We start from the raw sequence: 72089 nt of genomic DNA on the forward strand, positions 1-72089 counted from the left end.
TTATTAAGTATCATTAATGAACAATTTTAGGTAGGTAGGTTCATTGATAATAGAGTATGGTTGTTGTGAGTTTTCAATGAAGTAAATATCTCTCATTTTACTATTTCTTTTGTATTCCGAACAGAAAACGTAACTCTTTCTCTTCAGTCATTGCTTCTTCTCTCAAATCCAGCACACCCTTAACCTAGCTTTCATCTCTCACAAATGGAATCCACCGCTGCCGCAACCTCTCCAAGCACTGTTAAGGAATCCACCGCCATCACCGTTGTTGCAACCTCTCCAAGCACTACTGTTAAGGATCGTAAACGCAAAGGTAATTAATGGTGCGTGTGAAATTGCATTTAGTATAGCATTTGTTTGTCTTTGAATGATAAATGCATTGAGGTATTGCAGGTGAAATTATGTTATCATCAATCACGGAGTTAGACATAATCCAGACACACCCACTAGCCTCACTCGCCGCCCTGGGAATCTGCTTCTTCACGTGGTCCTATCATCTTAACAACAAGGCATACTTCTCGGTCTGCAAGCCACCCAGGTTCCTCAACTCCCGATACCTCTTCGCCTATGTGGTCTTCTCCCTCGCCTCCTTTCTAGTCACAACCCTGGTCAATCTCCTGCTCAGACGAGCAATTCGTCTCGGTTCCAATGGTGCAGTGTACATCAACAGATACACTCTTTCTATTGGTAAGCTGCTTTCCGGTTTTGGATTTCTTGGATTCTGTTTTCCCATGCTGTCGTTTCTCACTCTCCTTCAGATTACGCCTCCCTGTGTTCGTGGTGATTCCGTTGATGCTTACATTGTTATGTTTCTCGTCATTGTGCCTACCTTGTCTGTTCTTTACATTGCTCATGGTCTGTACTACATTTGGAAGTTGTTTTAATTTACATTTTGTATTGCTATTATTGCTACTCAAATCATGTTTTGTTGTTTGTTAATCTTGTTGTTTTGTTATTTGAAGAGATGTCTCTGTCTTATCTTTGTATTAATTAACTCGTAGCCTTGTTTGATATCTTTACGATATATTTTAAGGATCAAAATTTTTGAAAAGATAGATCAAATATATTTATGTTTGTTTGATATCATTTGAATGAATGTAAATTAATTAAATTTAATAAAAATTAGGGAATCTTGACCCAAAAAAAAAAAATTAGAGAAAAAGACAGAATATGAAACTGAATAAATTCATTATATGTTTGCCTTAATAAATTCATGCTTATATGTCTCAATGTAAAATTTTGTTACATTGAAGGTAGCTCTATGGTAGATAAGAATTCTCATTCTTTAAAATATTCTTTTTCACATGCTGCTACTGCTACACTCCAACTAATAGTTGTTGAATCTATTTATTAAGGTACTACTTTCTTTTCTTCTATTGGTTTCAAAACAAAACGAATATTTAATAACATTTACTATTTTCCCTAACCCTTTTCATGCAATTTTTTCACACCTATCCTATTTTATTATAAGTTTCATTTTCTCATTTACACCACTATTTAAATTTTCAACCCATCCATTTAAAATGTGTTCACTTTATTCTAGGTGATCTTTCGTTAATCTTTCGTCTTTCGCTAATCTTTCGTCTTTCGCCTTAAAATTTTCAAAGTGATCCAAGAATCTCCTTAACTCAATATTCATCAACTTATCCAAAATCTCTAAACACTGTCCTACTTTATTCCAAATTCTACTTGTGAATGGACACGACTCGAATTGGTGAATGGAATTGTGAGCTCATTTCCAATTGTGAGGATTGATGTTCATATGTTCAGTATTGATATTGGTAGTGGATTTGTTTTGTAGTAGACATGTCTTGTGTCATGTTCTTTAGTATTATATATATTAAATATTTTTACCTTTTAAAAGAAATTAATAAGTAAGAAACCGATAATTTTTTATACTTATCTTTAGTAAATTAAGCAACTTGTGAGCCATTGATATATTGAAGATAGTGAGCGATTTGATCTTGTTTAAATTACACATTAGGTGATTTATCGAAGAAAGTGAGTAGTTTGATCTTTTTGACAACTTGATCACCCATCATCCAATCTTCTTTTAATTGAAAATAAAATACATAATAAATAAAGAAAATTATGTTACAACAAAAATCCAACGACGCACAAGAAATGTCTGATAACTGGTAAAATAAACACAAAATACAACCTAAACAGACTATCTAAAAAAAGGAGATCAACCCGAAGCAAACCACAACTACTAAAGAACCACCTCACGAAGTTAAGGCTAGATCTCAAACTAATTAGATCCACCATCAACCGATGAAATCTCAACAAAAGAGGTACTAAAGACCCCCCACCAAACTCTGAAGTAATACAAACACTCAATCTATTATTATAAGTGTAAGTAGAGGATAGGATTCCGAAGTCAATCTATGAAGGTGCAAGAGTTCACTCTCGGCCTGTCCAAAATCCTTTGTCAAGAAAAAAAACTCTTCTCCACTTCCTTAGATGTCTTTGTGACTCCGTTAAAGATAACATCATTTCAGACTTTCCAAATGAATCAGATTACATCATGCCAAATCATAAGTCAGACACCCCTATACTTAACCATACCTCCTAAAGGAAGGAAAGACTCGAAAAGTCCTACATGATCCTGGTGAATAACTACGTACCACCCCGACCACCTTAAAATTTTATACAAGACTGACGAGTATATCTCACAAGTAACAAAAAGGTTAAGAGCAGTCTCAACCGGATCCCCACAAAAGGGACAAGAAATTCTACTAGTGTCAGATAACACCCATATTCTAAACAAGTTAACTATGATAAAGAATCTACCTAGAAATAATTGCAAGGAGAAAACTAAGATCTCAGACGGAGCTCAACCACTCCAAATAAGGGAAATGATATGACTTTTATAATGAATGTCCCTTAGGTTTCACGCGGATCACTAACGACAGCGTCTTGAGCGTTAAAAATTATTAAATGGAGGATAAAGATTTGTTAAGGCCGGTGTATATAATATAGAAAAAAACACTTAACTATCACCTCGGTCATGACAAGTCACTAAGGTGAATGCACATTTTATATCTTTTTAATTACATTGTTTTCACATAATATTAAAAATACATTGTATGCAACAAATCTTCAATGATATCAAGATTTAGATGCTAGAGGTCTCATGCTAGATGCTAGAGATCTGTTTCTAGGGCCAATTAGAATTTTATTTTTTGCAATTGCAATTCATCCCAGAGATATGTTGTAGCGGTGGTAAATATTTCCTCTCTTTGGGGCGGCTTCATATATTATTAAGGATTATGTTAAAATCTGTTTAACGAGTATTTTTAAAGTAAAATATGATTATTATACCACTTGATTTAACTATAAAACTGAGGTAAATTATCATCTCCTTTAAACTATCACCTCGATTTTGGATTAAACGGAGGTGAATAATTTTTTTATAAATATTACATTGTTAATCCAGAATATTAAGTTAAATTGTTTAAAAAAAAATCATTTCAAACGTTAAGCTTCATTATTTGTTTAAGTTGAAGCTCCCATCTTTGTTTAAGTCCCTTCTCAATTGAAGCTCCCTTCCCTTTTACTTTCCTTCTCAAAAAGGTCGATCTTGTCCATCATAGTTACCATGTCCACATACTCTGATTCCTATACAGTATTACATCCAATTATATCTTGAGTTTACCTAACATTGTTGAAGTCACCAATTACACACCTAGGCCCTTGTATCTTCTGGTGTAGCTTTTTAATATCTTTCCATAATATTCTTCTATGATGTAACTGGTTAAGGGCATAGATGGTTGTGAGCCAAATTTTGAAATTACTACAGATTGTATGTATACCAGAAAAAATCATTTAATATGTACTAGACACACTTTTGACCTCCACTTTTGTTGCATCCCATAACACCCAAATTCTTCCATTCTCATGCTCGGAGTAGTTTTCCAAGTATGACCATTTCTGACCCTGTTTTTCCTAATAGAGATAGCTATGGATTTTTTTTACTCTGATTTCAACTAAAATATCAATAACATGTTTGATACTATTTAGACGAGAGTTAATCTCTTTATTTTCAGCTGTTTTATTAATCTGCCAAACATTCCACGAGATGATCATCAAACTCCTTGCTCCCCACAAATACAAAGGTAGCCGAGATAATTTCACCTAAAAATGAATTATTCTTAACATATCTCTTTTCAAGCAGAAATCATATTGCGATTCCCTAAAGAGCATATACATGTTATGAATGGTATATGGCCTTTCAATATTATACAATATTTAAAATTTAATATTTTTATTAATATATTAAAAGTTATACTTTAATAGTAAATTATATTTTTAATTAAAAATATTTCTTTAAAGTTATTAAAAATTTAATAATAAATGTTTATTTTAAGATTAAACAAATAAAAAAATAACATCAATTTATGTTCTATTCAAGAGCAATATGAAAGCAGCTTTTGTATTTTCTATTAAACTAAATAGAAAAATAATTAACAATTTAAAAACAAATAGTATAAAATATATACATATTGATATTTTCATTCGCTAGCCTAGCCTAAATTCTCATTAATAGTTAAAGAAGTCATATTACATTTAATAAAAAAGCAAAAATAAATAAAAATAAATAATAGCTCGTAGCCTTGCTTTTCAGCAACAATGCTTTGATATCTTTCCATATCTCTTCCATTAAATAGATATCTTTCCATATTTCTCATATAGTATGAAGAAAATGATGAAAATATGGTTTGTTGTTCTGTGTTTGGTGACCAGCAGCACTATTGGTCATAGCTTGTTGAAGAAAGATTTCAAGTTGGAGACAAAGTTGAAGAGCATTCAGGTATTTTTATATGCATTTTAATTATTTCTAGTTTCATTTTATTTCTATAATGATTTTTTTTTTTTAATTTTGTAGACAAAATCTGGATCTGTTGTTGATTGCATTGACATTTACAAACAACCAGCTTTGGATCTTCCTTCTTTGAAAAATCACAAACTTCAGGTATTATGTTTAATTTCTTTATTTTTTTTATTACTTTTTATTTTTTCTCTTTCCTTATATTTATTTTTCTTTATTTTGTGATAGGAAATGCTACTAACAAAATTGTCATAGGATGGCATGTAAGTTTATTAATCGACTATTTTGCATCGCTCCTCATGAAAAAATATTATCTAACCTATCTCATTCATATTATCAGGTTCATCCAAGATTATATAATGATGATGAGACACACTTCTTTTCATTATGGACTGTAAGTCAAGATTAAATGTTTTTTAAGCTATGTTGGATATACTTTATATGTTAGTTCTTACTAAAACAACTAATCTTAGCAATGTTTAGAAATTTTCCTTGAATTTTTATTCACATTGGAGATAACTTAAAATCAGGATGCTACAATATAGAAGTTCATTTCTTTAATATATATGACACGGTGTTAAAATATTACAGTCGGATAACTTCAAATCAGGATGCTACAATATGATGTGCCCGGGTTTTATTCAAACAGACCGTTCATACTTTCTTGGCTCACGCTTAACTAAAACAACAATGTATGGAAGTGAATATACGGTTGAATTGTCAATTTCTCTTTTTCAGGTGATCTCTTTATTTCTAAAGATTAACATTCTTTTGACTTATTAAACCGTAAACTTATTAGTAGATATTTTTCCGGAAAATATGCTTATGCTTATGTGTTACAGGATGCAAATTCTCAAAATTGGTGGTTGAAGGTGGAAGATAAGGCAATTGGATATTTTCCGGCATTGTTGTTTTCTAACTTGACGAAAGCGGATCAAGTGGGATGGGGTGGCATAGCAATGACTCCAGTTGGTGTTCCTAAGCCTCCAATGGGAACAGGACATTTTCCAGATGATGATAGTCTATTAATACATGCTTGTTATTTAAGGGATGTTGCATTTCAAAATGCATCTAGACAAGAAGACTATCCTCAGTTATATTCGACACAACTTTACCAAAATGCGCCATGCAATTGCTACCATGTTGGTATTTACGAATTTCCCGAAAATTCCGATCAATTTGGAGGATTTGCTGGAAGTTTCATTCAATTCGGAGGACCAGGTGGTGATTGTGGAAATGACAACTTTTTTAAATTATTTGGTTTAGTTTGTGTGATTATAATAATGGTGTTTGTGATAAATTTTTTTCTGATATGTCTAAGAGCATACTTACACAAATCAAGTGGTTCTTGTTGTGATGTTGTCGCTGGGAAGTTATAAAATACATGATGAACTGATCTTGTTTTGAATTGATTTATAATGCTTTAAATGAATGGATCGGAATTAACCATATCGTTGAGCCCGACTCCTTGTGTAAGATTATAATGAAGTTCTGTTTTACTTCTTATGCATAATGCTTATACATATCAAAGTAATATGCATTTTCTGTCATGCATTTTATTCTACCAGTGGAAACCAGAAGACAACAAGATGCAATTTTATAAACAGAAATCAAGATTAAGAATGAATGTGTTCCTTTCAATATGAAATTGTAAATTATAGTACATTTTTTTCATCCCAAAAATTGGGATATAATTTTTGCTTGGCAACTTCAAGCTAAAAGGCAACATGATCATCAGGAGCGAAAGCAATAAACTTTCCATCAAGGTAGACGCCGAGGATGCTTTTTACAGATCATCCGGCATGGCCGTCGGCTCCAAAAGATCTATGATTAACTGCCACCAAAATAAAGTAATAGAGTTTAGGCAATATTTATTTAAATTTATTATGCTCTAGGAATATTCAAGAAATAAAGTTCTTCAACTACATATCACCAAGTCTTCTAAGTTCAACCAAATCAACAAGACATGAAACAACATCAATATTATCAATATCAATAACCTTGTACCTAGTATTTTGGTCCTTGAGAAGCAATAAAAGACAATCTATATCAAGATACTACCAATCAAGATACTGAATTCTTCTCTACGAATTCAACATGGATTTTTTCTAAGCAAGATGAAGCTAAAGTCATTGTTGATTTCACCAACTCAGCTACATACTCAAAGACTAATTCAAAAGTGGTTTTGTAACTAGCTAAATGACCAAGTGCACTAACAACAACTCTTTGTTCAACCCAAATAATAATAAAAAATTCTAGATCAATGTATAAGATGTTTTGATTTTGATTTTAGTATTAAACATAATAAGTTGTCATAAAAAGCATTAAAACAATAAAGGTGTGCCAACAGTTTATCAGAAAAATCTCACAAGACAGATCAAAGTTGTGCAAATGATCACACAGAAAATGATGATCACATAGTGATAGTTTAGATAGCACAAGTAGTTCACATAATAAGCCATATTCTCCAAGACAAAATCCAAGAAGAATTATTTCAAAGAGTGCAGCATGTTCATGTAGTGATAGTTTAGATAGCACGGGTAGTTCACATAATAAGCCACATTCTCCAAGACAAAATCCAAGAAGAATGATTTCAAAGAGTACAGCAAGTTCACGTAATGATAGTTTAGATAGCACAAGTAGTTCACATAATAAGCCACATACTGGAGGTGATGTAAGATGGGATGCTATCAACATGGTTTCAAAAGGGTCAAATTGTAGTCTCAACTTCAGTCACTTTAGGTTTATGAAACGTGTTGGTTATGGTGACATTGAAAGTGTTTATCTTGTTGAGCTTAAAGGAACATGAACATTCTACGCCATAAAAACCCATTTAAATCAATTATTTCCAGTCAGCCAAAAAGAGATTTTACAAATTTTAGTAACATAATTTCTTGCAGATTTCAAAATTTAGTGACATATCTGCATTATGGCAGAGATCAACTAGTTGCTTAACATAGCCAGGTTTCAAAAATAGCCACATTTGAATTGAACCTCAGCTAATTGCTTATCATTTTCTTACATTAACCAGAGATCAAAATTAAAACAAAGAGAAGAAATACTAATATATATCATCTTACTTGAGTATCTCTAGCACGGTCGTCGCAATATTCTCCATCTCTTCCCCGATAAGTTCTCTCGTGAAGCTCTTGCATTAATGGAGTTCTTCTCTTTGCCACAACCTAATACACATAGAACTCCAATAAAAATATAACACAATTAAGAATATAATTTAAAAAGTAGTGAGATAAAAATATATTACCATCCGTTCAGTATCATCAGCAATACTAATGCTTCCGGCTCTATGATTAGCGCTCCCCTCTCTGATGCTCTACGTTGCTTTGCTTTTTCAGATTTTTTCTTAAACTCATCTAATTTCCAATAAACAAGCATTTCTTTAAACACATTTTCGCCCATCCATAAAGTCCCGATCCCTCTTTCTTCATGTCTGAAAGTCGTGTTGATGCTCTTTTCCTAAAATTAATCTCAACCAGCTCATCATCCAGTGTGTGCCATACACACTTCTCCTGCAATATAGAATTTAAAACAAGATGGTTAGAAATTAAAAAATTAATTTCTTAAAGAAAATATTATACCCGAAAAATTATTACATAATTAAAACAAGAAAATATTATACCCGAAATTTGTCAAACCACTTTTTATACAACTCAAGATCCTTCTTCACAAGTTGTCCGAAAGTCTTCCAAGGTGCTTTATACAACTCTTGGATAACTTCCTTTATGCTAACTGCAGGAGGCCTACTTGGCACAAAACTAAAAACCAAAATTTGAATAAGTATTAATTAAACTTAAAAAATGGAAACAAGTGCATATGCTTAATAATATATAAGAAAGAAACTTACGAGTTTCCAACACGTTTAATAACCCATCTTCCATCCTGCTTCTCATGTTTATACTCCATCGCAACCATATCCACGTCCTCAATGTCCTCCTCCTCTTTCTCCTCCTCCTCCCCATCTTGGTCGGGCGATATATGATCATCATGCCCCTGATGCTGATGGGATGTCGAGGATCCAAGTGGGGAATGTGAGAGCTTCTTGGGAAGATGTTAGAAGCAACTCTGGTTGGCTCATCGGAAATGGGAAAAAGATTAATTTCTGGTCCAACAGTTGGCACAGTTTGAATGTGATTGACTCCATAAACGCAACCAATGGTTATCATCCTTTTGTTAATGACAAAGATGCAACATATATTCAAAACCACCAATGGATTATCCCAAACGCAATCCAAGTGATGTTTCCAACCCTGGATAATGCAATGTCTAATGTTCATCTGCCTATGTTAGAAAAAGAAGACCTATGTATTTGGACTCCTGCAGTTGATGGAATTTTAACCTTGAAAGAGGCTTATGACTTCAAGGCTTGTAACTACAATGATATCGAATGGGGGAAGCTTATATGGAGTGCTCACATTCCAGCCTCGTATTCATTGCTTTTCTAGAGGCTAATTCATAACAAAATTCCGACTGACGATAATTTGATTCTCCGTGGAATTCAGATACCTTCCATTTGCATTCTATGTGGCACTAATAGTGAATCGGTGGAACACTTGTTCTTCTCTTGTCCTTTTGCATCCAGGATCTGTAATTTTTTATCGTCGATACTGTCGCATAATTTTTCATCTCATACGGACGTTTGGACTGCCTACAGGAAGTTCAACTCTGCTCAGAGCAAGTTGGTTCTTCTGGCTGCAAGCATTAGCACAGTTAATATGATTTGGAAAGCTCGTAATCTGCTACTCCGAAAGTCGGATCGAACTTAGTCTTGGATTTTCAGCTGCTTAAGAGTTTTAACATTAGGCTTAATCCTCCCAAAACTTTTATAGTTAAGGAATTCTTGTGGCATCCTCCTATTCTTCACTAGATAAAATGCAATACGGATGGAATGGCGTCAGGAGTGCCCCAGAATATGGCTTGCGGGGGTATATTCAGAGATCACACAGGTAAGCATCTTGGTAGCTTCTCCAAATTCATTGGACCTGGTAATGCGTTTATGGATGAGCTGATTGGAGCCATCTTGGCTATTGAGATCGCGAAGCAGAAAAACTAGATCAATTTATGGCTTGAAACTGATTCTTAGCTGGTGGTGTTAACTTTCTCCAAACCTATTATTGTCCCGTGGGCACTCCGGAAAGGTGGGAAAATGCCATTCATCATACTAGGAATACTAATTTTTTGGTAACCCATATTTTTAGGGAAGGGAACCATTGTAGGGATAGACTAACTAACTTAGGATTACATGTTAATGATTTTACTTGGTGGGAAGTCGTCCATAGAGACATTCTAATGGAGTTTACTAAAAACTCTATTGGTCTTCCTTTTCATAGAATTACGCACTAAGTGGTTTTGGTTTGGTCCCCCTTTTATTTTTGTCTCTGTAATCTCTTTTTTCTTTAATATATTTTGTGGTGGCTAGTCCACCTTCTGGAAAAAAAAATTGCATGAAAAACAAAATTAGAAGAACGCCATTGCCATGTTTTCATATGGGATGAGCTTTTTATTCGATAAGAAAATGTAAAAAGCTTATGAATTAACTTCAATCAACATACCTATTGAAATAATCCTTTTATTAATAAACAAGTAAAATATAAATACATTGACTAGGATCTATGCATCACTAATAGTTTTAACATGAAAATAAATAGATTAAGGACAATCGGGTCCTCCGTTATAACATGGACATTCTTCCTTATTGCCACTTGTTCCAGATGGCACACACAAACATTTTTCACAACATATGTTGCAGTATGATGAACATTCTTCCTTGTATTCATTCTTTGAACAACGGAAGTCACACGCAGCGTTGCAATCTGAATAAAATTAAGATTTAAATTATGATTAATAATCGTAAATGAAATTAATTTTCATTTCAAACCCTTTTACTACAATTACAATAATTTTTTAAAAGGAAATAGTACCATTAGGTTGAAGTGAACCTTCTCCACCAGCCTATATAAGAATTTTTACAGAAGAAAATATATCAGTATAAAACTATAATTTCAATTTAACATATAGACACAAAAAGTGTAAATAAGTTAAAAGAGAGGAGATATATTTACTCACGGATGCATTTTGGATCAGAAAAGCTGTAACAAACATTAGAAGAGTTACACAAAAAAGTTTAGACATTATGATTTTGGTTGGTATTGCACTGAGTAAATCACTCCCACTTTTGTATTTATAGTGTCTACTATAATACAATAGTATTAAAAGCTCTTAATTTCGGTCACAAAAATGGAATGGAATAAGTTTTAAATAAAATTAGAATTTCCATTTTACTTTTAATAAAAAAATTGTATTCAATAGGATTTGAACATAAGATTTCAAGAGGAGCACTCAAATATTCACCATTAGACTATACATTTTTTCCCCACTTTTTATACTCTACATCATCTTCTCTCTTCCACCTAATTATTCAACACTTATTCAACTTTAACTCACTACAATAATTTTAATAAAATTCAACATCCTATCCCACCATTCTTATTTTCTTTTATATTTTTGTTTTTGGGATTATATATTCATAATAATTATTAATTAAAATTAAATTAAAATAATTAAGAGTTAATTAAATTTATTTTAGTTTATTTTATTTTAATAACTTATTTGAATTTTATTTTTTTTAATTTTATTTTTTTAATTAATTATTTTTCTTGCAAATAATAAAGACGAGATATATGGATAGTCATTATTAAAACAAATAAAGTTACAAAACTTAAAATACAATACAGTAAAATATGATTTTGGATGTTAAAAGAGTTATTTATTGGGATCATTTCACTAAATTAGAACTTCAAACAAGAATTTATTTGAGGCTAAATAGAAAAATTAGAGAGAAAAAAATTGATTTTTTGTGTGTGTCTAAATCAAATAAACCAAGTCTCTATTTATAGACAAAAAAATTATGAATTTTGGTGAAAATAAAAATAAATAAAAAATTGATTTATCATACAATAATTATCTCAAATAATTATGATATAATAAAAATCTAAATAATTAAAACAACCAATAAAATTTTGCAATGTATATGATGTGATCCCCACTTAAAAATTATTCAACACCCCTATTGCAAGTAGTCTTAGACCACATACACACAGATTTTAATGCAATATTATTGGCTTTTATACGACCGGTTTAGTCCAGTTCGGGGCGAGCTCTGACATCAAGTGGTTTCATTCCCCTCCCGATCGCAGTTGTGGGGATCGAACCGTGGTTCTCCCTAAAGATTGGTTTAATGCACACTGATTTTAAATCTTTGATTTTATTTTAGATTTAATGATTATTAAGGCAACTTATTGCCTCACATGTTCTTACTAACAATAGCCTCCTCTATTTTTAGTAAATAATTTCTATTTTATTTTTAGTAAATATAATATCTTTTGACAAATTAATATAGATTTCTCACCCTTTTTCTAACAACTTAATTACTTTTTCATTTCTTTAAAAAGGAATGATCTTAAGGGTGTGTTTGGTTCGGGTAGATGGAGGGGAGGGGAGGGGAGGGAATATTTCTAATTAAATATGTTTGGTTCAAATTTTATGAGGGAAGGGGAGGGGAGCAAAACCCCTCCAAAACACACTTTTTGCGTCCCCCAAATCGGGGGGATTTGGAGGGGAGGGAAGGGAATCTGAACATTGATATTTTAAAACTTATTATAATTACTATAATATCCTCAGTTTTATTTTAATATTTCAAAATTATTTATTTTCTTGTGTATTGCTGCTCTCTTCTGTGTGATTTTTCTCGATTGCTTCTGTCAAATTATTATAATTATTCTCCACCTTCAAATTATTTTAAAATTTTTGTCCTTAATATAAATCATAATCATTGTACTTTTTGATTACAATTTAAAAGTTGTATCAACATATAGTTTAATTTGTTTTTGAACATTTTATTCGAATTAGGTGAACTCAATATTTCAACATTATGTACTAAATTATAACTTTTTAGTCACTCAATATTAGAAATTTTACTAATAAAAAAATATGTATAAATTTTTCACATTTGAATATCATATTGTATCACTTATATAAGATAATAAGGATAAAAATGTAAATTATTAATAAAACCCCTCCCCTTCCCTCCTGAGCCAAACATATTTTTAATTAAAATCTCTCCCTTCCCCTCCCTTCCTCTCGTTTGAACCAAACACATATCTAATTAAAAAAATCCCCTCACCTCCCCTCCCCTTCCCCCCTCCATTAAAATCCCTTCCCTTCCCTCCCCTCCCCCTCATTTGAACCAAACAGACCCTAAGTGTTTCTTAACAAAACCATGATTCTAAAAAAGTAAAGTTTTTTCTTATTGTGTATCAATTTTTTTATTTTGAATATCTGACACTTATTAAAAAAATTAACATAAAGTGAATATCTTAACAATCTCAGCGACTTAATCTGTGTTTAGTGTTTGTTGGAGAATGAGCATCTTCATCATATTTTATTTGCATGTCCTTTTTCCTTACATGTTTGGTCGGATATCAGTAAATGGCTGGAAGTCCTCTTTTATTACTCTCAAAATTGTTGTTTTAATTTTCTGGATTTGCATAGCAAGCTGAAAGGTAAGGTTAAGATTAAAGAGGGAATTATTGTTGGTGTAAGCCCTAGAGGCCAATACTTTTGGTACTTGTATCGAATTATTTATTAATAATAAACGGCATTTCTTTATTATGTTTGTTTTTCCAAAATAATAAAGTTTCTGGAATAGTTAGTCTGTTTAATGAAATGTTAAGTGCGACTTAATCTTGAGATCCCATTAAACATAGGGACACTATTCTTAAAGTATCCATAGTCGAGCTTTATTGTGAAACGGGCTAACATTAAAGCATTAAGACTATTATGAAGATAGACTGATGATCACATCTCATGGATCATGGATAAGGAGTTATCAAGTCTTGACATAGGTATAAATATTAGAAGTAATATTTATACTGGATTGACCCGCTATGAGAATACTACATAGAATGTTATGCAAAATGTTATAAGTTATTCTCATGGTGATAGTGGTGTATACCACCTTTTGACCTGAAACCACTATGGATTCTAGATGTAGAGTTAAGTGCTTTATTGTTGATCAAACGCTATTCGTAACTGGATAACCATAAAGACAGTTGATGGGTATTTCACATAGCATTCTGAGGGACATGAGTGGCCTAGATGGAATTTGTCCATCCTGTATAATAGGATAAATGTCTAAGGGTCCAATATTGAACTGGACAAGGGTGACACGGTCTATGCCTTGTGTTCAATATAGACATAAGGGCAAAAGGGTAATTGTACACATAAACATTATCACAGAAATTTTTTTGTCATATCACATGATATTTTCGTGAGTTGGGTAGTAGTGATGTGTTGCTAGATACCGTTTACTATTTATTATGTTAAATGTGTGATTTAATATAATTGTCAACGTCGCGAGAACCTACAGGGTCACACACGTAAGGACAGATTGATGAGAGATAGAATAAATAAGGAACACCGTAAGATACGGTGTACTTGAGAGAATTATGGAACACCGTAAGGTACGGTGCTTTTAAGTGAAACATGGAACATCATATAATATAATAATAGTTATTATTATTATTATTATTTTATAACAATTATAAAATATAATAATAAAATATATTTATTATAATAATAGTTATTATAATAATAAAAATATTATTATTATTATATGGTTCACTTAAGTTGGGTTTTTTAGCTTGCATCCCACACAAGGGTTCTATAAATATAACCCTTGTGCATAAGCTTTATCACTTGATGAAATTAGGTTTGTGAAACTCTGCCAAAATTTCTCTATTTCTCTCTCACTCAAAGTCTTCTTTCGTAGCAGCTAGCACTGAGATTGAAGGTGATTTGTTCGTGTGGACTGAGTAGAGGCGTTGTTCTTCGTCAACATTCGTGATCACAACATCAAAGGTCTAAATCGCCACAAGAGGTAATAGTTTCTATCACTGACCATGCCCATTCGTAAGAATCACTAAAGGAAAATTTTAATTTCCGCTGCATTTTAGATCGCAATTTTCCTTCAATTATGTGGTTAGCTGTAACTTGGAGTCTTTGGTCTCACTGGAACAAGATTATTTTTAATGGAGAAAAGAAAAACTTATGTAATGTTTTGAAATCTATCAAAATCTTAGTGTGAATGTGGAAGAGCATTTATAAAATTAGCAGCCCTTGTTGTAATTTTACTGATTTTGTAGCACATCCATTGTTGTATTTGTTTGTGCACAAGGTTGAAGATGAAGATGGAATAAGAGAAAGAAGAGAGAAACTTGAGTAACTAACTTTCAAAATTGAAAAATTCAGTTACAATTCCATTAGACTCTCTCAAAATGAATTCTTTACTAAACTAAAACTTAAAGTTCAGTATTTATACTACCAAGCTTAAATGAAACTCAAATTAAATTGAAATGAGAATCTAAACTGTATTGAATTTGAATTACACTTCAACATCATCCCTTAATCCACATTCAAAACTAAAATCAACAACTCTAATTTTATTCCTCAAGTGGATAAAGTGTTCAGTCTTGATAGTTTTGGTCAACACACCTACAAGTTACTTTGGTGAATCATGTTGCTAATAACCTTGCTTAATCTAGTGGTCATGATCTTGGAGATGACTTTATAAATAGTGGAGCAGCAAGAAATATGTTTATACTTCTTGATGTAATTTAAGTTTGATGATAGATATTTATCAAGGGTAATCTCCAGTTCCTTGAAACAATCACTACAACAAATAATGCTTTTAACCTCGGACGCGAAATGTGTTTTTCTTCGGCTAAAGTAGCGAGAAACGAAGGGCGTCATAAAAAGTTTCCACTTAACACATTAGTGATTAAAAAACCCGAAGGGGTATAGTTATATGCACATGGGTTCGACTCGTCAAAAAAACAAAGAGATTGATTTGGGACTTTCATCGAACACGATGCAAGCAAGGTGAAATTTTTTATATTTTGAAAGCACATTATTAACAGAAACAACTCTCACAACATCAACAAATAACACCATACAAACGAAATAGAAGCAAACAAAAGAAGAAGAATCTAAACAAAAATCAAAAGGGAATAGGAGATCCGCATTTGATCGAAACCTGCAATAACAACAACAAATATAATCAACAATATAATCATTGGTTTTTCATATATCTAAGTAGAGAATGATAAATTATCATTTTTTGTTGAAGAAAGGAAAGAGAGAAGAAAGAAGAAGAATAAGAATAAAAGAGAGGAAGCAGAAGAGAGAAAAAGGGGAGAGGAAGAGAGATGTAGAGGAACAGATAAGAAAGAAGAAGAAGAAGAGAGAGAACCTGCAAAAGAAGTGATTGGAGCATGAAAAGTGGAAGAAGAAGAGAGAGAGAGAGAGAGAGAGAGAGAGAGAGAGAGAGAGAGAGAGAGAGAGAGAGAGAGAGAGAGAGAGAGAGAGAGAGAGAGAGAGAGAGAGAGACAGAGAGAGAGTAATGAAATAACCCGTGGGGAGACTTTAGTTGGAGTGTGGGAATTGATAAAATTGTGTTTTCAAGAAAGATTTAGAAAATATTTGGAAAAGCTTTTAGTTGGATTTTTTGAAAAGCTTTCAGACGTGCATAGTTAGCATGAATCAAAGAAAAGCTTTCTAGCAACCCACGTGGCACTCTGTGGAAGCAAAGGGGCAAATAAGTCTTTTCCAGATTAGTTAACTTTCTTATATTGTAGATAGCAAATGAAGCACTTTCTGAATTGCTTTATAAGTGTACTTACATGCTTTAATTGATATTTTGTTTTATACATTACTTACATGATTTATAAGATTTTGTATGTATGTCATCCCAAGGATAAGAGAAATTGATAGAACACAATGAAGCAATTAAGTATCAAGTAAGTCAGAAGAGGTCAAATTATAATTAACTGAATTCAGTTCTTCTGCTTGTTAAGTGAAACTGAGTCTTGAAAATAAACACTATGCATCAGTACTAGGTGTAAGACCGCTTGTTCTTGATATTCTATGTAAATTAGGCATGAACGTGTTACTCCATTTAGATCCAAGGAAGCTATTTAGTTAGCCTGTGAAAAATACTAGTTGGAGCAAACTAAACTTTAAGCTAAAGAATGGATAAGTTGTGTATACTGTTGAAACTGCTGTTTTTAGCACTTCAGTTGGCGTAACCGGTTACGCCTGTTACCGTAACCGGTTACGAACCCGTGAAACAGATTTACTGTAGATGTTGCGTTTGCGTAACCGGTTACGCTGTTTTCCGTAACCGGTTACACTGAAGCCCAACTGTTTTTCTGTTTGTTTTAGGGTGTTTTAAATCATTCCAATCATTTTGTAACTTGTACTATATAAGGAGCTCACTACTCCTATGTTGTGGTTAATGCCAATTCACTATCTCACCCTCAATTACTCTCTCTCTCTCTATTTTCTTCTATTCATTCTTTAATCTTCATCTTCTTCAATTGATCATTTTCCCCATTAAAGAAACCTTAATTTGATTTGTATGTTCCAACATTTGGCATCAAGAGCCTGGTTCTGATCCGATTCCGCTGCAACAATGAGTACCAATGATCGAATCCCATCCAATTTACCGATTCTTGATTCGAAGAATTACGACAAGTGGTCTAAGCAAATGAAGGTCTTGTTTGGATATCAAGAAGTTCTCGATATCGTCAACAATGGAGTCACACCTCTTGGGGCTGAACCTACAGCTGCACATCAAGCCACTTTCAGGGAAGAGAAGAAGAAAGATTACAAATCTCTCTTCTTGATACACTCTTGCGTCGATGGTGATAACTTCGAAAAGGTCGATGATTGCGAGTCCGCGAGGCAAGCTTGGTTAATTCTTGAGAAAGCATATGCTGGGGCTGCGAAGGCGAAGGTTGTGAGGTTACAAACTCACAAGAGGCAATTCGAGTTAACGCAAATGGAAGAGAAGGAAACGATCAACGATTATGTGACGCGCATTACGCGCTTAGTGAATCAAATCAAGTCGTGTGGGGAAACGATCTTAGAGCAGAATGTTGTGTCAAAAATCTTACGTTCGTTGACGTCAAGATTCGACAACATTGTGGTTGCTATTGAAGAGTCGAAGGACCTTACGTCGCTGAGCAAGGATGAGCTTCAAAGTTCCCTAGAAGCACATGAACAAAGAATGGACGAGAGAGGAAGCGACAAGGCAAAGGCGGAATTAGCTTTGCAAGCTCGTTTCAATGAAAGGAGTAAAGGTTCGAAAGGGAAATGGCCTTCGAAAGGGAAGCAAGGCGATGGTGAACCTAAACATTCGAAGGGACAAAAGGGTGAGAGCAGCAGCTCAAACGGTTATGGTGATCGAAGCAACGCGAGAGGTGGAAAACCAAGAGACATGAGCAAAATACAATGCTGGAAATGCAGGAAACTTGGGCATTTTCAATCAAAGTGTGGTGCTAAACAGCTTGAAACTAAAGGGGATGAAGCCAAGGTTGCTAGGCAAGAGGTGGATGATGAAGCCACACTCTTAATGATGATTACCGATGAGTGTGAAGGCATGGCAGAGGTGCTGGACAGCAGCTGCAAGTCACGGGACAGCAGCTACAGCAGTGCAGAAAAAGCGACAGTTTTGAGTTCGGAACAAAATGTGATGATTTCGGTTCGTGATGGAACTCAAGGCAAAGAGGAGTGGTACTTAGACTCCGGATGTTAAACGCATATGACGGGAAGAAGAGATTGGTTTGTGCAAATCAATCAAGTGGCGAAAAACAAAGTGAAGTTTGCGGACGATTCCACTCTCATGGCCGAAGGTGTCGGTGATGTGTTGATCGAGAAAAAGGATGGTGGACATTCTATGATCAAGGATGTGCTATATATTCCAGGTATTAAGTGTAATCTTTTGAGTATTGGTCAATTGCTCGAAAAAGGTTACAATATACGGTTGGAAGATAAGATCTTGCGGGTTGTTGATGCTAGTGGAGTGTTGATCCTAAAGGCTCCCATGGCTACCAATAGGACTTTCAAAGTTGAGCTGAAAGTATTGGAGCATAGGTGCTTAGCTACAGCTGCAAGTAGAGAGGAGTGGTTATGGCATTATCGTCTCGGTCACTTGAATTTTCGTGATCTCAAAGCGTTGCAACAAGAAGGTATGGTTACCGGGCTGCCACACATTAACGTTCCAGCTGAGTTGTGTGAGGAATGTGTGAAAGGAAAACAACACAAAGGAAGTTTTAGCAAGGATGCGGGTCATAGGACCAATGCACACCTTGAGGTGGTGTATTCCGATGTTTGTGGACCTATGCAAGTGGACACATTTGGTGGCAATCGATATTTTGTCACGTTCATTGACGATTTTAGTAGAAAGTTGTGGACTTACGTCATCAAGAGAAAGGATGAGGTGTTTGATGTATTCAAGAGGTTTAAGTCCATGGCGGAGAGGCAATGCGGTCGCAAGTTGAAAGTTCTCAAAACGGACGGTGGAGGTGAGTATACCTCGGTTGCGTTTGGGAAGTATTGTGATGATGAGGGTATAGTGCGTGAGGTTGTGCCGCCCTATACGCCGCAACAAAATGGTATTGCTGAGAGGAAAAATCGCTCGATTATGAACATGGTTCGAAGCATGTTAAACGGTAAAAGTCTACCGAAGGAACTATGGGGAGAAGCGGTCTCTACAGCCACATACTTATTGAATCGTTGTCCTACAAAGAAGCTTGAAAAGCTTACACCGGAAGAGGCTTGGTGTGGATTCAAACCGAATCTAAGTCATTTGCGTGTATTCGGTTCGGTGGCTTATAAACATGTGTCGGGACAATTGAGAAAGAAGTTGGACGATAAAGGAGAGGAAATGATATTCGTTGGATATCACTCTACAGGCGGTTACAAACTGTTCGATGCGAGAAATCGGAAGATTCGAATTAGTCGAGATGTTGTTTTTGAAGAAAATAGCAGCAGCAGTCTCAGTGTAACCGGTTACGGCCAGCCAGTACAAACTGGCGTAACCGGTTACGGACAGGAAAAACAAAGTCAGAATTCTGCAGGGAACAGCGTAACCGGTTACGGCCAGTCAGTACATACAGGCGTAACCGGTTACGAGCAGAACAGAATTCCAACTGCTGTACTTTTTGATGATCCAGTCAGTCCCGAAACAGTTCCGCAGCCTCCGAATGATGTTCAAACTGAAGGACACCGTAGAAGATCAACAAGGCAAAGAGTGTTGCCTTCTAGACTCCAAGAATGCGAGAGATTCCAAGATAATGAAGTTAATAATGAAGGTGATTTCGTTCATTTTGCGCTTATGGCCGAATCCGAACCGGTGAACACGGAGGAGGCTCTAAGGGATCCAAAATGGATTTGTGCAATGAAAGAGGAGCTGGAATCAATCGAGAAAAATGGCACTTGGGAGTTAGTTGATCTACCTCATGGTAAAAAGCCAATTGGTGTCCGTTGGGTCTTTAAAGTGAAAGCAAATCCGAAGGGCGAGATAATCAAGTATAAGGCTCGATTAGTAGCGAAAGGGTTTTTGCAACGTGACGGAATAGACTTTGAGGAGGTGTTTGCTCCTGTGGCTAGGCTTGAGACCATCCGATTGGTTGTTGGTATTGCAAACAACAACAATTGGAGCGTTTATCAAATGGACGTCAAATCTGCGTTTTTGAACGGTCCACTTGATGAGGAAGTTTATGTTGGACAGCCCCCTGGTTTTGAAGTAAAGAATCAAGAGATGAGATACTACAAGTTGCATAAAGCCTTGTATGGTTTGAAACAAGCTCCAAGAGCTTGGAACAAACGCATAGATGGCTTCCTTATTGACATTGACTTCAAGCGGTGTGTGTCCGAACATGGCGTATATGTGAGATCAAATGCTAAGGATGGAGTGATAATTCTTTGCTTATATGTGGACGATCTCTTGATTACCGGCAGCTGTGAGGAGAGTATTTCAAGGTTCAAGAAGGAACTCATGAGTGAGTTTGAGATGACGGACCTTGGAATCATGAAATACTTCCTTGGCATAGAGTTCCAAAGGTCAAAAACGGGACTGCTCATGCACCAAAGGAGGTATGCACTTGAGATCTTGAAGAGGTGTGAAATGGAACATTGCAATGTTGCCATTACACCATGTGAAACAAGGCTACAGCTGTCCAAAAGTGAGGATGAGCAAGATGTTGATCCAACTCAATATCGAAGATTGATTGGATCATTGCGGTATTTGTGCAATACGCGACCGGACTTGGCATTTAGTGTCGGTATTGCGAGTAGATTCATGGAGAGACCAAAGGTATCTCATATGGCAGCTGTCAAGAGGATCCTTAGATATATTAAAGGGACTCTTGGTTGTGGAATTCTCTTTCCGGCATCGGATACGAGCCGAAAGTGTGATTTACTTGGTTTCACCGATTCCAATTGGTGTGGTGATAAGGATGATAGAAAGTCAACAGCTGGATACATCTTTATGCTAGGTAGAACTCCAATCTCTTGGTGTTCGAAAAAGGAACCGGTGGTAGCACTCTCATCTTGTGAGGCCGAGTATATTGCGGCATCGTTGTGTGCTTGCCAAGCCATGTGGCTTATGAATCTATTGAAGGAGCTTAATAGTAGTGAGGGTGAGGCTATTACTCTCCTTGTCGACAATGTCTCCGCGATCAACCTTGCTAAGAATCCAATTGCACATGGAAGAAGCAAGCACATAGAGATGCGGTTTCATTACTTAAGGGAGTTAGTGAGCGATGGAAAGTTACGATTGGGGTATTGTCGAAGCGAAGATCAAGTAGCTGACATATTGACCAAGGGTGTGACCAATGAGGTGTTCAAGAGGCTGAGAAGGAAGCTGAGCATGGTGGACTTGGACCAACTGAAGTGAGGTGGTGTGTTGAAACTGCTGTTTTTAGCACTTCAGTTGGCGTAACCGGTTACGCCTGTTACCGTAACCGGTTACGAACCCGTGAAACAGATTTACTGTAGATGTTGCGTTTGCGTAACCGGTTACGCTGTTTGCCGTAACCGGTTACACTGAAGCCCAACTGTTTTTCTGTTTGTTTTAGGGTGTTTTAAATCATTCCAATCATTTTGTAACTTGTACTATATAAGGAGCTCACTACTCCTATGTTGTGGTTAATGCCAATTCACTATCTCACCCTCAATTACTCTCTCTCTCTCTCTCTCTCTCTCTCTCTCTCTCTCTCTCTCTCTATTTTCTTCTATTCATTCTTTAATCTTCATCTTCTTCAATTGATTATTTTCCCCATTAAAGAAACCTTAATTTGATTTGTATGTTCCAACATATACTAGAGGTCTTGAATTAGAAGAACCTCATTATAGCATGGAACAAGTTAGTGCCAAAGAAGAGTAAAAATCTCACACATAACAATTGACATATATATACCACATGAAAACGCTTCTTCAAATCTCAAGAACTAGAGAGGATGGTAATGCTCCTATGGTAGAGCAATATGTAACACAATACTGAACATATACATTACAACCATTATGAATAATTACTCTCAAAATTCAGTCATAGAAAAATATTTATGAGCATCATATCAAATCATAACTCTTAGTACTACGAGATGATAAATGCAATCCATAAATTAAAATTGAAAATGAATAATAGAGTTCAACTAGGTTTAAAATGAATAATAATAATAAAAAAACTAACTTAAAAAAATTGACTACTAAACTACTAGATCTTTTTGAACTAACGTGTCCTCCTTCTAACTACTATCTTCATACGAGTTAAGTAAATCAATGAGATCACCATTTCATATTTTCATGATCTCTACATAAGTAAATAAAACACTTTTGAACATGTAAATATATATCATAAAAATAAACATGGTTTCTTGATTCGAGATTCATCTTTTTTAATGCAACCACAAATAAGGTACATAAAGGAAAACATAAAAGATCAAATAATTCCATTCATAATCTCTTCTTTGCTTGATTCATACTTATTGAGTATGACTCATATTGTTAAGAATTGAGATGATTGTGGGTTTTGAGATAATTATAGATTGTTGAGATATAAATCATAGTGTTAAGATGATTGATTATAAGTTAAGATAACTGTTTGTTGAGGAATATTAAGGATAAAGATTTTAAATACACGGACTCTTGTATTATATATATATATATATATATATATATATATATATATATATATATATATATATATATATATATATATATATATATATATATATATATATATATATATATATATATATATATATATATATATATATATATATATATATATATATGTCCTGTAACACTGTAATTCAGTTCATAAGATAAAATATAAAGAGAATTATAACTACTTTATAGTCGCAGAAATAGGCACCATTGACCGAATAACATTAACAAAGATCGACCAATCCATTGTCTTTTACTTTCTTTAATTCTTAATTTTCTACAATAGTTGTTGTTCTAACAATCAGTATCAGATGATAATTAACTCTAGTGCAAAATTCGAAGTAACAAGGTTTGACGAGACATGTGATTTAGAATTAAGACAAACAAGGGTTAAGGATATGTTAGCTCGATAAAGTTTACATAAGGTGTTGCGTGAAATGAAACCAAACAACAATGAGGATACCAATTGGGCATATATGAACGATAATGTTGCATGATTGACTCGTCTATGTGTTTCAGACAAGGTGATAAATCATATCCTGTGTATGAGGACTCTGAAGGACGTTTTGGGAACAATTAGAGAGTCAATATATGACCAAGAAGCCGATGAACAAATTGTTCGCGAAGAAGCAACTATAAAGTTTAAGGATACAGGAAGAATTTGATTTGAAACAACATGTCAATGTATTAAACAACATAATTACCAATCTAGTGAGGTTTAGAGTGAATGTTGATGACGAAGATAAGGAAATTATCTTGCTATATTCGTTACCAGGTTCTTATTACCACTTAGTGACTGCTCTTACCTACAGGAAATACACTATTAGTCTTGATGTGATTACTGGTACATTTTTGTCTCATTGTCAAAGGAGACAACACATAGAGGAAGGAACTAAATGTGATAGTATGTATGTGAAAGGGAATCAACATCGTGGTTCAAACAAGGGTAATGGAGGTTTTGGAAAGAAGAGGTATAAATCTCATAATCGAAGAATCATTAAGGGTTATAGTTGCAAATAGATTGGGCATTGGAAGAGGAATTATCCAAACAAAAATCAGAGCTCATTTAGCTCTACAAATATGGTTCAAACCGGTGATTCTGGAAGTGAAGCAGATATACCGTGTGTTTCATCTAACAAGTGCACAAATGCGCAAATTCTTGACTCTGGTTGTTCTTACCACATCATGTCGCACCAAGAATGGTTCACTACATTCAGGTAAGATAATTTTGGATTTGTTTATCTAGGTGATGATAAAGCATGTAGTATCACTAGAATGAGAAAAATTAAAATTTTCATGGACGGTGGTAGCGTGTGAACAATGAAAGAAGTCAGATATATTCCAAAATTGAGGAAGAACTTAATTTCTCTAGGTACTCTACAAGAAAATTGTTTTTCCTACAGGTCTGATGGATATATGGCCATTATAAAGATTAGCAAGGGTGCATTGATTGTGATGAGAACAAGAAGGATTGCGGATAACGTTTACAAATTGTTAGGGAACATTCTTATAGGGGATGTTACATCAATTAAGTTTGAAAATGATGCAATCAAACTTTGGCATATGTATTTCAATCATCTCAATGAGTATAGGATGATAAATCTTCATAAAAGAAACCTATTGAATGGTGTTCCTAGTTACAAGTTTAAATTATGCAAGAATTATATACTTGAAAAACAATATTGTATTCAGTTCTAGATCCGGAAGCACAAAACAAATAGAATCTTACACTATATACATTTTGACCATTCATCAAATAAAGATTAGGGTTTAAAGGTGTATTGTTAAAGGTGTACTAAAGTTACAGTGACTTTACCTGCCACAAAGTCACCAAATCTAATTCCTAAAACTATGTCATTGTGTATTTTTTAAATAATATATAACCTTTGTATATATATTTTATCTTTAGAATTTTAAAAATAATTTTATCAAATTATTTGTCTCGTTTCATATGTAACTCATTATTTAAAAATCTAACATATTATCAATTTTAAATGCTAAAAATGTGAGACAAAAAAAAGTTTTAATTTGAAATAGAGAACTAATTATGTGAATTAGGGCTGGCAATGAACCAAACTAACTCGAAAATAGTTTGAAATTCGATTCGAAAATTAAACCGTTGAATTAGGTTCATGAATCAAATGAGCTGAGTATGAGCTAAAATATAAGTTCGTTAACTTAATGAGCTAAACTTGAACTATACATAGTTCGACTCGTTAGGTTCATGAGTTAATTCGATTATATATGAGATATATTATATTGTCTTTAATAGTAGGTTTAAAGATTTGCTCTAAATGTTAATATCATATTTTATTTTAATCTTAAGCTTTTAATTGATAATTTATATTCTCAAGTGAGCAAAATATTTTTACAAATAAAATTAATATCGTATAGATTTCAATCTTATAATTTTTAATTTATTTCTATATTTTTTATTTAAAAAATATTAGTTTAAAATGTCAAATATATATATATATATATATATATATATATATATATATATATATATATATATATATATATATATATATATGTGTGTGTGTGTGTGTGTGAAATAAACAATTTGAACCTAGATAAACCTAACGAGTTGAACTGAGATATACTTGAACTTCTAATAAGACGAGTTTGAGTTAAAAAATAAGTTCGTGATAAACTCGAACTCGAAGTCAAACTCGGCCAATTCTTAACAAGTCGAGTTTGAGCTGGAAAAAAAGCTCGTCATAAACTCGAACTCGAACTCGAACTCGGCCAATTCTTAATGAGTCGAGTTGAGCTGAGGCGAGTTCGACTCGACTCGACTCATATGATATGAATAAATGAGTCAAAATTGTGATAAAGCCTAAATTTAATAGAGATGTTTTTATAAATATTTTTTTATAATACAAACTTATCTTATAATAAAAAATAGAGTTTAAGATTTTTAATCCTTGATTTTTGTTTTAATCCTTGATTTTTGTTTTTAATCCTTAAAATAAAAAACATCATAGTAGCAGTATTGTTGTTCTGCTATCAATGGAGCTCGATAAAATCCCAATCGGTTCGTGCTCCAAAGAGCATCACAACATTTACCAACACTGGTTCAATCATGCTGATTCAGGTTATCTACTACCAATTTTCTCTTTCCATTTGGTTATCCATGAAATTAATCACCACTCTGCTTTCTTTCATTTTCAGATGCTCATGGCCGCCTTTCCAAGACTGATGCCACCAACTTTTTCGCCATGTCTAATTTGTCTCCTCAACATCTTTATCAGGTGTGGGCTATTGCAGATTCAAAGCAACAAGGTTATCTTGGTTTTCAAGAGTTTATCCTTGCTATGCAGGTGAAAATATGTTATACTTTGCAGAAGTTTAATGCTGATGGATTTCCAGAATCTCACTCTTTTGAAATGTAGCTACTTTCTTTGGGACAATCTGGGCAACCGATAACACAGGATGTGCTGACAAGTGATGGTAAGTTGTGTGTGTTTTTATTTGAATAGCCTTTTGTAATTGTATTGGTCAAAATCAAATATTAAAATGCACATAGTAGGTACTGTCTACACATGTTTATTGTGAATTTCTACCTTATAACTTTTTTTTTAATCTAATAGAGCTTATTATTTATCGCAGTTGATTTGAAACATCTGAAACCTCCCATAATGGAGGGTTTGGATGCAATACTGGCTGTAAGTATTTATTTGCTTATGGCATCATCTTTTTCATGTTCATTTAGTGAAAGTACTTACTGCTTGCCTTTGTATATTCAGAAGAAAAAGCATAAACAAAAAGATGCGGATGCAAATGGTAATATATTTTCTGTTTTATTAAATATGGGCACTCATCGATTTTGGTTTTCTTGTTTGTTCGTTTTTCTTCAAAATCATATTTAGTTGTAATGCAGGCAGTTCTCAATTACAACCATCACCATTAAGTAGTTGGTTTTCTTCAATGTCAACGAAAAAGGCAAGCATTCTGCTACTGTGACTTTAGTTTTGTGTGTGTTTTATCCTTATCTTCCGCTAAAGAGAACATACAGAATATTTGTGTCCGGTTTTCAATTAATAACAGTAACATGCTTGATTTGCATTCTTTACCAGCTTTATTATGCTCTAGTTTCATTTTGTGTCATCATAATATTTAAGAATGAAAAGTATCCTATCCTTAGGCAGTATAGTCAAGATTGACTGCTACCTAGATCTTATGTGACATGACCGCCAGCTAGATCTTATGTGTCATGACTGCCAAAGTGTTCTACGATCACAGCAAGATCGTTTCCATCCCTGGCATGGTCAAGATTGTAAAATAAAATAAAAAAACATGCTGGATTTTTTTTGTTGGCCCTATCTAACTGGGTTGGGTTTTTGTTAAATCAGTTCTTCTATCCCTAAACCTCAATTTTCTCAAACACAAAAGCTACCTCCTTTGAGTTTAGTATTTTGAAGATGATGGTTATGACTTATGTCTTTTGAATATTTAAGATGGTGTCTTTTGAACTTATTAAGTTATGGAACAATGATTATGAATTATTTACTAAATTGGCTGAATGTTGTAAATTATAGGTTACTTAGTCTATGTATTATAACTTTTCCCTTAGGTAGGATCTTACGTACCATACCACGATCCTAGTTTTACGATCTTTCACCGGCCAACAGATCCTAATTAAGATCTCGTGCTTGATTACATTGTCTCCAGGAATGTTTGGTTTGGTTTGGTTAATGTCTGAATATGATGTTAATATTAGGAGCCTAAAACTAACAATATCTGTTGGCTTTTATGTAACTGTCTTAAGTGATGCAAGCTGATACAAATAGTAATAATCTGCCTGACACTCAACAAATGGAAATTAATGTGCCTGTTTTGATTGTTACTATCAAGGCTAAACAAATTTTCATTTTGTCTTATATTCATCTAGTTTAGTTTCTAATAGGGCAGAAATCTATTTGGCAGGAGCCTAAAAGCCACCTTGTAGATATGTTCTATTGGTCCCTTAATTTGTGTTCTTGCTACTTACTTTCTATTGCCTAATCTTAGAAGTTGTCAAATATACGTTCTTATAGGTCTTTCACTTGTATTTTGGTGCATATTTCCACAGGTTCCACTTTCCTCCGTGACATCAATAATTGATGGCCTGAAGAGACTCTACATCCAAAAGTTGAAGCCTTTAGAAGTGACTTACCGCTTTAATGATTTTGTCTCCCCATTATTGGTCAGTAAGTTACTATCTTTAGAAGTGACTAATCATTCAAGATTTAGTGTCATATTTCTTTACCCTGTTACATCGTTTCTATGTTTTAAATACACAATTGACATCTTTATTAATTTCAACTCTTTACTCACTGTAGACAAATAGTGATTTTGATGCCAAACCTATGGTTATGCTTTTGGGTCAATATTCAACTGGTAAAACAACATTTATCAAACATCTGCTTAAATGTAGTTATCCAGGCAAGTAATTCTATTTTCTCTATATCCATGTTGCCGTTGGTAATTAAGTGTGGCACTGTCTTATAGACATAAAAGTTACTGAAGTTTGTCTTGTTTTCGCGAAACTGTCAATAGGTGCACATATTGGACCCGAGCCTACTACTGATAGATTTGTTGTTGTCATGGTACGTGCCAGAAAACCAGATTCTTTCCTAAAACTCAATAATACCTTAAGGTTTTCTTAGTTTTGAAATTATTTTTACATCGGTGCATGGTTTTGACAATTTGAATTACTGTATTCAATTTAATATATCTTCAAGTCATTTTAGAAAATGAATTATTGCATTAGTTTTAACTAAAAATGGTTGTGTACAGTCTGGACCTGATGAGAGAAGGATTCCTGGAAATACTGCTGCAATCCAAGCAGATATGCCGTTTAGTGGACTCACAACTTTTGGCACAACTTTTTTGTCAAAATTTGAGTGTTCACAAATGCCTCATCCTGTAAGTTGCTCTCGCTCCATTGAATAGGTGTATAGATTTTCCTTGTGTGCATTTGGGCATAACCAGTTTTTGATTGTCAAAAGCTACTGGAGCACATTACATTTGTGGACAGTCCTGGAGTTCTTTCTGGAGAAAAGCAACGGACGCAACGAGCATATGATTTTACGGGCGTAACATCTTGGTTTGCCGCTAAGTGTGATTTGATACTCCTCTTATTTGATCCTCACAAACTTGACATTAGTGATGAGTTCAATCGCGTGATATCATCCTTACGGGGACATGATGAAAAAATTCGAGTGGTTTTGAACAAGGCAGATCAAGTTGATACTCAACAAGTAATTGCCTGTCTAGTTAAACTTCTATTTGTTTATTGATTGAAAATTTTATTACAGGATAAGGAAATGTTGACTTCTATTTTGGCCCTATGTTGCAGCTGATGAGGGTTTATGGAGCCTTAATGTGGTCACTAGGGAAGGTGTTGAACACACCTGAAGTCATTCGGGTGTATATTGGGTATGTTAAAGCTTTCTCTTTGACATGGAGAGTTGAAAATAGAGCAATGTCTTTCTTCAATGACTAGTTATTTTAAGCTTCTCTCTTTTTTTTTTTTTGTGGTGGAACCGTGGCAGATGTATTTGATCTCACCTTTCTTTTGCAGCTCTTTTAACGACAAGCCTGTAAATGATGGTGTCGGTGGTTCAAGCGGAAATGAACTGTTCGAAAAAGAACAGGAAGACCTTCTTTTAGATCTGAAAGATATACCAAAGGCGGCTTGTGATCGAAGAGTGAGTTTATTTATTTTGTTTTTGTTTATTGAAGAGTGAGTTTATTTATTTTGTTTTTGTTTATTGTTTTCTACTAATAACTGTTTTGCTATTAAATCAAAGAAGATTGATATCATTAAATTACTAAGAATTCAGCCTTTTGATTTGATTTTTTTCCCTTCTTTTCTCTGGAGATTATATCTTGTAGAATTATTTAGTTTTGTGAATCTTGCATCATTTTATCCATGGAGAAATTTGACATGTATATACTTTTGTTGAATATCATGATCCAGTCATTTATTGTTTATGTTATTTATTGATGTTGCTGGTTTGCATAATTTTATCTTATGCATTCAATTATTTGACTATTGTAGATCAATGAATTTGTTAGACGAGCCCGAGCTGCCAAGATACATGCTTACATTATCGGCCATCTTAAAAAGGAGATGCCTGCAATGATGGGCAAAGCTAAAGCTCAGCAAAAACTAATTGATAACTTGGCAGGCGAATTTGGAAAGGTATGAATCGGATGCCACATCTTCTCTGCTTACCTACATGTCTCTTTGATCTCACTTAATATTAAGTTGTATTTATACTGACATATAAAATCAAAACAGGTACAAAGAGAGTTCCATTTACCTCCAGGTGACTTTCCAAATGTTGAGCATTTCAGAGAAAAATTGCGAGGTTATAATATTGATAAGTTTGATAAATTGAGGCCAAAAATGATACAAGTAGTTGATGACATGCTTGCCCACGACATTCCTAACCTTTTGAAGAAGTTCAAAAATCCCTCTGGCGGTGAGGTTACTTCAAAATGGAGCGCGTCGTCAAATGGTACGGATGTTGCGTGCGAAAGGCGCCGATATTATTCTAAGTTGTAGTATGACAAAATTTAGGAGATTGGGTTTACTTGTTTATAGTCAGTTGTAGTAGAATATTGTCATTTCCCCAGATATGCTAGTATTAGGGGGATCCTTATGCTTATAAAAAAACATTCAGAATCCTTTCTCACCAATACTAACGAAAATAAACAAGAGTTGCTGGAAATGAATTAATTGATGAAAGAGAAGACCTTTGTCCGGAGACATTGACAAATCTATGCAAGTGTGTAATTAAATTATGTATCTCCTGTTAGAATTTGGAATCAATTGGTTGGTGAAAATAGAGAGAGTTTGAATGTGAAGAGTGAAAAAGAGATAGAGAATTAGAAAGAATATAATTGAGAGCGATAATGTTTACATTATCGATAATAATATCTCCAAGGTATTTAAACAATTAGAAGTGGATTGAGACACAAGCAACAAGTCAAATAACAGAAAAACTAAATTTCCGTGTATGTACCCGATTACACAAGACTTGTAATCGATTATAGCTGCTAAAAACTAGAAAAATATTAACAATGGTAATCAGTTACTGCGAATGCTTAACCGATTACGCTAACGCTAGAATCACTTTTCTTCCGTTTATTTGACTTTATCACATGTCTGTAACCGATTACATGCCCATGGTAACCGATTACAACACTTGAATCATCCATTTTCACTTAACACACCATTTTAATTCAAGTGCTCCAAGTCTTCCATGCCCATGATCATCTTCAATCTCTTAAACACTCCAATTATGACTTCGTAAGTCAACAAATCAGACACTTGGTCTTCACTTCTATAATATCTCAATCTTGATCTTCATTCACTAACAAGTTCTCTCAAGTAGTGAAACCTCCTCTCAATATGCTTGATCCTCCCATGTGCAATTCAGTTCTTAGCAAGATTAATAGCAGAAACATTATCAACCAAGAGCGTTACATTGTCACCCTAATCATTATATAGCTTCTTCAATAGATTCATTAGCTACTTGATTTGCCATGCACACAACTAAGCGACAATGTACGCGACCTCACAAGATGAGAAAGCTACTACCAATTTCTTCTTCCAACACCATGATATTGGTGTTCCACCGAACATAAATATGTATTCAGCTATAGACTTTCAATCATCTTTATCTCTGCAATAATTAGAATTGGTAAAACCAAATTGCATTTTCTGCCTGTTCCCATTGCGGGAAAGATAATTCTGCACCCAATAGATTCTTTGACGTATCTTAAAATCCTCTTGACTATTGTCAAGTGAGACACCTTCAGTCTCTCCATGAATATACTCATAATACTGACACTAAATGTCAAGCCGATCGCGTATTGCACAAGTAACAAAAAGATTCATTCAACCTCTTATACTGAGTTGGATTAACATCTTGCTCATCCTCATTCTTTGACAATTGTAGCCTTAATTCAGCTTGAGTAATGACAGCATTACAATGCTCCATCATAATAAAACCAAGGGGTTGTTCTACCTAAACTTCCTCTTGAAGCGGCTCGTTCAAAAATACATATTTGACATCCATTTGATAGATGAACCAATTGTTATTCTCAATACCAAAAACTAGCCTAATAATTTCAATTCTAGTAATCAGTGCAAATACCTCCTTAAAGCAAATTCATAAGTGTAACCTACGTCGATGTAGTCTACCCCACATACTTCATTTACTTAAAGCAAAATCATGAGTACAACTGGCGGGCCGCGTGTTTGTTTTATTTGTACTTAAAGCTAGGTGAAGCTTGTCTTTAGAAGACAAGACAATTGAGAGGAAATTGTATGCTGCTTACGGTAATATATTTGCACCTTTATTGTTACTAATATGTCATAACACTTGTGGAACTCTATTGCTAATATTTTATCTAAATCATTTTTCAGGCATGGATCCTCTCTCATTTTCTTCAATTATTCGTATGGGCACTTGATGATAACTACGTCGAGGATTTTCCACATGCTTTATCTTAAATACCGCTCAGAGGGAATACAATAATTGAGTTGTTTCAGGTGTTTATTCACCACACAGTAGCAGATGACATATGATACTTCAAGTACGACGATCATCGTCAGAAGTGTCCCTTAGACAACATAGCCTTCTACTCTAGATAGTTGGCTTGTGGTCGCACATGATATATCCACCTTTTCATGAGCTGGTCATGTGCTAGGTCAGGTTTCTTTATTTTAATCCAAGACATCTCTTGGTGGTTGCTACTCTGACAATCCTCTACATAGATCTTGATGTTATACTCGATGGTTTCTATAATTATTTGGTACTAAATGATGCATGTAGTGTGCAACCTCCTGATCCATGTGTTATTGCATTTAGCTACATTCAATGGTTCTATAATGCGTGACATTCTTACATAACACAAGATACTACGGGAGCACAACCTACGTCATCTCATTAGACGATGTTGGAAGAGAATCAGACTAGGAATTACCACGCCCATGAAGCTTGTTAGCCTGCCGATTTACTGTGACGCTTGTAAGAGATGCCATAGAGAGAGAGAGAGAGAGATAGAGGAGATTTTGAGGAATGTAGTTATGATATGGTCATTGTACAAACCATCTCAGCCAAGGCACAAAATGTCTTGCAGTACAGGCGACAAAGGAGAAACACAAAGCTTAGATATACATAGTAGTTTATTTTTATTTGTGTTTTGGTGGCATTTGTATTTTTTTAACAAATTATGTATCATGGTAACGTTATCGATCTATTGATTAATGTTTGAATTTGTATTACTGATTGAATTTATATATGACATCCTTGAATTACATTAGTATAATTAGCATGGTTTAATGTTATCTTTAGTATAAATGACCTAAAATATAAACTGGTCTAAAAAAATATCAATTTCATAACAAACTTACGACCTAGGACTGGTGTTCTATGTTCTGAGGATTTTTCGGAGATGCACTTTTAAACTATCTTCTGAGCAGTGAAAAACACCATGAAATTATTATAGTAGTACCAAATTAATTAAAGTTAACTGTTTGTTTTGTTGGTGCACAAGAATAAAAAATGATGACAGAGAATAAATGAAAAAGAATAACGGCGCAAAAGAGATGAGAGAATAAAGTTATGTATATTCTACTTGCTTGTGTTGATAATAAATGATAGCTACTACAAGCCTATTTATACAAAATAAAATCTTGCCACGTAAGCCTTAAAAGAGTAAACTTAGTGAACAAGTCTAAAGGTACACATAGTACAATACTAAGAAATACTAAAGTACCCTTACTAACTAAATAGCTAAGCTAACAGGACCCGGAAAGTATAACTTATGGTCAACACTATCTTCTGAGTAACCATCAGAAGATCAACCCGCATCAGAACTTCTAATGCTTAGAACTTCTGATGCTCATCTTCTGAATATGAATTACTCTTGAATACCATCCCTTAATTCATATTCTTCAATCAAAGCTGACAACGCCAATTCCATTCCTCAAGAGCAGAAATTGATCTGTCTTTTTTGCCTTAGTCAGAACATCCGCCATCTACTTTTGGGTGCTACAATGCACAACCTCTAATGTTCCATTCTGGACTTGGATTCTCAAGAAATGATATTTAGTCTCAATATGCTTGTTTCTTCCGTGTAACACAGGATTCTTGGCAAGATTGATTGCAGACTTGTTATCAATCATCAGCTTCAGAGGCTTCTTCACTCTAATCTTCATATCTTCTAATAGATTCAGAAGCCACACAGCTTGACATGCAGCTACAGCGCCTGCGATGTACTCAGCTTCACAGGTTGATAGAGCAACAACAACTTGCTTCGTGGAACTCCAAGAAATAGAACCTCCCAAAAACATAAACAAATATCTAGAGGTACTCCTTCTATCAACTCTGTCTCCACACCAATCAGAGTCAGAGTAACTCAATAACTCTGATTCTTCCTTTCTCCCAGAAGGAAACAATATGCCACACTTTAGAGTTCCCTTGACATATCTCAAGACTCTGATAGCGGCTTGGTAATGGGACCACTTAGGTTTACTCATGAACCTACTAACCAATCCACCTGCATAGCATATATCAGGTCTGGTATTACACAAATACCTTAGAGAACCAACCAGCTGTTTGAAGATCGTAGCATCCACATCTTCACCTTCAGAGTCAGAGTCCAACTTCTGATTCATTTCTGACGGTGTAACAGCAGCTTTGCAATTCTCTAGCTTGAATTTCTTCAGAAGTTCTAACTCATACTTCAGCTAATGCAGAATGATACCATCTTCTGAGTACAAAATCTCCATCTCTAGAAAATATGACATTTCCCCATGGTCTGTAATCTCAAACTCATTCATCAGCACCTTCTTGAACTTCATCAGATCTTTTGGACAACTCCCTGTAAGCAATATGTCATCAACATAAAGGCACAACAGAATCATATTGCTTCCAGAATATTGCACATAGACTCCATATTCCATCTCACACTTCTGAAACCCTTGCTTCTTGAAAAATGAATCAATTTTCAAATTCCAAGCTCTGGGTGCTTGCTTTAATCCATACAGAGCTTTGTGTAATTTGTACACCATCCCTTCCTGATTCTTTTTCACAAAGCCAGATGGTTGTGACACGTATACTTCCTCTTGTAATGGACCGTTCAGAAATGCAGACTTTACATTCAGATGCATCAAGGACCAACCTCTGTTCGTAGCTAACGCAATCACCAGTCTGATTGTTTCATGTCTAGCTACAGGAGCAAACACCTCAAAGTAATCTAGTCCAGGTTTCTGAAGAAAACCTCTGGCCACTAGCCTTGCTTTGTGCTTACCAACTGATCCATCTGGCTTCAGCTTCACCTTGAAAACCCATCTGACATTGATGGCTTTCTTCTTCTTTGGAAGTTCTGTCAGCTTCTAAGTCTTGTTTCTTTCTATAGCCTCAAATTATTCTTTCATGGCATTCATCTGGACTTTCTTCTTGAGCACTGGTTTAGAGTCTACTAACATGGTACACTGAATGACATCTCCCTCTGAGTCAACTTCTGTGTCTTGCAACATGTCAAAATCTGCAAACCTTCTAGGTATAGTTCTGACTCTTTGTGGCCTTTGAGCTACTTCAGAGTCAACTACTCCGGAGTCACCACCTCTAGAGTCTCCACCTTCATGATCATCTCCAGAAGCTTGTTCTCCAGACTCTACATCTTCAGAGTTTTCCCTTCCAGAATCATGACTACCACCAGACTCTGAATCATCAACAGAATCTGGATCAGAATCAGATTCACCATCTGACTCATATTCAGATTTTTCTTCATCTTCTGACTCTAACTCTTCTTTAAAAGTTATATCTACATCAGAAGTTGGTTGAGACTCTCTCCAATCCCAAACTTCTGATTCCTTCACAATGACGTCTCTACTGACTTCAACTCTATTAGTTTCTGGACAATAGAGCTTGTATGCACCTGTACTGTGGTACCCCGCCAATAACATCACTTTGCTCCTATCATCCAGCTTATTCCTTCTAGATTCTGGAACGTGTTTGTAGCACACAGAACCAAAAACCTTCAGATGACTAACACTTTGCTTCTCTTTAGTCCACTTATCTAAAGGAACAATTTCCTTCAGCCTCTTTGTTGGACACCTGTTGAGCACATATGCTGCAGTAGCAATAGCTTCTCCCAAGATATTGTGAGGAAGCTTCTTCTCTTTTAGCATACTTCTCGTCATATCAAGCAAAGTATGGTTTCTTTGTTCAGCCATACGATTATGTTGAGGAGTATAAGGAGCAGTAACCTCATGCTCAATTCCATTATCATCACAGAACTTCTGGAATTCTATAGAGTTATACTCACCTCCACCATCCGTTCTGAGAATCTTTATCTTCTGACCACTCTGCTTCTTAGCCTTCACCTTGAACTTCTGGAATTATGTGAACATCTCAATATTAAACTTAATAAGTGTTACCCACGTCATTCTTGTGAACTCATCCACAAAAGACAAAAAAATACCTATTTCCTCCAAGTGAAGGTTCTGGAAATGGTCCACACACATTTGAGTGCACTACTCCCAGAGCATGCTTTGCTCTTGGAGCAACTTCTGATACAAATGGCAATCTGGGTTGTTTGCCTTTCATGCGTACCTCACATGACTTCTCAGGCTTCACAATCTTTGGAATGCCTTGTACAAGCTTCTTAGAACTTAGATGCCCTAGGTTTCTATAGTTCAAGTGCCCCCAACCTCTTGTGCCACAGCTTACTATCACCTTCCGAGCCTTCAGCACTCAGCACTCTGTTTCAGCTGTTTCTACATTCACCTTGAATGTTCTGTTGCTTCCCTGTTCAAATTACATAATCAACTTCTGATTGGAATCATACAACTTCAAGAGGTTGTTCTTCATAACAACTGAGAAACCTTTCTCAATGAGCTGACCTACACTCATCAGATTGCTTCTGATTCCAGGAACATACCAAACATCCTTGATCATAACAGTCTTTCCATTCTTCACTTTGACTTTGACATTTCCCATACCTTCTACATAAAGATACTTGTCATCAGCACATCTGATCTTTGTCCTCCTTTCAGAGTCAAAGTCTATCAGCCATTGTTTGTTTCCAGTCAAGTGATTTAAACACCCAGTGTCCATATACCACCACTCTGACAAACATCTTCCGTCAGACTCTGAAGCCATTAATAGCACAGGTTCATCATCTGAATCACCTCTGGCTATGTTTGCTTCTTCTGATTTCCTTCCTTTGTTTGCCAAATAGTCTCTAGCAAAATGGCCAAACTGTTTGCAACAGTAACATTGAACTTTCTTCTAATCCTTTCCCTTCTGACATCTCTTTTCATCAGAAGTTGAGGCTTCCTTCTGGGATCTATCACCACGTCTATGCTTCTGGTCCTTCTTGACAAAAGAAGCCTTCAGAGCTTGCTCAACTTCTCTATCAGAAGTTCTCTCAGTCAGACGCAACTCTTGTGCTTCTAGACTGCATTGCAACTCTTCTATTCTCATGGTTTCCAGATCTTTAGAATATTTAATAGATACAACAATATAATCAAATTGAGGAGTAAGTGACCTTAATACCTTTTCTATGATTACTTGTTCAGAAAGGGTTTATTCACAAGCCTTCATCTTATTAGTGATCAAAATCACTCTAGAGAGATACTCAGAAACCTTCTCATTGTTCTTCATATTGAGATTCTCATATTGCTTTCTCAGGGATTGAAGCTTCACCTTCTTCACTAATGCGTCACCACCGTAACACCTGACCAGTATATCCCACGCCTCCTTAGATGTCATAGCATCAGAAATCTTCTCAAACACATTCACATCCACACACTGATGGATGAAGAACAACGCCTTTTGATCTCTCTTGTTCGTTTCTCTCATCGCTTCTCTCTGTGCTTCCGTTGCATTCGCTGCAACCGGAACATATCCTTCAGTGATAAGATCTATAACATCTTGAGCACCAAATAATACACGCATTTGAATCATCCATCTATTCCAGTTTTTACCATCAAGAACTGGAAGTTTGGTATTCAAGTTGCTTCCACTCATCTTTAAACTTGTGCAGAAAAATAGATTTCACTCACACTCACACAGTGTTTCCCAAACCCACAAACAACCAAGAAAAATGTGATTCAACACAACTTTGTTTTCCAAAAACAAAATCAATCACACAGTCACACAAACTCACGGTCACTCGTGTTTCCCTGTGTTTGGAACCGGAGCTCTAGATACCAATTGTTGGTGTACAAGAATAAAAAATGATGACAAAGAGAATAAACGAAAAGAATAACGGCACAAAAGAGATGAGAGAATAAAGTTATGTATATTCTACTTGCTTGTGTTGATAATAAATGATTGCTACTACAAGACTATTTATACAAAAGAAAATCTTGCCACGTAAGCCCTAAAAGAGTAAACTTAATGAACAAGTCTAAAGGTACACATAGTACAATACTAAGAAATACTAAAGTACCCTTACTAACTAAATAGCTAAGATAACAGGACTCAGAAGGTAGAACTTCTGGTCAACACTATCTTCTGAGTAACCATCAGAAGATCAACCCACATCAGAACTTCTAATGCTTAGAACTTCTGATGCTCATCTTCTGAATATGAATTACTCTTCAATATGTTTCAAATTAATAAGGAGTACTAGACTTGATTGAATTAATTAATTGTTCACATGCAATTATTCTTTTTTTTTTTTTAGAATTTTCTTTCATCAGAAGAATTGCACTCTTAAGATTACAGACAAATTAACCAATGCATGATGTAGATTACTAGATGGTTGAAACCAATAATTAAGATACTTAGATTAGTCAATCATTCTATGTATACACACAAAAGTTGCCATTTTCATTTTCACATTAAAATGCATCATTAATTTTCTTTATAGTTTTTTTCTTGTAAACACATATGAACTTATCTACTCACACATGAATTTATCTATTTTTTCAGATGACTTTTGGTGAATCTGATTCCCCGATGCTTCCAGCCAAGGCGGAGCCACCTTCGATTGTACTTGAAAGTACATCCCATGAAAAGACGGATTACGACCCTGAACCACTTGCACGATGGGCTTTTGCTTTGTTTGGAGTTGTGATCATGTTCTTCATTGGATTGATATGTTGGATGGTTTGGTGGCATTTGACTCGTGAGCCACGAGTGGTACCAATGTTGGCTATCGAGGAGGAGATGGCTGTGGCGCAAGAAGAGGAGTCGGATGCAGAGATTATTGCGTAGATATATAGTAGGTATTTTTTAAGTTCAAGTTTAAACATTTGTAAAAACAAATCAAACTTTTACCAGAAACTTTTATAAATATGAATTTAGGTGTGTTTCTATGAAGGAAATAATAAACTAATCATATGTTAATTAATTACTTATCATCACATCTATAAATACATTTATCTAAACCTCTCTTTCCCTCATTACAAACTTTTATCATTAATTTGCTAAGTGTTTTTTACCTGGCAAAATCACATGTCAAAATCAATATTTTCTTGTAGTGTTTTATATCATTTTAATATGAGTGTGCGTGCGTGCATGTGCGCACGTGTATTTGTGTGTGTCGTGTATATAAATTTAATATTATTTTAATATGAGATAAACCCTATGATTTTACGCTTCGATTTTACGTTTCGATTTTACCTATGCAAAATAAGTCAAGTTAGAAACACGATTCTGACAACCTTAGTTTATCTACCTCTTGTAAATTGCTTCTGCCTAGCATTCCTCTAGCTTTTCAACTAATGTTATTATTTATAATATTGCAGATGACTTTCTGTGAATTGTTTATAATATTGCAGATGACTTTATGTGAATCTGGCTCTCCGTTGTATGCGTTAAGCAAGCCACTTTCCACTGGATTCGGATAGACATATATGAGTGATTCCGACTTCGGTTCAAAGCCAATTGCATGGGCATGGTGGGCTTTGAGTATATTCGTAGTCATTATACTTTTTCCAAGGAGTAAAATGTTATTTGATTTGGTGGCATTTATCTCACCAGCCACTTGTGGTTCCCTTGTCAGCTTCAGAGACCGAAATTATTGTCATGCATGAGGAGAGCCTGTAGGAGAGCGCGTAGCCTAGACTGTTTAATTTCATATAATTGTTTAAGAATAAAGCAAAACTTTATATATAAATATTTATATATGTGTAATGTTTGGTTTTTATTGGAAGAGTTCTTAATTATGTTCATAAAAAAAAGACTAAATCAATCATAACCCACCTCGATAAAAACAAGGTACAGGCATCCTTCGATAACAAAGACGGAGAAAGTTATTTTCCTTTTAAGAGTATGAGATAGGTTAAGATCGATCCAATTACTTAAAAGCTTTGACACAACTTTGACAATTTTCTAATTTTTGTATTCATATCACCACTAGGGAGCCACCTGTGGCTGGTGAGTCAAACACCACCAGGGCCGGCCCTGTGCATGTGCAGGAAGTGTTACAGCATAGGGCCTCAAATTTTGAGAGGCCCCAAATTTTTAAAAGTACAATTTTTTTTTCATAAATATTTATCGAAATAAATAAAATGTTATAATAAAAATCCAATAAATAAAAAAATGCTATAATAAAAATTCAATACATACAAAAATTAAGATAAATCAAAACTCAAAATAATTATAATTAAACATATTATTGATTAGTACTTAAATGTAATTTTTATGTGTCTTTTTTAATTATTATAATTGTATTTATATTTAAAAGTTTGGCCCATTTTTAAAATTAGAACGGGACATCTGCATTGATTGGGCCGGCCCTGAACACCACCAAGTCAAATAACATGTAACCCCTAGGGTAACAAGTATAATAACTAGGGATACACCCAAGGCCCACCATACCCATACAATTGGCTTGGCGCCCAAGTCGGAATCAGTCATATCTGTCTGTCCGAATCCAGTGAAAAATGGCTTGCTTAAGGCAGAAGGCAGCGGAGGGTCAAATTCACGGAGAGCCATCTGTAATATTATAAACAATAATATTAGTTAGAAAGTTAGAGGAATGCTATGTTGGTTGCTAGAAATAAAAGCTTTAAGAGATAACAAAACTACACTAAATACAGTGCCGAATCTTGGTGGCCCCAAAGGGGCCACTGCACCCCTCACAAAAACAATTTTTTTTCTTTCTAATAGTATACACTAACTAGCCTAGTAGTCCACCAATAATAATTATTAGTTTTACAAATATCTGCAACTTTTTATATAATACGACACAAATGAGTGATAAAAGGGGTGGCAAAACAGGCCGGGGCCCGCCGGGCCGCACGCGCACCCGCCAAAAAATGGCGGGTTGGGTTGGGATTTTAGGCTCGCCGCTCGCCAAAGTCCGCCCCGCCAAAACCCGTCGCCCGCCAACGCCCGCTCCTCCTCCAAAATTCACTCTTTTTTAGTTAATTCTAGTAATTGCAATTATTGATGGTTTATTTTATACATTTATTTATAAATATATGTAATATTTTTTTGAGTAAATTTGTTAAAAAATTACTTTTATAAATAAAAATAAAAATAGGCGGGTAAGCCCCCGCCCGCCAACCCGCCATCTTGGCGGGGTGGACATGACTTTTATGTCCATTTTACTTGGCGGGCATGCCCGCCCCGCTCATTTTTTGACGGACATAAGGCGGGGCGGGCGATCCGTTTTGCCACCCCTGGATAAAAGTACTTGTTTTATCGTTTCTATTTAATATATGTATATTATTATATAACTATTATTATTACTATTGATAAATTCTTTTATATTAAATATCTTAAAACAATGAAAAACATCTTTCATGAACTAAAGTAAAGTGTATTGCAATTTCACACACACACATATATATATATATATATATATATATATATATATATATATATATATATATATATATATATATATATATATATATATATATATATATATATATATATATATATATATATATATACACACTAACAATTTATAACTATAAATTTGTTAAATAAATATTTATATATTTATTAATTTAGACTAATATAGGTTCATATTGGAAAATTTTATAGAAATTGGATTATTTACTCTGATTTATTTTGTAATTAAAAAATATTTAAATTAATAAAAATATGTATTAAACTGATTAGTTAATTTTTATACATAAAAATATATATATATATATATATATATATATATATATATATATATATATATATATGTGTTTGATTTTTGTTATAAAAATATGTATTAAACTGATTAGTTAATTTTTATACATAAAAATATGTGTTTGATTTTTGTTATAAAAATATGTATTCAAGTGATTGTTTTGTTAAATTATTTTATAAAATTCTATATAAGTTTAGAAAATAATATATATATATATATATATATATATATATATATATATATATATATATATATATATATATATATATATATATATATATATATATATATATATATATATATATATATATATATATATATATATATATATATATATATATATATATATATATATATATATATATATATATATATATATATATATATATATATATATATATATATATAGCACCCCTTAATATTTTAGGCAAACCCCTTATATTTTAGGCCAGATCGCCATTGACTACATAGATATCTCCCTTTTTTTTTTTGAAAAGGCAAAAAAAAATATATTAACAGCAGCACAGCATAAGAGATGGTGTGAAGAACCAATGCAAGTTACAAACATACACAATTAAGAACACCACCAACAATCAAACATCCAAATTCTAGCCCACCAGAACAAACAGACTGAACTCCCCTAAAACTGAATTACAAATCAGGACACAAGCAAAACAGCACCAAGATTAATTCTAAACTTCTATTAAACTACTCTGCTAAAACAACAACAGATGCACAGCAGACCAATTCATGGATACTATAATTTCAAACATGCACAATATTCAGTTACACTTGGAAGCACAAAAAAATTATGAAAGAAAAACTAACCTTGAAGAATGGAAAGTGTGATTTGAAAATGATATTCAGTTATTTCAATATTATCTTGGAGTCTATTATCTGCTACTAATGTTTATAGAATGAAGGTGGATTGATTATGAAGGTAAGATGTTCATCAAATATGTTAGATATCTACATATATAAATAAAAACATGACACCATAAAATGTCATATTGTTTTACTTGACCCTGGTGACTTACTTATAGAATAGACACAAGTCACAATATGTCTATTTTTCAAAATAGCTTATTTATCTCATGTTAAAATAATATTAAATTTATATATACGACAGACACAAATACACGCGCGCACATGCACGCACGCACAAAATCAATAGAATGAAGATGAAACTCAAACAAAGTCAGTAGAATTTTACACTATTTAGAGAACAACAAGAGCAAGGGATGAAAAATGGAGCAAGTGAAATTACAATCACCGAAGTATGGACAACAATACTGATAGCAGAATTATAATAACAAGAAAGAGAAGATTTCAGTTTAACACAACTTTGACAACTTTGTATTCATATCATTGTTCAAGAATAAAGCAAAACTTTAATTTATATATTTATTTATATTGGGTTGTTTCGCCTTTGATATCTCTTCTAGTTGTTGTCTATGCCATTGTTCCTATCAATCAAGCATATGTTGATTTTAAGATGAAGACACAAAACTGTATTTTAAGCTCAGAACATTTCACTCAAATTGGCTTTGGACATGAACATAGAAAACTTTAGTTGATTAAGCTAATAACCTAGTATTGAACATGGAGAATCATTGATAAACCTTGATATATATTGATATAGTCATAAAACCTAAACTTTCCTAATCTTGAGACTCTAAAGTAAATAAGGGTTCAGATAGAGAAAAAATCAGTCATAAACTTTGGGAAAGAACTGATATGTTATAAAGCATAGCAGAAAAATTGGTCATAATTTGTTCTATAATCCATTTTATTCTACAAAAAATTTTAGCGACATTCTTAATTTTTAATCACTACTTTGTTAATTCCTCTACAAAAAACCACTACTTTTTTAATTTTAAATTTCAGTAAAATAATTCATCTTATTTTTTGATACGTATGAGTTTTTTATTTTATTTTAATAACCTAAATTATATGATTGTAAAGGTTGAATAAGTGATTCTCTTCTTTAAAAAAAAAGTTGAAATTATTGAATGTTCTATAATTTAAGAATTGAAATTTGCTTACTTTAAATTAAAATTTGTAATACACATTATTTTAAAAAAATAGAAAAAGGCTTGTAATACAAATTTCAATTTAAATATTTCTATTCTTAAATTATAGAAATTGAATAATTCCATTTTCTTTATCCGATTTAATAAAATTTTATTATTACCAAAGTTAAATTTTAAGTTAATGATTGAAAAATATTAGAATTGTTGTAGATATAGTTCAAAATTTTCAAAAGTGCAAGAGATGTTCAAAATAAAATTAGGTTTATGATAAAAAAAAATGTAACATGTAACTTAAATTGAAATATTGTTTCACACATAATAAGGAAAGATTTGAATTAATAACAATTTTTGTATATAAATTTAGCCACCTCTAGATTCTAAAATGATTCTTCAACTTAAATGTCTATATAACAAAACATTAAATAAGTTTTATAAGAAAATTATCAATCACTTTGTGAGACTACGTATCTGTCACCTGAAAAATATGTAAAATGATAAAGTTCCTATTCTAAAGCAGCACTACTTTGGTCATAACTTCAAATTGATATACAATCTTGAAGCCTGGTGTTATAAAATTGATAAATTAATAACATAGTTGTGTATAAAGGAATATTTATTCAACCTTCATGTTGGAGATGCATGTGGTTCACTTGGGATGCATGGTCTCCAAACTGTTTCATTCCCGACATCCATAAGCGCAATACCCTTTGCTGCTAAACCGGCCCTAACTTCATCACTCTTGGCAAAATCCTTATTAATCCTAGCTTGTCTTCTTTCTTCAATCAGACGTAGCACTTCGTCTTCGGTCAAATCGCCTCTCTTCAACGCCTTATCTTTCAACTGCTGCAGAACCTAATGAACAAATCAAAATCATCAAAAGATTAGTCATTTCTAAAGACTATGCACGAAAGATGAAAGATAAGATCGTTTAAACAAATGTGTCACCTCGGCATAGGACAAAGACGATAATAATCCTAGTACACTCAAAACTTTATTTACTTCTTTCTCAACTTCCAATAGAGATTGAACCAATTGCAATTCTGCTGTTTTCTGCAAGACAAAATACACAGTATATTTCGGAAATTACCAACACGCATGTAAGAACCAGGCATACTAACACTGGCACCGAGTAAAATACCTCGAGCATCTTCAAAGAATAGTTCACGAATTTCAAGGCTTCTTGGAGAGCGCTGGTTAGTATTACCGGTGTCTGCAAATCATCCGACATTTTTGTTTGAAACTCGACATTTAACTTCTTAATACACTCCTTGGAAGCATCATCAATTTGAGACACTTTTTCTTTCTTCTCAGTATCCACTTGTAGAAACGGTGATAAAGCGCCTCTACAATCTTCAAGAGTCTAACGACCAAATAACAAAATCCTTGAAGTTAGTTAAGAAGAACATCATAAAGGCCAGAAACAATTTCTCTAGTGACATCAATAAAGCATTTAAATATTGTAACGAATTCGTAGCTTTCAATATTTAATGTAATAGATAAATTCAAATCATATTAGAATAGAATAGTATTGGACTTAATCCAGTAATGTAGTGTTGGGCTCTGGCCCACTAACCTTCTAAACAGAATTCAGTTAGAGTGTAACTGAATCTGTTGGGCCTTATCTTATTTAAGGAAAGCTGTAACCATTTCCAAAGAAATAATCAGAATACGGGCAGAGTCGACGACACGGAATTTCTGAAACAGATTACTAAGAACTTCTCACCTGAAATATATAATAAACAGCATCAGACGAAGTCTCCAATTGTGTGATGGAGTAATTTAGCGGAGATCTGTAATGAGCACTAATCAAGAAATGTCTCAAAGCAAGTGGATGGTAACGCTCGGTGATCTGCAAGAAACAAAATCAAAAGATATGAATAATGTTTCCTTTACAAGATCTACACCGTGTAAAATAAACCTATAAAAATCTGAAAATAAAGAAACTATTATAAAACATGAAAAGTGAACCAAAAAAAAGTTGATCAAGGCCTAACCTGCCGAATTGTGAAAAAATTGCCTAAGGATTTTGACATCTTATCGTTGTTATTAGTCACATGGCCGTTGTGCAACCAATAACTGATGCAACTCTCTTTGTCAACAGCGCAGCTTTGTGCAATCTCATTTTCATGATGAGGGAAGATCAAATCAATTCCACCTCCATGAATATCAAATTTATGAGATAAATAACAAGCACTCATTGCACTGCATTCAATGTGCCATCCAGGCCTTCCAGGACCCCAAGGACTGTCCCAACTCGGCTCACCTGGCTTAGCAGCCTGCAATCATTATTAAGAAATGAGACATAACAAATGTAACTGAAAACATGTTAAAAGAATTGGTAAGGAGGATTCAAGCACCTTCCACAATGCAAAATCAGCTGGGTGGCGCTTTCTTGAGTCAACAGCCACTCGTTCTCCCGCTCTGTTATATTCTAATTTTTGCCCTGACAACATGCCATAATTTGGGAATTTTTCAACAGAATAAAAAACATCTCCTTCAACCACGTAAGCATAGTCATTGTGGATAATCTGCAGAGAATCTAATGATTAACCTCCGCACAAATACTTAATTAATTCATTTGAACAAAAGGAAAACATACTATACTAGAACAAAAACAACTGACAGAAAATCTAACTAACATAAAACACTTCATGGAAAAGAAGTGATGGAATGTAACTAACTTAAAACATCATGCAAAACTGTCAACATTGGCATTCCATTACAAATTTGAAATGAAAGTGATGCAACAAAAAATATTTCCACTTCAGCGAATTATTCCTCTAAAACGTAAGCAAAAGTCAGCAATCCAAGTAGCTGAGTTAAACCTGAGTTATCATGTCCTTAATCTCAGCAATATGGTCAGACACGCGAGGCTCCTTAGATGGTCTCTCACACAGGAGATCAGACATATCAACATTATATTCATCGCAAAAGCGGTTGCTTAATGCCAAAGGATCCTCACCAGTCTCGTTTGCTCGCTTAATTATCTGCAGCAATGTTGATATTAGCAATTTTCAGTAAGCACAAAATAATCATATTAGAAACTCAGGTAAAATAGCACCAAATCAGCATCAATGTTTCAAGGACAAATGAAGTACAATATGTAACATTAATTGACAGATGAGTGTATTAAGCAGGAACACTGACATTGCTATGAATTGGCTCCTTGTTCAAATTAAAGTTCAAAAGAATCACCTAAGTCTGAAGTACATAATAGTAATAATAATATGATGAAGAAGATCTCAATAACAACAACAAAACAAAAACAACAAAAACAGCTCAAGAGAAAAAGAAGCCACTAAATTGAACTCTAGCATTTGAACAAATATCACAAAGGATGAAAAAAGTTCTAGCATATAAGAGACGAAACCTCACAGCATTTCCAAATTTAATTGATAATATGAAAACATTGGGAGCGAAAACAAAAAGTTTTGAGAGCAGCTGAAAACCCTATGAAATTCAATCATCCATCGAGCATTTCGGAAAAAATTCAACCAATCCGGTTGTCAAAGATCACAAGATTGGACGACAATTGGATTAAAGATCCAAATTTCCACATATCCTAATTTTTCACCTTGTCATCAACATCTGTGAAATTCCGCACGTATGTCACCTCATATCCCAAATGTTTAAGGTACCTGCATGTGTTCATGTTAAGCACAAATATCTAGTATAAAATAAGTAAAAATAAAAAAGGGGAAATAGTGTAACAACAATAACAAAATAACAAAATTAAATAATAGTATCAGGACAAAAAGCCTCAACCCGAATTCTTCCTGTAGTTGAAAAATCAACACTGGATCAAGCAGATCTAGCAAAACCCGAAATAGGATACACTTTAAAGATTGAAACGTTGCAAAGGAAAAAAGAAAGAGATTGGGTAATGATACCTGTATAGGATATCAAAAGAAACGGAGGCACGTGCATGACCGAGATGACTGTAGTCATAGGCGGTAATTCCACAGACATACATGGAAACCTTGCCTGGCTCTTTCGTGGCGAAGATCTCCTTCTCATTGGTCATGGTATTGTAAATCCTCAACTCAACTCGTTCCTCTGCCATGGCCACTGTCTAATGAAATCCCTTCCCTAAAAAAACCAAACTTTTAAGTGCCCTAAAACGAAAGGTTTGAATTTCAAATTACTGCCACAACCACAAACACGATATGGCAAACAAATCATAAGGCACCAACGCACTCTCCTTCCTTTCTTACCTTATATGTGAAAGACAGAAAACCCTTAGCAGCAAACTACCCCAAATCCAGCAAATTGTTAACAATTTCAAAAAGAATCTGCATCAAATCAAACCACAAAATTACAATGCCACTCCCAATAATTCTTAGCTTAGTCAAATAAAGACGAGAACGATCACTGACAGTTAAATTAGGGTTAGGATTTGGAGTAGCGCTCGCTGCTTATAATCAGAAAAATCAATATGCAAATCGCGGGAAACAGAAAATTAATGTGGGTAGCATTAATATATATACGTTTCTAGTTGTGTTCTCGAGCCGGACCGGGTCCTTTTACGCGTATAAACCCGGTTCGTGTCACCTCATGTTAAAAAATATTAATATAAGGTGGATTCTTAAGCAAAAATATTTTATTTATTTTTATTAATAAAAATATTATATTTATTATAAGGATTTAAAATATTCATTGTTTTGCCAAAATATATATTTATGGAAAAAAAATATGCACCGAACCAATCAAATCCTACTTTTAATAGCAACCACGTTGATTTGGCTTTGGCTAATATGCATAAGGATTTTCCTTATGCACCATGCATAAGCCTACATAAGTCATTGGATCATGTTTTTAACCCAGTATTGAGTATTGAGTATTGAGTATTGAGCGGTGAGTATTAAGTATTGAGTAATAACAATTGATGTCTAGAATTTGATCCAATGATCCAAGGATCCATAATAATCTATGCACGGTGCATAGATTTTTATCTATGCACGGTAACTGCACCCGTTGATTTATGCAGGTCTATATTGATTCACATCCCTATTTTGTTGACTTTATTTTTTGAAAAATAAAATATATAATTAACAAAATATATATAAAAATAATAAAAATAATCTTATTTAAATTCAAGACAATAAGAGCTTTATAAATAAAATTTGAGTTGTTTGATAATATTTATAATTTTTCAATTTTACAAATAATTTAAACTAATAACCGTTTCATATATATTTATGAAAATATTTTCTTTGTCCAAATTTAATATAATGTTTGATGTAAAATATTTATGAGTAAAAGTACTGCTTTTAATTCATATTTTTAAAAATAATAAAATATTATATATATATATATATATATATATATATTACACAAAAATGGATTCAAATTAAACTAAAATACTACTATATTATTATATTACTAAAAGATATTAAATATTTTATAAAATATTTAGCAATATAAATAATATTATGATATGAATAATTTTAGCAAACAAAATTAACAAATTTTATAATCCTTCATCCTAGTTTAATAATGCACAATAATTACGATAATTAATATTGACACGTGAATGAATAATTTTTTAAATTAGATAAAATAAAGTAATAAGAGAAGAATTATAAAAATATATCTTGGTGAGAAGAACTAAAAAATAATTTATAATAATATAATAATATAAATAGTGGTAATTGAGATTCGAAGATATATAGATAGGTACAAGTAAATGTTCTAAAAAAAAGTTATAAAATTACTTTCTAACTGTTCTAGTAGACTTTAAAAGTTTCTTAAGTTATATTTTTATTTTAATTAAAAAAAACTTTTTTATAAGGAATTTTTTTAAATATTGTTTGACTCTATTTTTCCTTTTAAGTATAAGATAAAACAACTTAAAGTTCGGCCCAATAATACTAGGAATTTGCGTACATAAATATTTTATCTAAATTCGAACACAATAAATAATAATAGCTTCTGCTTTTATTTTCATAAAAGGCAATGTAAATTAGCAAAATATAGTTAATATATGAACAATTTGCGTAGGCCAATGTAGTATCCATTTAGACTTTAACTTAGTTGTGATGCACGTCACAAATTAGAAACAGATATCGTATTTTATACTGTCATCCAATAAAAAAATTATAAATATGCCATATTATTAAAATTCTTTTAAATAAAAAAATAATTTAATTGGAATTCTTAAAATTGATAATTTAAAAAAAAATTGTATATAAAAATAAATTAATTTAAATAATTAAATACAATTATAAATTTAATAAGAAATTGGGAGGAAACCTTGTATTTTGTTTTAATATATTAAAGATTATTTTATTTTCATCTTTTTCAATATCACCTATCTAATTGTGTCAACAACAAAAAAATCATCTGTCTAGTTTAAATTTTATATTCAAAAAAATTTCCTCTTTTAATCTATACCGTTAAAGGAGTTTGGATAAAATAAAATAGTGAAAATATGTTGAAATAAAAAAACAAAATATCTGGATTATATTATCCAACCAAAACACTCTCTCTGCTGAAGTTGATTTCATTGCCATGGAGCTCTGTACTCGAACCTTAACAAATTCTCTCCTTTTCAACCCTTCTTTCTCTCTTTCTTCAAATTCTCTTCTTCTTCGTTTCAACACTTCTCTTAAACCCTTCAAATTCAACCTCTCATCTTTCACTTCTCACATTCAACAACCCTCTCTCCATCATCACACTTCTTCCCCTTTCACTGTCTCAGCTTCTTCCTCCTCTTCATCTTCTTCAACCTCAGTTGACTTCGAAAGAGACCGTCTTCCTGCTGAATTGAAGGTCACACAAACAGAGGAAGCTAATTCCAGAGTATGTGTAAATGTAAACTTTTTCAACTATCATTATTTAACTGCAAATGAATATAAATATATATTTCTGCATATTCTGCAGGTTAGATTGCATGTGGAGGTGCCACCATTGGTGTGCAAGGAATGTTACGAAATGGTTCTAGTTGAGTTTAGGAAGCAGGCAAAGGTGTTATTGGTTTATGCTTACTTTATGTTTACACAATCATATAATATATCTTACCATTATTACCCTACACAAGTTTACTATTTCACCATCTTTTCACAAGTTATAGTAGTATGATCTAATTTAAAATTGTTTTATATAATCAGGTACCTGGATTTCGTCATGGATCCGAGGTCCCGGAAAATCTTCTCGTTGGTTATGTGGGGAGAAGAAATGTTCGAAAGGCTACAATTGAAGCTATATTGAGGACCACACTTTCACATGCTGTATCATCGGTATGTTGCAATCTGGTTCCGGTTTTTCTTGTTTTTGTGATGTCCATACATTATCTAGTAATGTTAGCCTTTTTAGACAATTTTGGGTTCAGAGTGCTTTTTTGCGATTATACCCGGGAATGATTCCTTGATATTCGTTGAGAAACTGCTACCTAACAGCCATATTCATCATATTATTCTGATCTCACACTTGAACATCTCATAATCGATGTTGTTTTATAGGTTACTGGAAGGGCTTTGCAGGATTCTGTAGGTATAGTCACTAAATTTTCTGAGATGGAGGAAACATATTCTTCTCTCGGATTTCTTAGGTAATGTATATGTTACGGTTTGAAATGCATTTTCTATGACACTCATTTCTTCCCCCTTTTCTAAGTCTGCTATACCAAAAGTACCTTCTTTCATAAAATCAAAGAAAAAGAAGGTTTCTAGAAAGAATGCTCTTATTATCAGCCGATTACTTCTGCATGCAGATTATCTTTGTTAGTCTCACTTATTTCATATTTCCAGATACGAAGTCATGGTTGATGTTGCACCAGAAATTAAATGGATTTCTGATGATGCATACAAAAATGTGAAGGTTGTTGTTGAGATAGACAGTGATATAGATGCTCACATAGCATCTGAACGAGAATTTAAAAGGCGTTACAAGTCTACCGGTGTACTGAAAGTTGTTACTGATAGAGGGCTACAGGTGATTGAATTTAATTTGCATTAGTCAACTAACAGAAAGTTGTTTTCTGTTACTTTTTTATCGTGATTACTTTCTAAAATTTCATTTCAAACCTTAAAGAGTCATTTTATTCGGAACGTTTTGAAGTTCTACCAAACAAAAGTTCAGAACCTATCCATGTTTCCTCATGTATGTTTTGTATTTAGTTGCTGGCTCGAAGAAAAATGTTTTTCCGCATGAATCCCATTTCCTTTTTTACGTATGTAATTTTATGCCATCTTGATAGTGTATGAGTAGATATCACATTGGCTAGCTGAAATTTTCCAGTTGCTACAAGATACCTTTTTCGTGTTTCAGGTTGGTGATGTTGCTGTACTTGACATCTCAGCAACAACCATTGATAAGGATGAAACAAATATCAAAAGTATTCCGTCAGCTGAAACTAAAGGTCTGGTGATGTGCTTGAAATATGTTGATTAACTGATTTGTGACAGCAGTTCTTTTGAAGTGATATATCATGATCTTTTTTTCATTAAACCTTATACTACGTATGCAGGATATAATTTCGATACCGAGGATGGTAACCTATTAGTACCGGGTTTCCTTGATTCTATTATTGGAATTAGCCGAGGGGAAACAAAGTCATTTCCCCTTGTTTTTCCAGAAACTTGGAAGCAAGAAAATCTCCAGGGTGTCCATGCTCAGTTTACAGTAAGTTTCTAACGCCGAATCAAAATATTAATTGTTTTAGGAACACAAGCCGGCATAGTAGTTTTTTCGTTTGGCTATATAGTTTGTGGATGTTTGTTATCGTATTATTTTCTTGTACCTTTAAAGTGTATGTATGAGCGCTTGCGTGACAATTATTCTTCAACGCATCAACTAATTAAGCTTCTCTTTCATTTCTAACAGGTTGTGTGCACAGAACTTTTTTACAGAGATTTACCAGAGCTGAATGATTCTATTGCTGATAAACTTATCTCTGGCTGCACCACAGTGGAACAGGTAGTTTTCTCCCTCAAGTGCAATTATCATTGTAAAGTGTAAGCTAAAAAATTGTATTGTTTGAATTGAGATTAAAATTCTCCAACATGAATTTCCAGGTTAAGGAATTACTGTTACAGAGATGTCAAGAGATAGAACAAACAGCTAGGGAACAAGCAACTGATAATGCTATATTAGAACAGATTTCTAAGGTAACATTACATCATTAAGTAACATTATTAGATTGAATCTGTCTTGTCTTCTAGATTAGAATGTACCTTGCAACATCTTTTCATTATGTGTGCTTCTTTTATAATTTTAGGGATATATTCGTATAATTTCTGCAACTTTGTTAGATTAGTCAATTTCTGTAATTTTTTCGCTTAATATTCATATTGTCATTTCAGATGGTAGAAGTTGATATACCTCGATCCTTGTTTGAGGAACAAGGTAGACAGTTTTATGGAGCCAACCTATTAGAAATGCAGGTATTGATTCAAGTAGCAACATTTTTGGGCCAATCAGGAAACTTCGATAGTTCGACTAAAGCAATTTTTGCATCAGTTTATGATTTGAAATGAGAAAAGGAAAAAGAAAACTTTCTCGGGTGAGCATATACATTTAATTACTAGTTCTTATTTGGAAAATTGTAATGATGCAGACAAAAGTAAAACTAACTGAGCAGCAGCTGGCTTCTCTATCAAGTCCAAAGGCTGTGAACGAGTATCTTGAGCATCATAAGGAAAATATAACAAATTTGATCAAACAGAGCCTGGCAGTAGGTGACATATATAGGCGTGAAAATATGGAGGTATGCATGTCGGATTAAGATATGTTTTATAGAAATATTTACTAGGTTCAACTTTGTCAAAATATGTTATAAGTGTATTTAGCAAAATATTTGGCTTATTAGACTGATTTGTGGCTATATGTTCTCTAGATCCCTATTGAAGACATCGTCAAAGAGGTTGAGAATTCTGTTGCTGAATTCAAACGTTCACAACAAGAGTATGATGAGGAACGAGTAAAGGATCAGGTTTGCATTTTACTTTTTTAATTTGCTCCCGGTTATTTTGTTTTATTAGTTTTTTGTTTCGACTTCTTATTCATTGCATTTATGCATATTCAAATTAATTTTATTATGAACGGTCTTTAAAATGAATCTCCGTAGGGATAAACACTTCCAACTTGCATGTTAGGTTGATTAACAAAAGTAAGTGCATTATGCAGACAGTGGTAGATTTAGGTTAGGTTGCATTTTTCATTTTCAAAAAGGAAATTTGTGTTTTGAAATTCTTTCTTTCCTAATTTAAAGATTGATTGATATCTTCTGTACAAATTTTCCTGAAGGTTCAAGAAATACTAGAAGGAGCTAAGGTGCTTGAATGGTTGAGAGAAAATGCAGACATTCAGTATATAACAATATGAGAGGCGGGCACCAGCCAAAACGAATTAGGAAAGTGAAATTGCGGATCCATTTAAAAGAGTCTTCTTTCGGCTGATGTAAGTTACGAGGAAATAAACTATTCTTGATTGAATTTTGTAGAAAGAACTAAAGAATAAAATTATGTGTTACTACTGATGATAAATCTTTTCCATTGAAAGTAGAAAGCAATAACAAAAAACAGTAGCAAATAGTACAGTAAGTCCTACAAAGAGCTGCATCTCCACCCTTTCCATGCTAGAAAGAAATTTCATAATCTATTTAAAACTCAGTTCTTTCCAACAGCTTTGAAAAACACCGATATATTACTCGTTTCATGTATGCTTAAAATGTCAATGTCAATCCCGAAAGGGAAATAAGCAATGTGATATTCAAGGATCTCTGTACTCACTACTAAATATACTCAGCAGTTTTAAAAGAGTGGCCTCAGAAAGATTCTTTATCAATCTCCACCATTTGTACACCAATTGATGCATGCTTGATAGAATGTACATAGTGATTGTTATGTCTAGATTAGTTGTCTTTCTTGTAATATCTGTCCAAGTTTTGTGTAAAGAGCTAGCTGGTCCTCAAAACCAAGGTCCCTCATTATCTACAAGATAAATATAAAATGAAATGATTATTGGCCTATGTAGCACTGACACTTACGATTAAAAGTGTGTCTGGTGTCCGATACATGTAATTTTCGCTCAAGTTCTTCCATTTTAAAAATAGTTCGAGTGTCAATGTGTCAGTGTCTGTGTGAGTGTTTCATAAATCACGACAAAACATTTAACTTGTTTGGTCTCTAGGAAATGTCCTGAGTGAAACATACCCTTCTGTTTGACCTATATCTATGCAATATGGAACTGAAAGAAAAAGTAACAGATGGAAACAAAATCTTCACATTTTCACATGATTGAAAACTATAGAATAAATTGCTTAAACAAACAAGCTCACCTGCTCCAAAAGCACATCAATGGAATAGTCATGGGGGACAACAAATGACTGGTGGTAAATGTAAACAAAAACAGCCATCACCATCTGGAAACGATGAATAACACATTATAAAACACAACAGTCAGTCACAACAACAGCACAAAATCTTGTATATTGCATGTATCATACTCATAGCAAGAAATTGAAGGTTCTTTTTTATGAACATGTTCTAAGCATTGAAATGAAGGTGTCACAATGACCTGAAAAATAAATATATCTATGTGCAAACCTGGCAGTCCATTCTGTCAGTAAATCCACCATGTCCAGGTATACTGTCACCAAAGTCCTGGATTCGTTGGAAGAGATTAATAATACATGGCTCAAAATAAACCCTACTGTAAAGATCAAGAGCTTACCTTGATTTTAAAAGCTCTTTTGAAACCGCTAGCAAAGAATCCTCCGAACGGTGCGATGATGGACGCAAATAGTCCTAGCCATAAGGCATGCCACTGTACTGGCAAAACTGCTATTTCTTTCTCAGGTATCTATAAAATGTTGCAGAATGAAAAAAAATTATCTTTAAAGTCATGAAGTTATTATAAACATTGAAATATGAATGCTAATCACATCAACATAAAGATTCCTCACTTACCCCATGAGGAACAAGTCCTGGCATTGGAATGTAATCTGGCTTAAAAATTGTATCAGGGTCACACTCAAGCCAACCAGTTGATAAATCCTGAATTTATTGCACCAAACGATCAACAAACAAACATGTCTCTTAATCTAACATGACTCCACTTAACCAAGATTCTTACCTTCCTCGGACATGTTAGCCACTGAAACCGACCCAAAAAGTTGGCAAACTGCACAAACAATGCTAAATCAGTTACTTACAAGTCTGTTATTGCAATTTCCTATCAAACAGTTTCCTTTACTAATCGATTCTCACCGTAAATGCAGCAATCATAGTCGCAACAGACGCTCCAATAAAACCTTCCCATGTTTTCTTCGGAGACAACTTGATTAAAGGTGTCTTCCCGAAGAAGAAACCAAAGAAATACGCAGCAACATCATTCATAGCAATAAGAAGTGCAGGGAAAAGAAACCTTCAATACAATAGTAACATGTTATGAAAACATGAAGAAAGAACAAAGTTAACAGTAAAAGAACAAATTAGTATGTATCAGAAGTAACATTACCAGAAAATTCCTTGAAATATATTAGCTACCATGAATGCAGACTGTGTAAACACAATGATAAGTATCATATGTGTCCATGCATACTGTCCAAATTGATACTTGTAGTATCTCTTCTTTAATGAAAGAATAAACCATACAAAACCTGAAATCAGAAATCATACATGAAAATATTTACTCATAAATCAATTTATCATAGAACAAAACAAAAACCAGACACTAGTACTAACCTGCAATATATAAGAAGTAACAGATAACCATTTGATACTTGATGAGTTTACTGACAAGTCTATAGAAAAATTTATCTGATGTGACAGTATTCACAAGGTGCTGACTGAGGATACGGCCGTATACGTATAGCATCGCCGTGAAGAAAAAATGCCTGGAAAATTCGTTGTGTTCATAATCTAATCTTCTTTTTTTTCCCCGCAAATTAAACATCACAAATGAACTAAATTTGGAATTGTAATGCCGTGCTTACCAGTTCAAGAGCTTAAACTTCGGGAGACGCTTATCTTGATTCGCTATTCTCAGTAGATTGAAGAGCTCGCTAGCCATAAAAATTTGGATAACAACCATCATTGCCCAGATGTAAAGATGACCCATGTATATGATAAGTGCGACAGATGCTAGCATCCATAGAGACGAATACGCGCGAATCCACATTGATTTGTATTTATATTTATCGTTCGCAAGTAAAAGGATTCCATTTGATTTGTTTATATCAGGAAGAATCTGATAAAAAAAAAAATAAAAAGAAGAAACCGAATCATCAAAAAACGAGTTATTATTAATATATTCGGTATATGGATCATATAAACGAACCTCATTTAAACGTCTTCTTTGTCGAAAATTTGGAGTTTTCGGCGAAGTACATGTATGATCCGCATTGGAATCTTTCATTGTTGAAGAGATGGGGTATAGTTGAATTTTCTCCCTGTGCTCAAAAAGAAATCAAATGGATCTTAATGTAAAAAAGGTTATACATAGTTGGAGAAATTGGTAGCTGGTTAGGAGAATGTAGAGATGGAAAATGAGAAAAATGATGAATGAAGGTTGAAGATGAGGTTGTGTAATTGGATGCTATGTTTGAGGAAAAGTAACGAGAATAACAGAAAACATACATGATGAGAGATAGACAAGTAACTACGAGAGTTACGTTAAAGTTTTCATTGACCAATCAATGCCCCTCACTTCACTCAAACTTTAATAATCATATATACTTGTTCTACTTAATGTCTATTTGGATGTCTTAAAAAAATTAATATTAATAAGCTTTTTGATTATGTCTTAAGATCTAATTTTATTTTAATATTCTATTCAATTTACTAATTATGAAATCTTTATTAATAGATTTTCTTATAGTTTTTTTTGGTCTTTCTCTACCTTTAATTGTTTCACTCCTTTTTATCTGATATACTCTCTTTACAACAAAATTTATTGTTTTTCTCTCTACATGTCCAAACTACTTAAGCCTATTTTTCACAATTTTTTCTACTTTAAGTGTTATCCCAATATTCTCTTGAATAATGTCATTTATAATTTTATTTTGTCTAGTATTACTACACATCCAAGATAATATCCTCATCTCTTATACACTTATTTTATTTTCATGCTGATTTTTAACCGTCCAACATCTTGTCTTATATAACATCGTAGGTCTTACCACTATCTAATAAAAAATTTCCTTCAACTTCAGTGGTACTTTTGTGTCAAAAAAAAATCTTGAAGCCCTCCTTCACCCAACTTGAATTTGATGGTTTGCACCTCATTATATTTTCTATCGTTTTATATTATATATTCAAAATATTTAAACCTTGGACTTGCAAGATGATACATGCTTCAACTTTCTCCTATAGATTAGAATTGCTTCTTTTTTGCTAAATTTACATATCATATAGTTTGTCTTACTTCTGTTTAGAAGAAACTCATGTATTTCTAAGACTCGTCTCTAAATCTTCAACATCTCAGTTAAATCCTCTTTCGACTCTCTAAAAAGGAATATATTATCTGCAAAATTTAAATAAAAAGGTAGAGGTTTAGGAATGAACCTTTGATGAAATTATATTGTAATGGAGAAATGGACAGTCCCTCCACTATGTATTTGTATACTAGTCGATATCCCTTCATATATATTTTAGATAGTTTGAATATAAGCAATTTTAACTATTTTTTCTCTAGAACTTTTTATAAAATTTTGAATAGCTCAAATAAAGTTGTTTCTATTAAATTGTGTTAAATCATTAAGGCTTTGTTTGCGAGTTTGGAGAGAAAGGGAGGGGAGGGCTTTGAAAAATATGAAGAATTAGGTGAAAAGAATAAAAAGATTTTGGGTAAGAGGGTTTTGGAGGATTTGAGTTTATTCATAACACCAAAAACCTCATAAAATGGGGAACTCAAAAATTGTATTGAAGGAGGGTTTTAGAGGGCTTACATAAAATATCCAAATATCTTTTAGGTTGTTATAGTATTCTGAAATTTAAAAATTTAGTAATAATAATGATTCTTTTATCATTCTAAACAAAATCATTTTTTTTTAAATGTCAAATATTTTTCTATATTTTTTTAAAATTCCATTGTCGGAAGCCTTCCCCTCCCCTCCCCTCCAAACTCGCAAACAAAATCTAGAAAAATAAGAATTTTCAATGTGATATGTGTAAAAAAAAAAAAGACACATTTAGAGCATCAATATTAGTTATATTTAATCGTGTCTACACTTTTTCAAAAGCAACTGTGTCAGAGGTACATGGATATTTGGTATGCATACATGAGAGATATACATGGATATTTGGTATGCATACATGAGAGATAGAGAAGTAACTACGAGAGTTACGATAAGTACATGAATAAACACTAATAACAAAATGAAAGTGTAAAAGACAATTAAAAAACTGTATTGAGGTTCTTCCCCTAAATGATTTAGAGAAATGTAACTTCAGTCTCCTTCTTTTTTTATGTTTTATAAACTTTCACTTGTAGTGGAGTCCACTTTAAGCCAAACAAACAAATTCTTGTGTTCCCCCTAAAACAGCTACTATGAAAAATATCTTTCGTAAAACAACATTACCTTAGGCTCCTTGTTAACCATGGTAACATTTTGGGCGTTTTTTTTTTTTTGTATTTACTAAATGACATTTCACTACGGTCATTGTTAAAATCCGTAGTGAAATGTATTAGAAGTTACACGATTCGAATCTTAGCTCCTCCAATTTTTCATTTTATTGTTACAAAATCATATTGTTCTTGTATATCACAATGTTATGCTGCTTCTTACTGTGCCAAGAAACTAAACAATTTCCAAACAAGTGACAGGTACCACTAGTGTTTTTCCTATCCGACTTGCATCTCGTAAAATCAGAATCATAAAAAACCTATTAAGCTACATGAAAGTTTGATATTCCACTTCTTTTTCACATAACTTGAACTAACATCAAATATGGTTTTTGTTTCATTAACTCAACAAATTGACTTAAAACACAATAACCATACTCAAATGCAAACAATTTAATTATGCATGCAAAAACAAATGGATTAAAAAAAATTAATCCAAAGATGTACAATTAAAGAGAAGACTCAATAAACACTAATAAAGAAACAAAAGCGTAAAAGACAAGCAACAAAATTGTATTGGCGTTCTCCCCCTAAATGTATTTGATACATGAAACTTCAAATAAAACCACCGGACCAGGACCTCTTACAACCTACTTTCACATAGAAACAATTTTCCATCTATGGCAGCTTGATCCGGTCGGATTTTTTCATTTGAAAGTGTCAAAGGATGGTGAAAATGCTTTACTTGGTCTAAAACATTTTCAAATGATTCTAAAACCACCACAAAAGGCGGAACTCTTACAGTAAACTAATTGTTGATTTAATTAAGCATTTTAAGAATGCATGAGTTCTAACTTTTTAGCCCTCCCCACATTGCGTTGAGCAACATAAAAAGCTTGTATTTCATAGTCGCAATCTTCGCCAAATTAGCCTCCTGGTCGGAAAGAGAGCTAGCGAGCTTTAAGCAAAGCATTTTTCACCTCATAGAGAGAGAGGTAGAAGTTTCCTTTGCTTCATGCATGTACCAGCTTTGTTGAAGCTTCGGGTCACAGATGTTTTCCGCCATCAGTTGCTTCTCAGCACGATGCCAAATTGGCTAGTTTGCCCATTTCTTCATCCAGAACGGGCCCATAAAGTTCAGCCAAAAAAGCGTTATCCTCATCTAAAGAAATGTTGATGACCTTCAGTTGATTAGGAGTCAGACCACACCAATAAGGGACGCCAATACCTACTGGGGGGATTTGAGAAGTCGGAAGGTTTTTCATAGCAGCATTATTTTTTTCTGGCCATACTCTCCGCCTTATGAGTGGAATTGTTCCTTATTAATCATGCAGTCTACACAATAATGAGTAAAATGTGTGCATCAGAGGCAATCAGGGTAAAAATATCATGAAACTCAAAAAGTTTGCAGTTATCAAAAATGATTATTCTCTCTTCTTGAGAATGAGCGTTTATCAATAGTTGGATGTCAATAAGACGCTTTAAACATTTCTTATTAGCTTCTGTCACCAAGGTAGTTCCCTCTATATATCCTAGATTATTGATGAACTTCACTAATCTTCCTTTTTTATACTTAGCCTCTTAAGAAAGGTTATTCTCGCTATATGAGAAAAAGTTATTTTCCTGTAAATAGTGATACTTAGTTCAATATTTGGGAAATAGGTAAGCCCATCTACCTTCCACTCCATTATCGACATCACAAATTGTAGTGTGAGCTTCTGGAGTGACGATGGTCACTAGGAAAATTGGATCCTCAAAAGACGAGAGCTTTAGAAGAGGTTTGACGCCATGAATGGTCGACTTGAAGCAGAGTAATCTTCTACCCCTAGCCGAGGATGCCGAGTCACTTAGACATTTAAAAAGGTGAAGAAAAAGGAACACACCGCATAATTTTCCCTTCATATGCTCATACCAAAACTAGTAGAATTTCATATATGCCCAACATAAGGGTGAAGTTATGAGGGAGCTATGGCAAATGGTTCAATACCTCTACTTTAAAAGTAGTAAAAGGAAGATGAACGTCCACAGTTGAGAAAGTACATTCATAAAAAAGGAATGAATCAAGAGTCATACTTGTTAGATATTCTTTCTTCCTCTGAAGGGCTCGTGGTTCCCCGGTTAGAAGACATATCAACTTCGATTGATTGGATGTTGAGATTAGAAACTTGGAAGTGAGTTGAAAAAGTTTGAGATTTTGAGAGTTTGAGAGAGTTTGCTGGCAATGAGGAAGAGGTCATGTGTTTTTTGATTAAAAATCCATTCAAATATGTACTTTTGTAAGTTATGCGGAGATACATTTTCATATTAATTTTTGTCAAGGATGTGGGAGCAATACTTAGAATTTTAAAAAAAACAAACAAACCCAAAAAAAAAAATCCGAATTAATATTAATCTGGGCTTTAACTTTAATATGGCCCGATTATTAGCCAAAAAAAAAATACTGGTTTATCAACCGAGTTCAATTCAAACCGAAACACAAAAAATGGTTGAACCGGCTGAAAATTTGGTCTATGTTTCTTAGTCGATGGAGTTGTTCGGTTTAGAGGTTGGGGCCTAATTTGAACAGAACTAATGTCCACCCTTAAATCATAAGAACAAGATGGTGGATCACTCGTACGATGGTTGTAAAAATATAAATAATTGACATTGATATGTATACAAAGTGCATGTGACGAGTGCCTTAGAAATTGTGCATAATTGGCTGGTGAATGCAGGTATACAAATTATGAAGTTCGAGATATATTCATTATTATATGATTCTCTGCCTAGGCCACATGTAGCATGGCTCAAACTACCTACATCGTCCGTTGCCATCTATCATTTTACGAAGGAGTACGTGTTAAAAAAAAAAGGTGCAATATATATTATTTAGAGATGATTTGTACGTATATATCTAAGTTACTATATATAAGTATTCCTGTTTGTACTTAAATATAAGTGTTATTATTATATTATATGGAGTATTATATGTAACATAGGGACAGCTTTGTGTATGTAACGTTTGATAGAATACATGTCGTAGATGTTAAAATAAAAAAAAGGGTTAATAGTAGTTTACCCCCTGTAATATGAGCGAATTTCGGTTTACCCTCACCGTTATCAAAGGCAGGTTTTGGCAACGTTTTTTTTGAAAAAATCGTTGCCAAAAAATAGGGAGGGGAGAAAAGCAAAATTCGCTAACATTACAGGGGCTGAATTACTATTAACCCATAAAAAAATGACATTGCATAGTCATTATTAACCTTTTAATTTACATTGTACATTTTGCATTAGTTTTACTAAAATTTTATTATGATGTTTCTTTTACAAGTGAACTAAATGGTAATCAAACAGTATATTTAAGAGAATCATTAATGATTGTGAATACCCTAAATTGTTACTCTCAGTCATAGTTTTAAAAATCAGACCGTGGTTGAAATGAAAACCGATCAAGTAACCGGTTTGATTCAATTATTGGGTTGTCTGTGTTGTTGGACCGATGAAAACCGGTTTGGACCGCAAAAAATTGGAAAGTCGGCGATTTTTGTAATCGACAGTTGAAATGCTTTTTAAAAAAAAATTAAATTTAAATTAAAACTAGAGAAGTTAGATCATGAAGAATAGCGAGAATCATAAGTCGGTTCCTACATATTGTTACAATGTTCCTACATATTGTTACAATGTTCCATGCTAGAACTAGAGTTCATTGGAAAGAGTAGATTCACAGTCTGTTACGATGGTTTGCAATTTCCTTTGCGGTTGAGAGGGTGGATCTAACATTCCAATGCTGAAGTTAGTAAGAGAGTGAAAAGTAAAATTTATTTGATAAAGAATTTGAATGTCAGTGAAGTGACGTGTTTTCATCGTTAAATAGGAAGTGATCAATAACTACAAACGTGTGGAATGGCGTATGATGCAATTAACCGATAGATTTATTTAGAAGATTTATGACACTCTCACGAGATATCATGTAACACGAAAAAAAGAGAATCTACTTATTGCTTCTTAATTGGATGTTCACCTCCATAATCTTGTAAATCCAAATACTCTTAGGTCTAAATAAATAATACTATATGAGCTAAGGTATTTTCACGTATCACAACTTCTGAATATATAAAAATAAAAAATAGGCAGATCCAATTAATTACGAAGGGTTTCCCGTGAGACCTTTAAAGGATATGGTGACTTTTATTATTTAGCTAACCAATTAAGAGGTTAGTTGATCAAATAAGAGTTAGCTATTATTTGCAGTACGTTTCTAACTGCATGCATGCACTTTATTTATTCACATATTAAAACAAGCATATCTCACTTCTGCAACGTGATAATGATGATGATATTTTACCAAACAATCATGATTGCCAATACTTTAGCAATAACCGAACATTTAACTATTAATAACACAACAATAATTGCTACAAAAAGTTTTGTTTCCTATTTTTTATTCAGTTTATGAAGTCCTTTAATTTACTTTTTCAGAAAATAAAGTAAGGAAATAATAATTGATGAATTAAAAGAAAAGAAAATATTTTATTTTATTTGATTAAAAATTTATTGAAGTGTACTTAGTTGGAGTTTAACGATGTCCTATTTAGAGTCTGTTTGGTAAGATAGGTTTTTGAGTTTATGACTTATAGCTTATAACTTATAGGTTCAAATGATAATTTAGACTCGTTTGGTAACTTTTTTTATCACGAACTTATAGTTTATTTTGCTAGTTTATAGTTTATTTCTCAAACGCAATTTCAAATAGCATTTTGGCTTATAACTTATAGTTTATCATTTTTTCTTCCTTTCTTATCCTTATTATTTTTAAAAAAACTCATTATTATCTTTTATAATTTATTTTAATTAAAATGAAATTATTATATATTAAATATCTTTTATGTCATTTACATTTATAATTAGTTGAACCGTTAATTTTAACAAACACTTCAATTAATTTATCAGTTATCAGTCTCAACCATCAGCTATGAGCTATCAGCATCAGCCATAAGTTATAATATTTCAGCTAGTTTATCCGTCGTTATTTTTATCAAACAGACCATTAACAGAAAAGTAATTAATATTGAAAAAAAATTGATTCACTGCCTATTTTATTTTTAAGCACATGCATGTGCATTGCACATTTAAAAATAACAAAAATAATTTACATTTCAAAAGTGATTGTGCACTTTATCACCCAAACAAAATAAATTTATCTATCTAAAACATCATTATCATACACAAATTAGTTTTTTTTTTCAATGGATTCTTGTCTAGAATCACAAGGCAAGTAATGGTCCAAGAAAAAAACATGAAAATGTTACATGTTAAGTGTTGCAAAAGCTTATGACACACTTAAGAGACAAAAAAATATAGGTGGCTTCAAAAGATAGTGTCATTACTCATTTGGACACAAACGTCTTTGATTCCTAATGACACCCAACTCCTGACCGTGACCTTTGTCTTTGTCCCATATCTTACACTTTTTCTTTTTATTTTATTCTCATTTTCTTTTAAATAATTCTTTTTTTTCTTATCATTTACTCTTGTTTTGTTGTTTTATTACAATATTGCCATTTTTTATACACTCGACCGGGGCTTCAGTCCCACGTTCTTATCCTCGCTTATACCATCCCGGCATGTCCGGCACAATCTTTATTTAATTTGTCTCAATTCTAAAAACAGCAAAGCAATTATTTTGTTTTGTTTTGTGAGCAAAGGACAATATTGTTTGTAAACAAATGAATGATAGAGAACAAGCTTGAGTTTAATACAAGAGGTTAATCTTTCATTGGATGTGTGTCTATTTTTAGTATTTGATTTAGCTTTGAATATGAATTTTTCTCATGCAAAAGAACTTGTAAATGGATGTTTTAGAAAAATTGTTTTCTATTATGGTAATAATATTTGCCTATGGGGACAAGGATATGAAGGAAATTATGAATTAAAATAATATTTGGGTGAATAATGGAAGTTTAAAAATTAATAATTTGTAAAGTAAGAAAAACTCATTCTTCTTTTATTAAGAAAAAATTCATTCATCTTCGCACTATTAAAAATAAGACATTTAATTAAAAAAATTTACAGCAGGTTTCAAGATATATGATGTGAAAAATATTTGTCAAATGATTTTATATCAGACATTTATTTTTAATGATGTAAAAAATATTTAATTTAGGGAAAAATATAATACGGTGGCAATTTGGTAAATAAAATGAAATTTTGTTATAAAGGAATTTACATCGGGCCTTGATTTGCACCGATGTGAAATGTCCATTGATGGAAAAATAAAACACGATGGCAGTTTGATAAATAAAAAAGTTTTGTTATATCAGGCCTTAATTTACATCGAGCCAACGACCAACCAATGTGATAGATGGGCATTTACATCGGGCATTTTCCTCAACTGATGTGAAATCCTGAAGCATTTCACAAAAACCTAGTCTTCCTTACAAACTCGTTTCCTTTTGTTTCTTTTATTACTTCGTCGTTCCTTCGTTCTCTCGTTTCCACCGCCGTTCCTCTTCGATTTCTCTTTGATTCCACTATCGTTCCTTCTCCGACCGTTATCTGACTAATCTCCACGCATTATCCGACCATCCCTTCGATTCTCCGATCGACGCGTCCTCAAATCGATTCTCCATTGTCGTCTCCGATCGGCGCGTCCTCAAACCGTCATCTATGACCGTCTCTTTGTTTCTTCGTTTGGTTAGTTTTATGATTTCTCTCAATAACGTTTGATTATTTCATATTTCAATTTCAATGTGCACGTCTTCATTATTTTAGATTTAGTTATGGTCAATTGAGTAGTTGTTTGTGATTCTCGTGTTTTAATCTCAACGTGTGGTTGATTGACTTATAGAGTTGCTTCTGTTACTGTTTCAATGTGCATTATGCAATATAATTTTAGTATTCATTATGATTATGCAATTTGTTATGCGAAGTTCTAGTATTCATTATGCAATGCAATTTTGTTATATGAAGTTCTAGTTTTCAATGGATAATGCAATTTGTTATGTGAAGTTATATTCTAATATTCAATATATAAAAGGGTTTGGAAATTATGATAACTCTAAAATTTGTTCTACCACTTATGATTATGCAACATTGAGAAACCAGAATATAAAAAGGGGAAAGGCTTTGGACCATGTCTTTCCCTTATTTGTTATGTGAAGTTATATTCTAATATTCAATATGTAAAAGGGTTTGGAAATTATGATAACTCTAAGAGTGTGTTTGGATGGAGCATTTTAATGAGGAAAAGTAATGTTTTAAGGGAATTTAAAATGATTTGATCAAAATTCATTATTTGGATACAAAAATGAAGAATTGTTAAAATGATGGAAATTTATGGAGTATTTCATCTAAGTTAAATTTAATCATTTTGAAATGAACCCAAAAACCAAAGAATTTGAAATTCCTCTCATGTTCCATAGAATGTATTTGTTATTATTATTTCTTTAAAATTTACAAATTGGTCCTCATATTTTTCAAAATTATAAAATTGACCCCAAAAATTTTTTAAAAAATGCAAATTGGTCCTTAATAATTTTTAAATTTTACATTTTGGTCCTTCAAATTTTTAAAAATTACAAAGTAGTCCCTACTTTTTCAATTTTTAATTTGGTCCAAAAAATTTAAATTTTATACAAAATGACACCAAAAATCTAACAATGAATTATCTTAATACTTCATCCAAACAAAACAATTTAAGAATGAATGGATTTGAATTGAATCATTTGAATTGCTTTGAATTTTAAATTACTTTAAAATTTCTAATTACCTCATCCAAACACACTCTAAAATTTGTTCTGCCACTTATGATTATGCAACATTGAGAAACCAGGATATAAAAAGGGGAAAGGCTTTGGACCATGTCTTTCTCTTAATTCTGACCATTAGATATTATATATTCGAAATATTATTTCTCAATTAAAAACCTTTACAATGCAACAGTAGAAGAACATTTGACATTGTGAAGCAAAAGCATAGAAATATTGTCTTCATTCAACTGCTTTCCTATCTGTCGGAGTTGAATTGTGCGTCGCCATTGTGATGCCATTCGATAACCACTGCTGTCGATCTTTAACCTATCTTAAATCTTAGGTTTGTTGAATTCTTTTTCTTCTATATGCATAAAATATCTTCTTTTACAAAATAATAAAATTTGTGTCTTTGATTTAAACTATGAATTTAAGGGGTAAATTAGGTTATGGATTTGAGAAATTTCCTTGGTAAAAAGTAGTTTGGTGTTGCTCTTTCATTAAAAAAATTTAAGTTACGAACTTTTAAACTAAATTTCAAAAATTTAAAGAAATAACACTAAATTTCAAAATCTTAAACTAAGTGTTTGCACATGGGTATGTAAATTGTGTTTGAGGGCAATATTTGTTGATTGTTTTAACCATGACAATATTATGGGATGCAAATAAGGAATTGGTTCAGGAACAGTTGGAAGTGCTTAATAGTTATTCTTTTAATGTTTTTAGTAATGTGTTAATGAATAAGTTTATGAATTGCAAAAAGTAGTGCAGCCACAACAAGTAGAATTTCTTTATAATTTAGTGAAGTTTATGAATTTTTTTACCCAACAATGAAGTTTATCAAATATATGATTAGTGGAAATTGAGAATATATTTCCTTCATTTTATTCTTTTACATAATTATTAGGTTCCTTCATTTCACTTGGATAGTTTGATCAAAGATGACATCTTCAAATATTGATTAGAAGCTAAAAAAAATTATATAATCATTCCTAATCCTTTTTACGTTAATAGTTCAATTTCAATGTGCATTATCCCTGTCCTTTTGGTAATAATTTCATATATTCATGTTTCTTGTTTCTAATAATATGATGATTATTAATCCATTTTTATTTTTGGTCACTAATTATGTCATTCAATTGAAGACAAGGCAACAACATAACTCTAATGACTGTAGGTACTATTGACCGGTAAAATAGCAAGTGTACTACTTGTTTACCGATGTAGTAATACGAGAGTAAATTCCCAAGTATCGAACTCGCAGACTGCGTAGGAATTATATGTTTCAGAACAGTGCAATTGAATAAAAAGTCATCGGGGTATTTGGTTTTTATGTTTAATTTAAATAACAACTTATGCAAAGCGTAAAAGTTAAAATAGTTTGATTCAATGAAAATATGGGGACACAAGTCAGGACTGATGTATGAATCGCTCTGCAATGAAATAATCACCACTTAACAGATTAACTTTAGAAATTCTCAATACCGACACCAGACATTGATTTTCCCTAATTCCTTAGTGAAAACTTCTTGAGATTAAAACCCCTCTTACAATTCCTTAACAAGATAGTTTTACCTCAAGATTCTAAAAAGAACATAGCCCGGATAATTAGGTCGCTACACATTAATCCTTATTCCTAAGTGATTCATAGTTATAACGTTATGATTAAAAAGCGTTGAGGTAGTTTTCCAACAAAACCTTAACCGTATATCATCACATATATTTTCCAATATAAAGAAGCAATAAGCACTTTTAATCATAAACTGAATTTCATAAAGATAATCCGCAAATTAACGGTAAATTAGAGTCATTACATCACATGATTCAGGGACATCAATCCTAACAAGTTTAGAGTTTAGTTACTCATGGCAATTATCAAGATAACAATGATTAAAGATGAAAGCATTACAATTGGTTGAGTCGGGGTTGATCTTCAATCGCGGATGCTCTTGAAGATTTCTTCGCTCCAAGCCCTAGTGCTCTCAATCTCTATTTTCACGTTCTCCGACCGTCAAAAAGTGATTTTCTTCTTTCCAAACAGTGACTAAATACCTCACAGCAAATATTCTCATACGAAAAGTCCATCATACCCTTACTTAAGTGACAGATTTCATAAGTTAAAAATCGGAATTTTTCTGCGCACATGTCTGACACGGCCGTGTCATGGGACACGGGTGGCCGTGTCAGACCCCTGACTTCTTGGTTCCAAGATTTCTCAACTTTTTCTCTTCAGCATGTCTGACACGGCCGTGTCATGGGACACGGGTGGCAGTGTCACAACTCTGTCTTCTTGGTTTTCATATTTTCAAGTTCTTCTCTTCAGCAAGTCTGACACGGCCGTGTCCCATGACACGGGTGGCCGTGTCACAGCTCTGTCTCGCCAAAATTCACTTTTTCTTGTCTCGAATCATGCCCTGTATCTGCATAACTTAAAACACTACCAACACAAGATCAAAAGCAATGGAAAAACAACAAAAACTAGAAAAAGTAACACACCAAATTCAAATACAAAGGTAAACAAAACTAATTAAGAACTAGACTAAAACGACTTAAAATACCACCGAATGAAGTGCTTTTCCATTGATTCGAACATAGGAACAAGGTGAAATTGGTGGCCGATCACAACCCCAAACTTAGCTCATTACTTGTCCTCAAGTGATGGACGAGAAAACAAGAGGACACCTATGAATTTTTCTATTCTCCACAACACAACTGATGCTTCCACACTTGATAATTACTTCGTGTCAAAGTGTTCGATCCCCCTCCCCGAACTTTTCCGTTGTACTTCAATTTTGACTCATTCTTTTACCTGCAAGCTCAATCACACTCTCACAACTTCTCTCGGGGTTAAGTGTTTCACTCGCTCATCAAGGCATACATATCTACTCTTTGTTTTGTAAACATTCTAACATACTTCCACAATATCAACAACACACACTTTTAGAGGACTTATGGGTTGTAACGGGGCTTGGGGTAGGTAGGATAAACAAAGAAAGTAGGTACTGTGGTTTATGGTTCGGTATTAACTAATTAGTCCGATATCTTTTTGCACATTACATCATGTTTGGGGTGTTTAGCGCTTTTTTCGCTTTCCGGACTCTTAACTTCTTTACATGATGGCAAGTGTGTAAAACAAAATCAATTTTTTTCTCTTCTTTTTTTTTTCTTTTGCACAAACATTTTCTTTCTTGCATGTGTTCTTTTTTTTTTTTTACACTTGCCTCCTTCTTTTACTACCGGACTTGGGTACCCCAAACTTAACTTTTGCTATCGGACTCAGACTTATAGTTAATACCATATATAGAGGAAACAAGAGGGGTTATGAAAAAAAATATCTTTTTCTTTTTTTTAAAAGAACAACATGGATGATGGGTAAAGATTTGTTAACGAGGGATAATAGACAACAAGGTTGGGTAAGAAAGGTTCCGGGTTAAACAAACAAAAGTGCCTCAGTGTGTGTGATCAATTTATGTACTATATGAAGAACAAATGCAAAATTAGAGTGATGATGCCATACCTGATGCTTTCCCACGATGAAATGATGTGTTTGGCTTTGTATATCCTCACATGTTAGGTATTGCTTACAGGTTCAACAATGGTCTCCATTTTGTACAACTTCATGCCCGGTTCGGGTTGCTCTAAACTCATTCACTTGGCACCATCAAGTTGCGTCTAGCATTTTTCTCCAATTGTGCCAACTTTCACAGGTGCCCCGGATGCCAATTTAAGATGCGTCTTTCCCCTTTTTCACCTTCATTCCCACGATACTATCTTCTGGAATCACATTCATCCTGGTGCACTGAAGACTCAAAACACACATACTTAATTGAAAATAAGGAAACTGAAATAGAAGGAAATAACAGAAAATAACTTAAATGAAAGAACCTCCCCCACACTTGAACTCAACATTGTCCGCAATGTGTAAGCAAGCATAAGGGAGACTTACAGTGCTCACTGAGGCGGAGGTGGAGGATTGTAGATGGAGAAGATAAAGAAGGAAAAGAAAAAAAAATTAGCGCACCTGCCTGACACGGCCGTGTCACACGACACGGGTGGCCGTGTCAGGACTCTGCCTCCCTTCCAAAATTGAGTTTCACAAAAAAAATCCTCCAGGGTCTGTGACACGGCCGTGTCACAGGACACGGGTGCCCGTGTCAGACCTCTGGCTTTTCCACAAATTGAATTTTCAAATCCTCTTCTTCAGGAGTTGTAACACGGCCGTGTCACAGGACACGGGTGCCCGTGTCAGACCCCTGACTTCCTCCAAACTTATTATTTTTTTATGTCCAGACTTATCTGTCCCTTCTCGCCTTTCTCCTTGCAAGAGACACATTGTTTGTACCTACGGAATAAAATGCAAAAACACATAAAACTATTAAAAAGAAATCACGTGGGTTGCCTCCCACGAAGCGCTTCGTTTAACGTCGCATGGCTCGACGGTCCATTCCCTTCTATTATGGGGGATACTTCCTCTTCCACACCATGTTGCTTGTCCTTTCCGCAACCCAGAACTCATCTAGAAATAATGGATGGACCACTTTGTGCCTCAAGTCACTTTCAACTTCCATCTCCTCACCTCGATGTTCCTTTTTCTTTCTTTCCTTGATCCCTTTATTGGACTTTGGAGTTTTTATATGAGATGCTGCCACCTGAGAGATTATGCTTGAGACCTTTTTTGGGGTTGGTTCCGATCTTTTGCTTTCGCCTACTATGTGGATCATTCCAACTGAAGATTGATTATCTCCACTTTCACCTTGCTTCTTGGTGTTTAACACTTTCAGAGTTATT

At 33.5% G+C, this 72089-nt stretch overlaps 7 protein-coding genes across 7 annotated transcripts; 4 read left to right on the forward strand and 3 right to left on the reverse strand.

Annotated features, from left to right (window-relative positions):
• The first annotated feature begins 30 nt into the window (after positions 1 to 30).
• Positions 31 to 995, forward strand: LOC131637279 (uncharacterized). Its single transcript, XM_058907861.1, has 2 exons — positions 31 to 313; positions 394 to 995. Exons 1-2 carry the CDS (start codon positions 205 to 207, stop codon positions 882 to 884), a joined length of 600 nt encoding a protein of 199 aa, XP_058763844.1. The 5' UTR covers positions 31 to 204; the 3' UTR covers positions 885 to 995.
• A 3971-nt stretch (positions 996 to 4966) lies between these two features.
• Positions 4967 to 6210, forward strand: LOC131637284 (protein neprosin-like). Its single transcript, XM_058907867.1, has 4 exons — positions 4967 to 5094; positions 5172 to 5225; positions 5423 to 5569; positions 5674 to 6210. The coding sequence occupies exons 1-4, from the start codon at positions 4981 to 4983 to the stop codon at positions 6208 to 6210; spliced, it is 852 nt and encodes a 283-aa protein (XP_058763850.1). The 5' UTR covers positions 4967 to 4980.
• Positions 6211 to 10467: 4257 nt separating this feature from the next.
• On the reverse strand, positions 10468 to 10984 carry LOC131637268 (peamaclein-like). The gene is made up of 3 exons (XM_058907849.1): positions 10913 to 10984; positions 10768 to 10798; positions 10468 to 10659 (listed from the first exon to the last, which is right to left on the reverse strand). The coding sequence occupies exons 1-3, from the start codon at positions 10976 to 10978 to the stop codon at positions 10496 to 10498; spliced, it is 261 nt and encodes an 86-aa protein (XP_058763832.1). The 5' UTR covers positions 10979 to 10984; the 3' UTR covers positions 10468 to 10495.
• Positions 10985 to 25886: 14902 nt separating this feature from the next.
• On the forward strand, positions 25887 to 30691 carry LOC131637276 (EH domain-containing protein 1-like). The gene is made up of 15 exons (XM_058907857.1): positions 25887 to 26012; positions 26090 to 26238; positions 26311 to 26368; positions 26528 to 26583; positions 26665 to 26701; positions 26799 to 26860; positions 27990 to 28103; positions 28240 to 28342; positions 28457 to 28506; positions 28697 to 28825; positions 28909 to 29160; positions 29259 to 29338; positions 29484 to 29610; positions 29964 to 30107; positions 30207 to 30691. The coding sequence occupies exons 1-15, from the start codon at positions 25928 to 25930 to the stop codon at positions 30471 to 30473; spliced, it is 1713 nt and encodes a 570-aa protein (XP_058763840.1). The 5' UTR covers positions 25887 to 25927; the 3' UTR covers positions 30474 to 30691.
• Positions 30692 to 44589: 13898 nt separating this feature from the next.
• LOC131637262 (cysteine--tRNA ligase 2, cytoplasmic-like) lies at positions 44590 to 48498 on the reverse strand. Its single transcript, XM_058907844.1, has 11 exons — positions 48444 to 48498; positions 48282 to 48359; positions 47958 to 48156; positions 47642 to 47705; positions 46893 to 47054; positions 46425 to 46595; positions 46062 to 46343; positions 45791 to 45916; positions 45206 to 45427; positions 45013 to 45117; positions 44590 to 44919 (listed from the first exon to the last, which is right to left on the reverse strand). Exons 3-11 carry the CDS (start codon positions 48128 to 48130, stop codon positions 44692 to 44694), a joined length of 1533 nt encoding a protein of 510 aa, XP_058763827.1. The 5' UTR covers positions 48131 to 48156; positions 48282 to 48359; positions 48444 to 48498; the 3' UTR covers positions 44590 to 44691.
• Positions 48499 to 50511: 2013 nt separating this feature from the next.
• Positions 50512 to 54551, forward strand: LOC131637293 (trigger factor-like protein TIG, Chloroplastic; the record flags this gene model as incomplete). The annotated part of the gene is made up of 13 exons (XM_058907876.1): positions 50512 to 50868; positions 50950 to 51033; positions 51177 to 51305; positions 51528 to 51616; positions 51816 to 51999; positions 52336 to 52426; positions 52535 to 52689; positions 52891 to 52983; positions 53082 to 53174; positions 53370 to 53450; positions 53624 to 53773; positions 53903 to 53998; positions 54313 to 54551. Coding segments are annotated over 13 exons (1680 nt in total), but the record flags the coding sequence as incomplete, so codon positions are not given.
• Positions 54552 to 54701: 150 nt separating this feature from the next.
• Positions 54702 to 57606, reverse strand: LOC131637264 (phosphatidate cytidylyltransferase 1-like). The gene is made up of 11 exons (XM_058907845.1): positions 57349 to 57606; positions 57005 to 57258; positions 56754 to 56905; positions 56527 to 56668; positions 56277 to 56433; positions 56143 to 56190; positions 55977 to 56063; positions 55741 to 55869; positions 55614 to 55670; positions 55346 to 55429; positions 54702 to 54998 (listed from the first exon to the last, which is right to left on the reverse strand). Exons 1-11 carry the CDS (start codon positions 57424 to 57426, stop codon positions 54915 to 54917), a joined length of 1272 nt encoding a protein of 423 aa, XP_058763828.1. The 5' UTR covers positions 57427 to 57606; the 3' UTR covers positions 54702 to 54914.
• Between the last annotated feature and the right edge of the window lie 14483 nt (positions 57607 to 72089).

The sequence above is a fragment of the Vicia villosa genome, unplaced genomic scaffold, assembly GCF_029867415.1.
Source record: "Vicia villosa cultivar HV-30 ecotype Madison, WI unplaced genomic scaffold, Vvil1.0 ctg.001961F_1_1, whole genome shotgun sequence".
In the NCBI taxonomy this organism is placed as follows: domain Eukaryota; kingdom Viridiplantae; phylum Streptophyta; class Magnoliopsida; order Fabales; family Fabaceae; genus Vicia; species Vicia villosa.

Excerpts from the sequence above, each read along its gene's own strand:
- LOC131637279 (XM_058907861.1), top strand. The coding sequence starts at position 205 with ATGGAATCCACCGCTGCCGCAACCTCTCCAAGCACTGTTAAGGAATCC. Across the intron at positions 314-393 it reads TAAGGATCGTAAACGCAAAG|GTGAAATTATGTTATCATCA; the intron begins GTAATTAATGGT and ends GAGGTATTGCAG.
- LOC131637284 (XM_058907867.1), top strand. The coding sequence starts at position 4,981 with ATGTTTAATTTCTTTATTTTTTTTATTACTTTTTATTTTTTCTCTTTC. Across the intron at positions 5,226-5,422 it reads ACTTCTTTTCATTATGGACT|TCGGATAACTTCAAATCAGG; the intron begins GTAAGTCAAGAT and ends AAAATATTACAG. Across the intron at positions 5,570-5,673 it reads TGTCAATTTCTCTTTTTCAG|GATGCAAATTCTCAAAATTG; the intron begins GTGATCTCTTTA and ends TATGTGTTACAG.
- LOC131637268 (XM_058907849.1), bottom strand. The coding sequence starts at position 10,978 with ATGTCTAAACTTTTTTGTGTAACTCTTCTAATGTTTGTTACAGCTTTT. Across the intron at positions 10,799-10,912 it reads TTCTGATCCAAAATGCATCC|GCTGGTGGAGAAGGTTCACT; the intron begins GTGAGTAAATAT and ends ATTCTTATATAG. Across the intron at positions 10,660-10,767 it reads AGGTTCACTTCAACCTAATG|ATTGCAACGCTGCGTGTGAC; the intron begins GTACTATTTCCT and ends AATTTTATTCAG.
- LOC131637276 (XM_058907857.1), top strand. The coding sequence starts at position 25,928 with ATGGAGCTCGATAAAATCCCAATCGGTTCGTGCTCCAAAGAGCATCAC. Across the intron at positions 28,104-28,239 it reads ATTTTGTCTCCCCATTATTG|ACAAATAGTGATTTTGATGC; the intron begins GTCAGTAAGTTA and ends TACTCACTGTAG. Across the intron at positions 29,161-29,258 it reads ATCAAGTTGATACTCAACAA|CTGATGAGGGTTTATGGAGC; the intron begins GTAATTGCCTGT and ends CCTATGTTGCAG.
- LOC131637262 (XM_058907844.1), bottom strand. The coding sequence starts at position 48,130 with ATGGCAGAGGAACGAGTTGAGTTGAGGATTTACAATACCATGACCAAT. Across the intron at positions 46,596-46,892 it reads TTAAGGACATGATAACTCAG|ATTATCCACAATGACTATGC; the intron begins GTTTAACTCAGC and ends GATTCTCTGCAG. Across the intron at positions 44,920-45,012 it reads CGTCTTTGTCCTATGCCGAG|GTTCTGCAGCAGTTGAAAGA; the intron begins GTGACACATTTG and ends TTTGTTCATTAG.
- LOC131637264 (XM_058907845.1), bottom strand. The coding sequence starts at position 57,426 with ATGAAAGATTCCAATGCGGATCATACATGTACTTCGCCGAAAACTCCA. Across the intron at positions 57,259-57,348 it reads AAAGAAGACGTTTAAATGAG|ATTCTTCCTGATATAAACAA; the intron begins GTTCGTTTATAT and ends TTTTTTTATCAG. Across the intron at positions 55,430-55,613 it reads CTGACAGAATGGACTGCCAG|ATGGTGATGGCTGTTTTTGT; the intron begins GTTTGCACATAG and ends CATCGTTTCCAG.